Source organism: Rhinopithecus bieti, unplaced genomic scaffold (genome assembly GCF_001698545.2).
Source record: "Rhinopithecus bieti isolate Rb0 unplaced genomic scaffold, ASM169854v2 scaffold_32081, whole genome shotgun sequence".
Taxonomy (NCBI): Eukaryota; Metazoa; Chordata; class Mammalia; order Primates; family Cercopithecidae; genus Rhinopithecus; species Rhinopithecus bieti.
In genome coordinates this window covers 559,411-631,499 of record NW_016814436.1, presented here as the reverse complement: position 1 = coordinate 631,499, position 72,089 = coordinate 559,411, and the positions used below count along the sequence as shown (strand labels likewise).

Here is a 72,089-nt window from a genome sequence, read left to right as displayed (position 1 = left end):
TCCCTACCAAAGAGAGGCGAAAGGAGAGGCCAGGGTTGCCCTCAGAAACCACATCTGGCCTAAAGTGGGCATCAAGGAACATGGCTGCAAAAAGCCAAATCCTCTCCACTTACTGCTTCCAAAACTAACCAGTCTGCCTGAAAATCAATCTTCCGCTTTATAAGCAGCCAGCGTATTTAGAACCATGGAAATTAAAGACGGAAAAGACCTATTAAGTCTTCTAGATCATTCCCTAGGGCCCAGTGCCGGCTCATTCCCTGTAGTACATTTGTTATTGCTATGTCAGGCCTAATTTCAAGTGTCTCAAGCAATGAACGTAAAGAAAGCAGAGACAGTGGTGTCTGCCCACCCCAGTGAACAATGATCGTGTGATTAGAATTCTGCTAGCTGCTCACTGGCCTTTGGCATGCCTGGAAAGGGTTTGGAATCCACGGGATGTGGCCCAGGAGCTTCTAGAAGGTAGAGATATTGGAGAATGTCTTTGCCCTTTTGTGTTAAGCAGGATAACATACTGCCTCTTAGAAATAGCCAGACATAGCCAGGTGCGGTGGCTCACGCCTGTAATCCCAGCACTTTGGGAGGCTGAACCAGGTGGATCACAAAGTCAAGAGATTGAGACCAGCCTGGCCAATATGGTGAAATCCTGTCTTTACTAAAAATACAAAAATGAGCCAGGCGTGGTAGCTCGCGCCTGTAGTCCTAGCTACTTGGGAGGCTGAGGCAGGAGAATCACTTGAACCCGGGAGGCGGAGGTTGTAGTGAGCCAAGACGGTACCACTGCACTCCAGCCTAGGCGACAGAGCAAGACTCCGTCTCAAAAAAAAAAAAAAAAGAAATATCCAGACTCTAACTTCCCTGTAAATAAACAGCCATAGGGGAAAAAGAGAGAACCTAGGTATTTCAGGATTTATTCTGAAACTAAACAAATCCTACGCCTGGGAATCTAACATTTTCTCTCCCAGGTTTTCTTCTGGGTTGGTCACCAGTCAACAGAGCCACGTTTCCAACCAGTAGCAAAATGGCGGAAATATTTTCAGAGATCCCAGGGCTTTATTCTACAACATGCAGGACCAAGTGATAGGAAAATAAGCGCAGGTGACTTCACAGTAGTTTAGCCAGGGTTTTCTGAAAAAAAACTGTTTCTCTCTTTATCCCTGTTCCCCCGCTAGAGAGGAAGCAAGTCAAATTCACCATTTCAGGTGAGAGTGTCTTTACAGGAAAGTGGACGGAAGCTCATCACCTCGAGAGGACGAAGGGATCTAGAGAAAGTATTAGCAAGGTTCTTTTTCCTTCTCTATTTTGAAATGGCTGCAAAAGTCCCTTTAGGGATCCCTTTTAAGGGGTAGGTCTGGTGACTCATGCCTATAATCTCAGTGCTTTGGGAGGCCAAGGCAGGAGAATTACTGCAACCTAGGAGTTCGAGGCCGCAGTGAGGTATGATTGTGCCACTGCACTCCAGCCTGGGTGACAGAGCCAGACTCTGTCTCTTAAAAAGAAAATAATAATAATAAAGATATCCCTGTTAAAAATTCCAAACCTGGGCCGGGCACAGTGGTTCACGCCTGTAATCCGAGCACTTTGGGAGGCCGAGGCGGGCGGATCACAAGGTCAGGAGCTTGAGACCATCCTGGCTAACATGGTGAAACCCCATCTCTACTAAAAGTACAAAAAATTACCCGGGCGTGGTGGTGGGTGCCTGTAGTCCCAGCTACTTGGGAGGCTGAGGCAGGAGAATGGCATGAACCCAGGAGGCGGAGCTTGCAGTGAGCAGAGATCACACCACTGCACTCCAGCCTGGGCAACAGAGTGAGACTCCGTCTCAAAAAAAAATAAAATAAAATTCCAAACCTGTGCATTACAAAGCGCAACTCTGTTATACAACGTGGGTGAAGTGAAAAGGAGTGCTTGATCCAATATAGAAACTACACAACAGTTTCTCTACACCAAGCATCATGAAAATGTCACCACTTCACGTGAACAGACAGCAAATCGCTGTCATCCAAAGAGACGCTCCTGCTCCATTTCTGGTCTAGAGGATGAGACCCGTTTTCTTTACCAGATACTTTAAGCAAAACTGAACTTGGAAAAGCCTGAAGTTTGACTCACAGGCCAGCAGCACATTCACTTCTGAAATGCCCCCATCCTCCGCAGGAGTCTCAGCACACTCCTTTTCTCTTTCCTCTAAAACATTATCTCATCTCAGCATTGCAGCGTTTTTAAGTTCAATGTCAATAGCTAGTTAGGAGAGGGCAGGGAGGTCAGGGATTAGGACTACAAACTGTCCTTGACGTTTCTCTGTAGGCTGATCTGCTGTTTGCATCAGCCCAATTTAAAAAAAAAAAAAAAAAAAAAAAAAAAAAAAAAAAACCCTCTTTACTATCTGAGAAAAGATCAGAACAGGAAAATGTCAGTTTGAGAGCTGACAGAATTCTGATAAGAATGAACTGGAAAGAAGAGAAAGAAAGGAAGAAATGCTGTCACTCTAAGAAGTTGTTAATTTAATGTTTTTAGACAAATACGTTTCCCATTGAGTGTGTGTGTGTGTGTGAGACATACAACTTGTCCATTCCTCCACCTCTTTTCCAAACCCTCTTCTTGAGAGAAAGGCTGTCTATTTTGACTTGATTTGATTTGATTTCTACAGTCTTTCCACAACCTTTCAAAGATCTGGAAGGGTCAACCTTTCTGGCCTGAAAGCTGTGAGCACATTCACTCCCACAGAATTTCTTCTAAGCCCTGAAATAGTTTCCCCTTTCAGTAGTATCTGTACATATTTTTAGAGTTAGAGAGATAATTTAAATTCTCAGGCTTAATTGAACCGACAGAATGGAGAATGGAGTGCTACAGATGGAAACGTTTTCCAAGTGTGACGACCTCTGAGGTCAAATTTAATACCTACATAATAAAGGCCTGAAGATAATGTAATGGGCATTGTTTCTGTTGCCCTATTTTTTTTTAACTTGTGTAGCAACTTTATCATTAAAAGAAATGGCTGGTGTTTTTAAATACAGGATACACGAAACATCGAAAAGCGACCCCCATTAAAAGATGTTTTCATGAAGAAAAGGCCAAGTTCTCTGATGCATAAAACACTCAGTAGGAGTTGAGTGTTCTGAGTTAAAAAAGAAAAAAAAAAAAAACTTTTCCTGGAAACTAGGGAATTGCCTGGTAGATCCACAAAGTGTTTCTTGAGTAGCTACTATATACCTAGCACACTACTGGGCATTTTATGTCATCTCAGTTCACCCTCTAATAACTCTACCAGGCAAATGCTATTGTCCGTGTTTTGCTGTTGAAGAGAGTGAGGCTGGGTGAGGGGGGTTCTAGTCATGATCACACAGCCTAAGGTGTGACAGACCCAAGGTACACACCTGGTAGGGCAGCGGTCCCACACCTTTTTGGCACCAGGGACCAGTTTCATGGAAGGCAGTTTTTCCACGGATGGTGAGGGGGTATGGTTTTGGGATGATTCAAGCCTGTTCCATTTATTGTATACTTTATTTCTATTATAATTACTTTGTAATATATAATGAAATAATTATACAACTTACTATGGTATAGAATCAGTGGAAGCCCTGAGCTTGTTTTCTTGCAACTAGATGGTCCCATCTGGGGGTGATGGGAGACAGTAACAGATCATAAGGCATTAGATTCTCACAGGGAGTGCGCAACCTAGATCCCTTGCATATGCAGTTCCCAAAAGGGTTTGTGCTCCTGTGAGAATCTAATGTCGCAGCTGATCTGACAGGAGGCGGAGCTAAGGCAGTAATGAGAGGGATAGGGAGCAGCTGTAAATACAGACGAAGCTTCACTCGCTTGTGCACTGCTTACCTTCTGCTGTGTGGTCCAGCTCCTGACAGGCCATGGACCAGTACTGGTCCGTGGCCTGGGGATTGGGGACCCCTGTGGTTGGGGATCTAGGGGGCCCATGTGTACAAGTCATGTCCTGTCCTTAATAATTTTGTCTTCTATCATTATTCACTTTGTCAAAATGCCCAAATTGTCCTGCATTCAACTATTTTTAACACATTACAAAAATTCATTAGAGCAATTCTTCAAATTTAACTGGGAGTCAGTCTTGCATTTTTATGTGCTAAAACTGACAAGCCCAACCTCTGAGTCTCATGCCCTCAAATCCAGAGGTTTGCCCATTCCACACAAAAGGAATGGCTTTTGGAGGACATTTGCTTACTCCTTGATAAAGCAAACACTGTATATATTCAATCTGACCTACAGTGGTTAAGAGCGTGGGCTCTTGATTCAGTTAGACTTGGGTTCCGCCCTTTGTTCTGCCACTTGCAAACTGTGCAACGTTGGGCAAGTGTCTCAACCTCCCTGAACCTCAGGTTGCCATTCGGTTAAATGAGAACAGGAATAATGCTTACCTCATAGGGTAACATGGGGATTTAAAAAGAGAATGCATATAATAAGACAACCCACTTCCCGGCACATAGTAGGTGTTCAAGAAATATTAGCCATCACCTATGCCCTCAACATCATTCTAATATGGCTCTTATAAAGCACAGCTCTGCTCAGGTCCTCCCTTCTTTAAAACATTCACTGCCTATAAAAGATGGTACATGTAGTCCCAGCTACCAGGGAGGCTGAGGCAGGAGGATTGCTTGAGCACAGGAAGTCAAGGCTGCAGTGAGTTATGATCGTACCACTACACTCCAGCCTGGGTGACTGAGACCCTGTCTCAAAAAAAAAAAAAAAAAACAGATGGTGCAAGTTCCTTAACTTTGCACACAGTATCTGCTGTGCACTGACCCTGCCAATATCGCCAGCCTGGTTCCTACTTCCACACACAGGAGATAATCAACTTATGTTTCTCAGGATAACCTGTTGAATTTCAGGTCAAAATTGAAATTCACTGTGAATTTCATTAAGGGAACAATTATGTTTTCAGGTTTACGTTTGAAATTTTTTTTCTCCCAAATAGGGTTTTACTGACATCAAATCCTTGGGCCTCCTCATCCTTACAAATGGATTTCACTTTTTAATTAAAGATGCCAGGCAGGTGGGGATGTTCAAGGACCCTGCAAGCAAGAACCCCACACTGGGGTGGCCGGAATGTTAGGGAGAGTGTCGCTAGGAAGGCTTTTCCTAGGAAGAGTCAAGATTTTGACTCTCCACCTGCCCCACAGGCTCACGACCTGCCCTTCCCTCTGGCTGAGCCCAATTGAAATAAATCCTCACTTGGGCACTGGCAGCGTACCTCCTGGCTTAGAAGTAGCCAAGCCATAAACACAAAGAAGGAATTTTACTGGCTCATCCTCACCTCACTATTTTATTGTCTGTCTGGCATTTCCACTTCCACTGCCTTCTCTTGAAAACTGACAAAAATGTCTTCCATAAAACCCTCGTTGGTCTTCCAGGCTTGGATTCACATTGGCTGCAAAGGTCTGTAGGTAGCTGCATTGCTGTCTCTTGATCCCTCTGAAAGTAGAGGTGTGGGCCCCTGCCTGGACGCATCCATCACTGACCTGAGGAAACACTGGTGATACCACTGAGCCACATGGCAAGCCCTAGCACCCCTGGAGGTGGGACAGGGTAGATGGTGAGGTCGGAAGGGAGGGTCTGGTCACAACCCGAAAGAACACATATACCTCTAGAAGAGAAAAGACACAGTAGACCAAAAGCTTGGGGCGCTCAAAGCCAGACCAGGCCTCTTTAGAGACACATGGCCTGCATCCCTGAGGCCCTGCTCTTTACAGATTCATGCGCTGACAAAAGTTCTAAATTGCTGCCAGTTTCACAACTGTTTTTAATTTAAAGGGCTCCAGGCCATGATATTCCAGGGCAAAGAGGTTTTTTCAGCAAGCAGAGCATAAGAACGAGATCAGAGCGCCCCCACGGTTCGCAGGAGTCTTCCCCGCTCCCGAAATCGTCATTTCTTCCCATCTCCAAAACGCACTTCAGCTCACAGATAAGGACGCACCCTGGAAACCATTCAGAGAAGGCTCGCAGAGGGCGGAGCAGTCAGACGCAGCAGCTATAAACATAACTTCCTTTAGGAAAAAATAATCATAATAAAGGACAGCGCAGAGTTTTCCGGAACATAAGACAGCGTGTGACGTCTGGGCAGTAGCAGCAACCATCTCGAGAGGCTGATGGAAAGAGGGGTTCAGTGACAGCCCTGGACAAGGAGTTCACTCACTCAGACAGGGAACACTGGACGGATCCCTTCAGGGGGGAAACACAAAGAAACACCCACCTCACTTTACAGTAAACCAGTTACGAAAGGGCCACAGAGCCAGCCAGGATCGTTCTCCAGACATTTTATTATTCACTGCTGCCTTTTAAAAGGCAAAGGGTGAACGTCTCTCTTTTTTCTTTTTTCTGTGTGTGTGTGTGTGTGTGTGTTTATATATTTAGAGGGTACACATGCAGGCTTCTTACATGCGTATATCGCACAGTGATGAAGTCTGGCTTTTAGTGTCCCCATCACCCAGATAGTGAACATTGTACCCAAGAGGTAATTTTTGTTTGTTTGTTTTAGACAGAGTCTCACTCCGTCTCCCAGGCTGGAGTGCAGTGGCACGATCTTGGTTCACCGCAACCTCCACTTCCTGGGTTCAAGTAATCCTGCTGTCTCAGCCTCCCAAGTAGCTGGGACTACAGGTGCCCGCCACCATGCCCTGCTAATTTTTGTATTTTTAGTAGAGATGAGGTTTCGCCATATTGGTCAGGCTGGTCTTGAACTCCTGACCTCAGGTGATCCACCCACCTTAGCCTTCCAAAGTGCTGGGATTACAGGCGTGAGCCACCACGCCCAGCCCCAAGAGGTAATTTTTCACCCCTCAGTCCCCTCCTACCCTCCTGCCTTTCGCAGTCTCCAGTGTCTGTGATTCTAATCTGTGTGTCCATGGGTGCCCATTGTTTAGTTCTCACTTAGAAGTGAGAGCATGCAGTATTGGACTTTCTGTTTTTTAGCTATTTCAGGATAATGGCCTCTAGTTCTATTCATGTTGCTGCAAAAGACATGATTTCATTTTTCTGATGGCCGAATATTATTCCATGGTATATACACACATTTTCTTTATCCAGTTCTCCATTGGATAACACTTAGGTTGATTCCAGGTCTTTGCTATTGTGTATACTGCTATGATAAATACTTGAATGCACATGTCTTTTTGATGTAATGATTTATTTCCCTTTGGGTAGATACCCAGTAGTGGGATTGCTAGATCGGATGGTAGTTCTATTTTTAGTTATCTGAGAAATCTCCATACTGTTTTTTTGTTTTGTTTTGCAACAGTCTTGCTCTGCCACCCAGGCTAGAGTGCAATGGCATGATCTCTCGGCTCACTGCAACCTCTCCCTCCCAGGTTCAAGCGATTCTCACGCCTCAGCCTCCCAAGTAGCTGGGATTACAGGCGTGCGCCACCATACCCAGCTGAGTTTTGTATTTTTAGTAGAGATAGGGTTTCACTATGTTGGCCAGGCTGGTCTCGAACTCCAAACCTCAGGTGATCTGCCCACTGTGGCCTCCCAAAGTGCTGGGATTATAGGCATGAGCCACCACGCCCGGCCCTCCATACTGTTTTAGAGGATGAACTTCTGAATGCTCTAGTTGGGATCTTCTTCACTTACACTTCCTCCCAGCTCTGAGGAAAAGGTCAGAAGATTCTGAGCCTTGTCTAGCCTATTCTGTACCCTTGTATCATATGAAACAAGATGCCCTCCTCCGGAGGAACAATTAGAAAAATGTGCTCCCGCTCAGTAGACAAAACTCAAAGAGCTGCCAGCTTGAATAACCAACTTCTCCTTGGTGTGAAGAAAAAGTTACCTGTCCCTCTCGGTGGATGCCACCCTGCGTCAGGGCATGCATGGCAGATTGGCAGGTAGAACATCAACTGCTTTCAGCCCACAGTTGCGCCTTCAGCTGATGCCTTTACATAGTCCACAGAACGCCCAGCCACACACAGGGGCCCTGATGGGAACTATATCCCCAACATACTTCTGTTACTTCTTGACATTGCATAGATGATCATTTCCCACCTCCCACTCATTAAAGCCCATTTGTCCCAGAACACGTTTGCTCAGTTCTCTTTAAGTGATGATTGTATATTCATAGTCAAGGGCACAAGAAGAGGGGATAGAACTTGGGTTACAAGGGCAAAATTTAACCCCGAGACTATTCATGAATAATGGAGCCAGTGGTGACATTAAACAGCCTCTTGCGGGTTTCCCCCTTTCATCAGACATAAACCTATATTGCCTTTTATCGGGATACAGTGGTTTGGGGTGATGGTCCTACTCCCACAGGCAGAGCTGGGAAGAAGAAATCCATGGGGCTCTAAAAACTAGCTGCAGCTGGCTGGGCGCGGTGGCTCATGCCTGTAATCCCAGTACTTTGGGAGGTCGAGGCAGGTGGATCAGTAGGTCAGGAGATCGAGACCATCCTGACCAACATGGAGAAACCTTGTCTCTACTGAAAATACAAACATTAGCTGGGCATGGTAGCAGGTGCCTGTAATCCCAGCTACTCAGGAGGCTGAGGCAGGAGAATCCCTTGAACCAGGGATTCGGAGGTTGCAGTGAGCCGAGATCACGCCACTGTACTCCAACCTGGCGACAGAGCAAGACTCAGTCTCAAAACAAAACAAAACAAACAAAACTAGCCGCAGCCTTGCTTCTAAAGCCCTGCCTACACAAATTACTCCACGACGTTCCCAAAAGATATTTCTCTTACTCAAGGAGAATGCCATTTAAAGAAGCACAATGAGTGAGGCACGGTGGCTCACACCTATAATCCCAGCGCTTTGGGAGGCTGAGGCAGGTGGATCATTTGAGGCCATAAGTTTGAGACCAGACTGACCAAAATGGTGAAACCCTGTGTCATCTAGAAATACAAAAATTAGCTGGACGTGGTGGTGCGCACCTGTAATCCCAGGTACTCAGGAGGCTGAGGCACAAGAATCGCTGGAACCCAGGAAGTGGAGGTTGCAGTGAGCTGAGATAGCACCCCTGCACTCCAACCTGGGCTATAGAGCAAGACTCTGTCTCAAAAAAAAAAAAAAAAGCAGAATGACAGTAAGCATGTAATACACACTGAGGGACTGAGGTGGCAGAACAGAGATTCATTTCCCCTGGAAACACCAACATGAGCACCCCAGAGAGGGTAAACATGGTGGATTGGCATAGAAAGCTGATTGGCTCTACATGCAAGTCTTGAACCTCTGATGGGCGTGGCTTCGTGCCCACTCATGTCTCCTATATCTACCTCCCTTCCACATTTGTAGCCTCAGCACCTCTGCTGGCCGGCAGGGTATACAGAGCAGTTTTCTGAGTCTTTCTAGTGAGTCTAGACCAAACTTCAGCATAAACGCAAAAAAATAATAATAATAATAAAGAGAAGAATGAAATAAGAGGATTCCTTGTGAATGGATATGAGCCCTGAATCTCTTCCCAACATGCCTTTAAATTTTCCCTACAAATATTTGGATCTGTGTACAGCAAGCCTGCGTTTCGTGGAGCAACTTGCTCTCTCGGTGACCCCTGGGTCCAAGAGTTGGCTGGAAACAGGAACGACTGGCCAAAGCCTGGATGGATTCGGCTGGTCTCAGTCCCTGCAGGCTTTGTTCTTCAATCTGTTTATACAGTTTCCCGTAGGAGTCTGTAATTTTAATCAGTAAATATCTCCCTTGATTTATCACCTTCTATTGACATAGTGGTAATTCAAGCAGTGGAGCTAAAGCTGGGCCTGCTGTGTGTTTTTTCCCTTCATTGTGCCCGAGCTCTGTTTGATTTTTCTCAGTCCTCTTAGGTAATTGGACCGCCTCTGACACACTCTGTATGACAAGGCTGTGGTCAGGGGTCAGTGAGTCCCCCTTCTGAAGGGCAAAATGCTCAGACCAATCATGGCACAGCCCCATCTCGAGTTTGCTAAAAGCAGAGCAGACAAACCACAGACTGATAGGGCCCAGTGGATTTCATTTAAAAAGCAGAAATCCAAGATGCTTATAAAGGACACTGTTATTCATTCCCTGTAGCCCCAGAGACAAGTTGGAGACTTAATCTCCTGATTTAGTATCTCTAAGTTGAGCAGGGAGACCCTCCTTCCCTAACCTTCTAAAGCTGCCAATTTCCACATGAGCACATTGAGCCCTCTACAAAAATGGGGTTGGATAAGGCTTGGTACTTAGTTCTACTATTTTTTAAAAAATTAATGCACTTATTTGTTTGGTATTTGTGCTAGTAAATTTATAACATTCTTTGGGCACTCAGCATCCTGATTTCAGTATCACCTTTGACCAAAAGTGTTCATGAGCTTTGATGGTCAGAGAAATGAAAACTTGATAGTCATGGAGGGGAGTGGAGTCAAAGCTGTCTTGAAAGGCCCAAGGTTCTGTGCTAAGCTACTTGTGTTAATTGTAGGTAGCCCAGAAATAAAAGGAATGGTTTGACGTTGGAGGACAGGATCTAGATTCCCAAAAGATCTCAATGAACTAAACAGTCGACTGAAACTTAAAATGGTAAAATGGATATAAGTGCTGAACTTTGGTTCCAGAAATCAAATGCCAAGCCACCAAACACGGGCAATCTGTGTAAGCATAAATTTGGTGAGAATATGTTAGAAGTCCAGGTATCCACACGGTCAGTAGATGCTAACTGTATGAGTTACGGCTGCCAAAAAAACTAATAAAATCTTTGGTTGTGTTGGTGTGTGAGCATGGTTCCCTCCAACCATTATCTCACTCAATTTGACTTTCATTTACAATTTTCATCATTGTATCCCCTGTAGTAGCTAAACAGTGCCTCATATCACAAAAGCTTATTTACGTATTGTTGGGTGGGTGTGTGCATGAATGGATGGATGAATGGATAGATGGCAGGATGGATGGGCAGAACTGACTCATTAGTCAACACATGTCTAAAATATTATATTGCTTCTGCCATACTTCTGTGCCTGTAATCCCAGCTATTTGGAAGGTTAAGGTGAGAGGATCGCTTGAGGACAGAAGTTTGAGACCAGCCTGGGTAACATAGTGAGACATGGTCTCAACAAAAATAAAAATAAAATAAAATATTGTGTTGAATTTTCAATGCCATGTTTAAGGATGAACATGAATAAAGTAGAATTTATCAAGAGAAGAATGCCAGAGAGTGAAGGACTGGGGAATCATGCCATAGGCAAATGAGTTGAAGAAATTGGTACATTTAATCCAAAATAGGAAAATGGTGAAGGAGTCTTTGGGGTAGGGGCACTGGGGAAAAGGAAAGAAATGTCATCTATGGCCAGGCACGGTGGCTCATGCCTGCAATCCCAGCACTTTGGGAGGCCGAGGCAGGCAGATCACTTGAGGTCAGGAGTTTGAGACTAGCCTGGCCAACATGATGAAACCCCATTTCTACTAAAGATACAAAAAATTAGCTGGGTGTGGTGGCAGGTGCCTGTAATCATAGCTACTCAGGAGGCTGAGGCAGGAACATCATTGGAACTGGGGAGGCAGAGGTTGTAGTGAGCCAAGATCACACCACTGTACTCCAGAGTGAGACCCTGTCTCAAAAAAAAAAAAAAAAAAAAAAAATTGTTATCTACATTTAGAATTTTGAAGGATGGTATGTGGGAGAGGGATTAAACTAGTTTACATTGCTTCAGAGGACAAAGCTAGAAGCACACGGTGGAAGCTACAGATAGGTAGATTTCAGCTCTGAATAAGGAAGCTAGAAGGATTCCCTGATGCCTGCAGGGAGGTAGCCTGCCCCGACTGATGGGTCTGTTTCTCACGTGCGGCTGACTGTTATAGCGGTCCCTGTTCGCAGCAGCTCTTTCCCTACTGTGCCTCCGCAACTAATTGCCAGTGTCCTTTGCTCAATGCTTTATTTAACAGTGCTTTGCATTAAAGTGAGCTCATATGTCTGTCTCCTCCACTAAGCTATAAATTCCTTGAGAACAAGGCCTATGCCTTTCCTACTCTTTATATGTAGTAGAAACACAATCAACATTTACTTCATTTGTTCAGTTAAATAGGAATTGGCTGCCTCTTCTATTCAAGTCCACTACCCAAAAAAATGCATTTGGTCTAGTCTGAGATCTGTAGAAACACAGCAACTCCTGAATGGTAATATAACCATACTGGCTGTATGCCAGTGTTCTGTGTATTTTGGGAAAGGTCACATCTGTGAATCCGTTCTTCCCATCTTTAAAGCAGGGATACCTATATCCTTGAGGCTCACAATGCTGTGCACATAATGTTTCATATGCTTTCAAAGAAAAGTAATCTCTAAATGTAAGGTGCCATTAGGATGATATATGTCACATTAAAGAAACATTTTCTCCTTCCCCTTTAACATTAGCATTCTCTTTTGTTTCCCAAGTTTTCACTATAAGATTCTAGAAAGTTCATTTCAAAAAACCCCATTTATCTGCTACCGGTTCAAACATCTACAAACCACTGGAACCTCTTTGGCATAGAATGGAAGATATGTTTATTTTCCCTCCAACCATTATCTCACTCAATTTGAATTTGACTTGGGTATTTGGTTGGTTGGTTGGTTGGTTGGTTGGTTGGTTGGTTGGTTGGTTGGTTGGTTTTGAGACGGAGTCTTGCTCTGTCCCCCAGGCTGGAGTGCAGATATTAATTTTAGGAATTCATCGTTATTTGGGCTTTTTCTAATAACTTGCGTCATTGAGTATTTTGGTCTGAGGGATATACAAATGTCACCTTCAAGTCACATTAATTGGACGGAGTGCCTCCAACGTGCTGATGAAATCAGCTTGCTTCCATAACTTAGTCATGCTGATGCTGCAAATCTAGGTGGGGCCAAAGATGAAATGATGAAAGCTCTTTTCTTTATGCTTATTCTGTGGATGAAAAAAAATTGCTCTGATGCAAGCCTTGTGCTTGTTGTCATTATTACATCATTGCATTCCCAGCATATTAGATGGCAGGGTAGGGCTGGACCAGCACATGGAGGAGAAGACTTTTCTCCACTCTTAGCTCTTGTCTAGCCTACATTTTACCACACTGCCACATTCCTTCCCAAAGGTGGCAGCATTCTGGAGAATGGTAAAGTGAAATGATTTCCAGAGAAGTAATTAGCAAAATGCATAGAGGCTTAAAGAAAAAAAAAAAAAAAAAAGGAGAAGAAGAAGGCTATCAATCAATAAATAATAAAAAATTCAGCCAAGGGCATTTTCCATCTTGGTGTTCTTGGCTATGAGAGCGAGAAAGAGAGATTCATGAGGACAGGTCAGGTTACCCCTCCTTAGCTCACATTACACAGCTTCAATATAATGCAGTGTACTCGCATAAAGGGAGGTGATAAGGAACAAAAATGGGAACTATGCTTTCACCTGCACTTGACTTCCTACCATCACTTCAGACTTTCAGGTAGCACTATAAGATACCTGATCTTAGATATTCATGGAGTAATTGTATCAACATTGATCTCTTAATGGTAGATGATGAGTTAATTCATCCCCAAACCCTTCTGACTTGGCAGATGAGGAGTCATTAGTCATTGAACTTATTCTGGGCATTACACATTCTATTATTTATCATTTACATATAAATGAAAGTGTGAGCCTCCTAGAGTGATGGGACGGTGCTAGATGGTTTAGAGATTTTTCCATTGCCAGGAGACCAGAGTCAATAATGCAACAGGATGAGAGATAAGTAAATACAGGATTTGGAGAGAAGAGTTAGCCTAGCCGACGAGGTGGGTTGGGGATGGCTCTGGTATTAGAAGAAGAAAGGTAAGGAGTTATATTCATTCATTTATGCATTCATTCCACAAATATTCCTTGTGCTAGATAAGATTATTAGACATAGCCCTGCCCCTCCAAGTAAGCAAATCATATGTCATCCCAAGTTGGGAAAAGTGCTTTGAAGGAAACAGACAGGGTGTTGTAGGAGAAAATAATGGGAATGGGGGTTCAAGGGTTGGGAGTGTATTTGAATAGACTGGTTAGGGAAGATCTCTAAAGAGTTAACATGTAAACTTGAACCCAAAGGATAATAAAGAGCCAGCCATATAAAGGGGAAATGATAAGTGACAGAGGCTTTATGAGGCCTTGAAGCGGGAAACGTCCTTGGCAAATTCAAAGAAGTAAACTGTTAATGGCACTTCCCTTTATCGAGCACCTATCATGGCCAGACCCTGGTCTAGATGCTTTGTGTGTGTTAATGCATTTACTCCCCCAGCCCTCTGAGCAGGCGTTATCACATCCCCACTCTACTGGTGATGAAAATGAGGCTAGTGTGGCTGGAACATAAAGGGTGAAGGGGAGATGGCTCAAGACCAAGTTGGAGAAGCAGGCAGTGGCCACCAGTGTTTTGTTTGTTTGTTTTGTTTTGTTTTGGAGACAGAGTCTCACTCGTTGCCTCGGCTAGAGTGCAGTGGTGCAATCTCAGCTCACTGCAGCCTCTGCCTCCTGGGTTCAAGTGATTCTCCTGCCTCAGCCTCCCAAGTAGCTGGGATTACAGGCACGAGCCACCACACCCAGCTAATTTTTGTAATTTTAGTAGAGACGGGGTTTCACCATGTTGGCCAGGCTGGTCTCGAACTCCTGACCCCAAGTAATCCGCCCACCTCGGCCTTCCAAAGTGCTAGGATTACAGATGTGAGCCACCGTACCCAGCCAAGTGGGGTTTTCACCAGGGAAATGGGCTTAATCTGATTTTGGTGTTTGATTGGTTGGTTGGTTGGTTGGTTTTGAGAGGGAGTCTTGCTCTGTCACCCAGGCTGGAGTGCAGTGGCGCTATCTCGGTTCACTGCAGCCTCCACCTCCCAGGTTCAAGCGATTCTCCTGCCTCCTGAGTAGCTGGAATTACAGGCATGTGTCACCATGCCTGGCTAATTTTTTTTGTATTTTTAGTAGAGATGGGGTTTTGCCATGTTGCCCAGGCTGGTCTTGAACTTCTGACCTCAAGTCATCCACCTGCCTCAGCCTCCCAAAATGCTGGGATTATAGGCATGAGCCTCTGCACCCGGCCCTGATTTGGGTTTTTAAAGGATCCTTCTGGGCTGCTCATTGATGAGCGGACTGCAATGGGGCAGGAGAAGAAGTGCGGGGACCATTTAGAAGGCATTACGGGTTTCCAGCAAGAGGAGATATGACTGGGCCAGGAGGGTTACAGCAGAGGAGATGACAGGAAATGGTGGGTTGGAGGCAGGTTTTGGCTGCATGGAGATTTGAGAGGCAGCCCAAGCAGTGAGGATGCAAAAAGAAAACACATGAACTCAAACCTAGTACCAGCCTCCTTCTACCACTAAAGAGAGGGAAGAGAGAGAGTCGCAGAATAGATTCCTTGAAATTGGAAGAGTTTCAGGCATCTGACCAGGATCCTGCCTCGCTGTCAATATAAAACTTAAATACCCATTGCCTGCATGTTGTGGTTTGGCAGTTCTTATTCCTCCTTTTTGTTGTTGTTGTTGTTGTGTGAACACACACACCACCCACTCCTGATTCACTGGGGCCTTAGAAGGCATCAGAAAGTGAGGTTTCCTCCTGTGGCCAGGAAGATCTCCATGCAGAGAAGAGAAGTCTGCTACCCAGAAACTGAAGTGAAGGAAAAAAAGGTGGCTCACCTGGAGGAAACAGGTCCAGCGAACTGCAAGCCAATCATTAACTCTGCCCAAAGCCTTGAGGACACTCACACACTTGGGAATTTTGGGAGCCCGGAAACTAACTGCAAAGTTTACTTTCAGAACAAGGCCCAGAGAAGGAAGCAAAAGATAAACAGGGACCGAATGTTTTAATTATTTTACATGGTTCCACCCCAATACCATTCCCTAAATCTTAAAGGAATGAAGGTCAAAAGGGGTTTATGGGAGAGCATTTTCTTCCTTCCCCTCTCTGCCATACAGGCTTGCAACTGCCCTGCGCCCCCACTTCTACAGCATTCCCTTCATGGGAATGGCTGGGTATATCCGTGGCTATCTTGTGACTTTGACCAAAACTGGGTGTCGGAGCCTGGTGAGTTTCCTGGGCGGTTGTGGTCGGCTTCAGAACAGTAGCCACACGGGATGCTCTCCAGGGACCGCCTCTGAGTTGCATGGATACAGTTCTTCATCTGGGTTTTATAGAGAACAGGGGTCCTGACCTTGGAGTGCAAGAGAGCAGAGCTTTGTTAGTAAACTGTCCAGGGAAGACTTTAAGGAAAACGAATGAGGTGGGGAAAAGGGAAACTGGGAAGGGCCGAAGGAATCCAGACCCTTCAACACGTTCAGGCACAAGCAGACTCCCTGGGTGTGGCCTTCGGACTCACAAAATCAACTCCAGATATCTTGGGGAGAGCAAGAAGAGACGACAAATATGCCGGGGCAGGAGGGTCGGGGGAGGGTAGGGGGAATACCTGCTAATGCAATCAACTGCAAGTGGAAAGGACAAGCCGTCGCCCACGGAAGATCTCAGAAAACAGCTCGAAAAAGTACAAAAGTCCTTCAGTGTGAGGTAATGAGGCGCATCTAATTATATTTAGGAAAGAAACAGCAAGAACTGCTTCAAAAGCCTCCTCTTAGTCTTCCCCTCTCAAACCAGTAAGGATCCCAAAGCCAGAGACATCGTTGCTTCACAGAAAGTGAGGAATTGAAGAGCGCATCACAGGAAACAAGGTTATTTTCCCAGAACTGAGAAAAGCTATCACCCAAGACCTTCCCTGCCTGTTCTCTTTTCCCCTCCCCCCCCAAAAAAAAGTCCCATCAGGAAACAGCAGGGGGAGAAAGAAAGAAAAAAAAACCACAGGCAGCGCCACCATGAGAAATGAAGGCAGTCGAAATGACATTTGACACCGCCAGGCCACAGCTGAAGAACAAGGGAAAAGTTTTAGGGCGACTGTCAATGACCCATGGTCCTTCACTCCTAACCTTGCTCCTAGCATATGTTTCTCATTTCCTTGCTTATAGCTGGTCCAAGCTAATGATATGTGTTTTGGCCGGGATCCCGTGCTTGGCATACAGCCGGTCTTGTTCTCATTGTCCGGGCTACTTACAGAAACCTCTTTCTCTGTCTCTTTCTCTCTCTCAAAAAACCGGCTTTAAAGAACAGTAAATATGCAAAACAGCCCCCACGCTCTATAGAGCTACCATCTTGAACACGGCCTACGCCATCCTCACACACCCCATCAATAAAGGCCTGAAGAGACTGCCCACAGGAGAGGGGTAAGTTCAACACAAAAGCAGTGGAAATTCAAACAAATTGGCCCATTAGAGTCTCACACGGCTATAAATACAGCTCGGCTGGGGCTATTTTGAGGGACGGTGGCATGGGAAAGTTCGGCCTGGAATCTTGAGTCTGTCAAAGGAGACGGATCTCTCCCAAGACATGGGAAGAACACGAAGCGCCTGGCGGGCAGGAGGAAGGAGGGCGCTGGAGCTGGTCAGTTTCAGGGCCAGGTTACATGTGAATGGCTGAGACAAGGCCGGGCCTCGCCCCTGTGCTCCGGGGCTGTCGGACTTGCTGTTGGAGGCTTGGGCTCGGGTGTCACTCAGAGTGTCCATAACCTCTAAAAAGGCCGAACATGCCCTGTTGCTCCTCAGGGGTCAACGGACCATTTCACTCTTCCGGGTGGAGGAGGGGTGGGAAACGGAGGGGCTGGCGAGTCTGGGCAGGACCCGGTCTGCAGTCAGCATCTCTGGCGGACCCGGAAGGGAATTTTTTTTCCGTTTTTTATTGATACATAATCATTGTGCATATTGATGGGGTAGGTGTGATATTTTGATATAACGTGTAATTATGAAATTAGGGTATTTAGGGTAACCATCATCTCAAGCATTTAGCATTTCTTTGTGTTGGGAACAGTTGAGGAGGGCATTTTTGCCCATTCAACCCCAAAGGTTGACATCGGGTACGTATATTTTACGAAATTAGGGGCACAGTAGCATGGATTTGAGGAAATGGGTCCCATTAACAGGAGTTAGTAAAATATGTAGGCAGAGAATATATATGCAGATGTCAAGAACTGCTTAACATTCCCCCTCAGGGCGTGTCAACAGATGGCAATTAACTGCTAGCAGTTAGGAACCAGTAAATACAGACTACACAGATGCTTATGCTTCGTGTACCTGCCTGAGCTGCAGGAACACAGATTCCCCTTTGCGGCTGTGCAATTGCAAGGAACGTCTAGGTTCACTCTGCAACCCCACCTATTTTCTGTTCAGAAAGCACACCCAGGATAACTGTGGACTTACTGAGTAAGTCTGAGCATTCACTGTAGACCAAGCACTTTCCAAGGCACAAGAGTCACACAGACAGAGCTCCTTCTGCCTAAGGCTTTCAGCCCAGTGGATGCATTTGATCAGTCCCTGACTCTATAGTTTCCTTGACGATGCCTCCGCATTTCCCTAGAACAGTCCAGTTTATATCTGTTATCCCAGAGTAATTATTAATAGCACTTCTTTTCACTCTCAAAAGTGTCCCAGTTTGGATGATAAATTATATGGCTACTCTATCTAGAGTTCCTTTTTTAAAAGAGTTTTTTTTGGGGGGGGGGATGAAATCTAATACACAGAGATAAAAGTGCAAAATATAGCATCCTCTATTTGAGAGGCTCTTTGGAACTTGCTGAAGTCAAGAGAGGGTTCCCAAATGATGAAGAAAATGGCTTTAGCAGATTAAATTTTAATTAGTTCATAACAGGTTCCACCGCATTCTGGACTTGAATCCCTGCCGCATGCTGTCGCCGGTTCTGTAGTCCCAGACATTGTTGGCTCTGGATTTTCCACAGTGCGTCAGAAAACTCAAACTGACTGCCCTCTTCCACCAAGCCCGGGGACAGCTGGGGCACATGAGGGCACTTGTCCCCACACAGCCTGATGGGGAAGAGCCAATTCGGGTTACCATGACAACACCCTTTCCTGAAAATCTCTGACTGACACTTCCTGGGGAGACAGGAAGTACCGACAGGAAGATCCCGAGGTCATTCTTTTCCTTTGTCCAGCTTTTCCCACCTCCCAGACTCTCTGATGATTTGACCTTTCCTAGCTCAGCATATCTTCTGCCAGCCCCATCAGCAAAGCTGGGGGCAAAAAGCAAGCAACTGTTTCTGTCCGCTTCTTCCCAGCAGGCCAGTGGAACGCCCAAAATATTTCAGTAATAACCTGCATCAAAGTAACTACAGAGGGCTGGGTACGGTGGCTCACTCCTGTAATCCCAGCACTTTGAGGGGCCAAGGCAGGCGGATCACCTGAGGTCAGGAGTTCGAGACCAACCTGGCCAACATGGTGAAACCCTGTCTCTACCAAAATGCAACAAATTAGCTGGGTCTGGTGACATGTGAGTGTAGTCCCAACTACTCAGGAGGCTGAAGAATGAGAATCGTTTGAACCCAGGAGGTGGAGGTTGCAGTGAGCCGAGATCATGCCACTGCACTCCAAACTGGGTGACAAAGTAAGACTATGTCTCAAAAGAAAAGAAAAAAAAAAAAAAACTAGTGAAAGGAAGATGCTTCAAAAAGTGATAGCGCTGATTTGAAAGTAAACGATCAATTTACGGACTGCCTGCACTTTTGCAATTAACATCAGGACATTAATAATCATCCCACAAGTGTTACTGAGTGCCTACCACATGCCAAGCCCTGTGTTGCAGACAGGGTATTGAGTATTGAACAGAATGGATATGGCCCCTGCCTCCATGGAGCTTACAGTGTCCTAAGGGAGACAGACATTCAATGGATAATCATACAATAAATACGCAACTACCAATTGTAATAAATGCAGCAAAGGAAAAGTGCACAGTAGGAGCAGCCGGGCTCAGTGGCTCACGCCTGTAATCCCAGCACTTTGGGAGGCCGAGGCGGGCGGATCATGAGGTCAGGAGATCGAGACCATCCTGACTAACACGGTGAAACCCCGTCTCTACTAAAAAATACAAAAAAAATTAGCCGGGTGTGGTGGTGGGGCGGGGGTGCCTGTAGTCCCAGCTGCTTGGGAGGCTGAGACAGAAGAATGGCGTGAGCCTGGGAGGTGGAGCTGGCAGTGAGCCAAGATCATGCCACTGCACTCCAGCCTGGGTGACAGAGCAAGACTGTCTCAAAAAAAAAAAAAAAAAAAGAAAAGAAAAATGTAGAGTAGGAGAGAATCTACAACAGGGGTACCTAATTTACAATTGGGTGGGTCAGAGAAACACCCCCTCGTAAAAAAAAGCAGCTTTGATCTAAGACCTGAAGGATGACAAGAGGTAGGCAAAGAATGGCTGTCATCCATTTATATCAAGAATCCAGGCATCTCCACCACACTGGGCATTACCTTGATACTTTACTGAAATATTTTACTTCTAGTCCCAAAGAAGATTTCCCTCACTAGTTACTTTTCTTTTTTCTTTTTTGAGACGTCATCTCACTCCGTCGCCCAGGATGGAGTGCAGTAGCGCGATCTTGGCTCAATGCAACCTCTGCCTCCCAGGTTCAAGCAATTCTCCTGACTCAGCCTCCTGAGTAGCTGGGATTACAGGTGTGCGCCACCACACCCAGCTAATTTTTTGAATTTTAGTAGAGATGGGGTTTCACCACGTTGCCCAGATATTGCCTAGAAGTCATACCTCATGGTATGACTTTCAGGCCTACGTATTTACAACCTGCATTAAAAACAATACAAGAGATTCATAATGCCACCATTCTAGATTGTTAGTTAGCTGTACTTGAAATGTAGGAAAAGTTCAGAGCATGCCCTTCATCTATTTCAGCAAATCTCTCATATCTGAATCCCCAACACCTAGCATGACTCAAAGCATTGTTACCACGTAATCGTTTTATGTATTAGGTGCTCAATGTGCATTGAATAAATGAAGGTATCAATGAACAAATAAGTGAACTTTAATAGGTGTCTTCTATGGACTAGGCGTGTGCCAGATACCCTCACAATTTCAACACCCTAACCTTATTGTACCTTTCTCAAAGATAGGAGTCTAATGTGCTGAACCAAGCAATAGTTCTAAAAATAATTCTGAAATATAAGCTGAATGAAGTTTGGAGATGCAGATAAGGGAGAAAATGCATTTTCAGAAGCATTTTGAAACAGCAAGGCAAGATGGCAGTCAGCAAAACGAAAGGGTGCCATGCTCTCAAGGGTCATAGATGCGGACAAGGAGGTGACTTGAAAGGGAGCAGAGGTGGAAAGAGGAGTACACGGTCAATATTGCTGAAACCCAGAGGGCAGCTGGAGATCCTGAGACGGTGCACAGAATGTATTGTGGATGGAGATGATACATTTGTATTCTGTTGCTCTTGGAACAAATGCTGAATACACTCCCAACAGTCTGGGGGCAGAATGGGGGATGTGGGGAGGGACAGTGTGGGTTTGGAGAGAATAGAGAGAAGAGAATTAGGGCTCAGTAGAACATTTAGGTGCAGAGAAGCTTCCAAAACAGTAATGCTAGGCCAGGTACAGTGGCTCACACCTGCAATCCCAGCACTTTGGGAGGCTGGGGTAGGAGAGTTGCTTGAGGCCAGTTCAAGACCAGCCTGGGCAACACAGCAAGACCTCATTTCTTGGCTGGGCGCAGTGGCTCAAGCCTGTAATCCCAGCACTTTGGGAGGCCGAGGTGGGCGAATCATGAGGTCAGGAGATCGAGACCATCCTGGCTAACACAGTGAAACCCCATCTCTACTGAAAATACAAAAAATTCAGCCAGGCGTGGTGGTGGGTGCCTATCGTCCCAACTACTCTGGAGGCTGAGGCAAGAGAATGGCGTGAACCTGGGAGGCAGAGCTTGCAGTGAGCCGAGATCTTGCCACTGCACTCCAGCCTGGGCAACAGAGTGAGACTCCATCTCAAAAAAAAAAAAAGAACAAAAAAAACCTCATTTCTACAAAAAAAATTTTTTTAAGTTAGCCAGGCACTCCTGTAGTCCTAGCTACTCTGGATGCTGAGGCAGGAGAATCTCTTGAGTCTGGGAGGTCAAGTCTACAGTGAACTATCATGACAGCACTGCACTCCAGTGTGGATGACAGAGTGAGACCTTGCCTTAAAAAAAAAGAAGAAAGAAAACAAAAGAAACTATAACGTTAAAAGGCTGGCATTTATGGGGCAGGTGATAATAGAGAAGTCTTTTGAAACAAAAGTAATGAAAAGAAGTGTGAATTCAGAAGTAGCTTTACATCTCACTAGTATAAGAAAGAGCATTAGAAAAGGAAGGAAAATAAGCAGATGATTTTATATTTTAAGAGGTTCTTCTCGTCTAAAAGGAGCAGGTCTTACTGTGAACAATTTAGACAAAAGAAAGTTTAAACAGAGGTAGGAATTTATTTCAACAAAGACGACAGTAGGAAGCATCGAGTCGTTTTAGGGTTGGAAATCTCTACATTTTAAAACCATTCGCATTAGACTGGGGATGAATGGGAAAGGGAAGTGTCTGAAAAGGTTCAAGGGGGTAGGAAAAAACCCGAAGGCAAAAATTATGGCCCCTGGTAGGAACCTCTAATATTCAAGAGAATTTTCTGCAGAAAAGGATGTTGGTTTGAAGTTGCTGTTCTTCTCTTGAATCTCTGCAGTCCCTGAGCTGGTGACATGTTTCATAATTGTTCTAGCTTTATTGTTTTTTTCTCCACAAAGCTATTTGTGAAAGAGCCATAAAATTGTCTTACCCAACGTTCTCAGTTTCAAAAAATATGATACACAGCAGATCGGGAGAAATTCTTATTTTTTTTTTTTTATTTCACAGCATCTTGGCACAAGTTCAGCACTGAAACGGTTAAAATATCAGCACATTTCACTAGTCTTGGGTTACTCATAAACATTCAGCAAAGCAATTTCACTCAATCGCACATATTAACTGCTTAAGTTCTTCTCTCTGAGGATGTGGACTGTTATTTTATGCCAAAAGTCCTGTAATTAAGTTTGACATAAGCGCATGGATTAAATGTGTGGCTGGGAGGGAGGGGAGCTGGTCCAGAATGGAAGGAGTTTCTCCCCTTGCCTTCTTGCCATATGGAAACTGTAACCAAATAATGTGCAAAAAATTTTAAGAGAATTTCCAATACTATTACTCAGTGTTGTTTATCAGGTAAATCTCAAGGCCAATATAGTTACAAAGCCAGTTTTTCTTTTCCCCAATTTTGCAATAAGTACAACAACAAAACATTAACCATCCAACAGCCCAGGACGCTCAGATTATCATTTTTACAGGGCAGAGAACAGAACAGCTATTAGAAACTTTTCGATGGGCAAGGGACTGTGGCTATAGTTTGGAACTAATTTATCAAACTGTTCTTATTCAGGGAAGTCATGAGGAGGATGCTGTGTGTTGTGTTGTGTTGTCAATGACATTAAGGAATGCAACATTCTGATGCACTTTGTTCAGATGGCACTTTGATCTCATCAAGATTTTCCCTGTCTGGAGGGTCCTCAGGTGACCCTGAAAAGGCTCAAATCACTTAAGCAACATAGTAACAAATTTACTTTCAATTTCTGGCCATATTCATGAAGGTTTCTTGCGGTTTGAGAGAGGAATGCTCTTGTTCCTGCCTTCCTAAAAACAGCTGAAAATAGCTTTTCAAATGTGTGAAGGAGAAAACATCCTCCTTGAATTTCCCCCAAATCAGAGGGAGCACGCACGAAATTAACCCGACAAGGGTAACTGGGCAGCAGGCCCCCTCCCTGCCTCTCTCCTGGTAAATGCTGCCCCGCGCTCTTGCCCAGTCCGGCTCTTCCTTGCTCCTCTCTTTCCATCGGTTGAACTGGGTTGACTGCTCTCTTGGTGGCTTCGTCTAGCCATAACTTCCTTAAAGCATCCAGAAACGTTATCCAAATGCCTGCCAGGTTCAAGTTCTTTATACTTGAGCCATCATTCTAAAAAATCTCATTGCAACTATTCCCAGCTTCCTTCTTGATTTGTCTCTGTTTGTCCAAACCCAATTCTGAATCTCTTCCTCTTAGAGGACCGCAGACCAGGCAGTTCATAACACTGCCGTGCGAAGCCCCATAAATCTCCATGTCACACCGATTTCTGGTATGGGTTTCTGACCATTTTCGCATATCCATTTTTATTTTATAATAGGTGGCTCAAAGGGAGCCCAGTCTTGAGATAAAGCCTTAAAAATCTGCGACACAGGAGTGAATAATTTACTTAGGCCCAATGCGGCTCTCTGTATTCCCCCTAATTTGGGGAGCATATCTGCCACATCTTTTAAAAGCCCATCCCAAGCCCTCCAGGAATATTCTTGTTTCTCAGTTTATCCTCCTGGTTTTATAGTTCATATTTCTGCTCATTAAATTACATAAACCTGTTATTAGGCCCACAGTCTTAATGTATTCCAGGCATTCTGAATTGTCCTGTACTCTTCTATATTATCCCCCAATTTGGTACAAAATATAATTACTACCTTCAACTCTACTATCCATGTCATTGTTGGGAATTGCCTGGTTCTCTTAAATAGCTTTCACTTACCCAGGGCTTCTTTTTCTTTGATATCCCAGATAGTTCTTTTTTTTCCCCAAACTTATTCTTTAGAGGGACCAGCTCGTAAGACTAGCCCAAGAGAGGTAATGGAACACGTACTTCTACCCCCCAGCTGGGCTCCTGCTTTGGTCGGGAGGGGTAAGGAGAAAAGACACCAGCGGTTTGCCATTGTCTGAGTCTAGTCCACGACTTGAAATTAATGGGATTGACCCAGGCCACGCTGAGAACGGCAGGCTCGGTCCACTTTCTAACTGTGTCTGCTTACATTTTCCATAGACCAAGTTTGCCATTTTATTCTGCCAATATCTGATTCCTCCACAACAACTCCAGAATGAAGCCACAGCAAAGACACATCACCATAGGCGGGGCCCAGGCAGAGTATAGATAGGGTTCCCTGCAGCTGATTGAAGTGGGGCAAAGTGTGGTATGTTAACAATCCAGAGTCTTCAGCATAATCGTACAAGACCTCCTTGAAGTCCTGTTGAAACATTTTCTGCACCTGAGCCTCTTCTACGTTTGTCCCCAAATATAATAACTTAGTCCAATTTTTCCTCCCAGCTGCCGGCGTGTTTTGCATCTAGGCTGGGGTAATTCCAGCTTGGACCTTGCATTCCTCCTGCATTCCCTGTCTTCCCTCTGAGAAATCTGTGAGATGAGAACCTGGTAGGATTTTTTGAGGTCCATGCTCACAGCTTTCTAAATCTGACCTCGCCATGTCAAAGAGCATGGCCATTTCCTGTGCAGTTTATGCATAGCGTCTTTTGGTTCCAAACTTCTTGAGCATGATTCAAAATTATACATCCTCATGCTTGTCAATGAGTGGCAGTATGGAAGAATGCAGTAAATAAGGATGCAAGCTCTGAAGCCTGGATTCGAATTTTGACTCAGACATTTTATTAGCTGTCTAACCTCAAGCGTGTGAACTCCCTGCAACACATTTGCCTCATCTGTGTAATAGGTACATAATAGTACCTACTTCTTGAGGTCATTGTGAGGATTAAACACATAAAGCATTAATGAGAGTGCTTGGTCCATGGTGAAGCCTTCAGGAAGTGTTGGCAATAGCCAAACAGATGGTGTGGATTCCAAATTTTCTGTTTTTTCTTTTTTTCTTTTTTTTTTTTTTTTTGAGATGGAGTCTCGCTCTGTGACCTAGGCTGGAGTGCAGTGGTGGGATCTCAGCTCACTGCAAGCTCTGCCTCCCGGGTTTACGGCATTCTCCTGCCTCAGTCTCCCAAGTAGCTGGGACTACAGGTGCCTGCCACCTCGCCCGGCTAGTTTTGTATTTTCAGTAGAGACGGGGTTTCACCGTGTTAGCCAGGATGGTCTCGTTCTCCTGACCTCGTGATCCGCCCGTCTCAGCCTCCCAAAGTGCTGGGATTACAGGCTTGAGTCACCGCGCCCAGCCCCCCAAATTTTATTTTTCTTTCTTTCCTTTTTTTTTTTTTTTTGAAACAGAGTCTCACTTTGTCACCCAGGCTGGAGTGCAGTGGTGCGATCTCAGCTCACTGTAGCCTCTGCCTCCCCTGTTCAAGCCTTTCCTGCCTCAGCCTCCCGAGTAGCTGAGATTACAGGTGTGTGCCACCACGCCTGGCTAGTTTTTGTACTTTTGATAGAGACAGGATTTCCCCATGTTGGTCAGACTGGTCTTAAACTCCTGGCCTCAAGTGATCCACCCGCCTTGGCCTCCCAAAGTGCTAGGATTACAAGTGTGAGCCACTATGCTCGGCCCCATATTTTCTAAGGGCATCAGCCACATTGTTTTTGGGAGATGAGCTGGTCCTTGAAAGATCTGAGATGCTCAGGCTTTCAAGAGGATGAGTGACAAGCATATCCATGTCTTTGGGCTTATCTTTACTTTGCAGGATTTAAACATAGCCTTATATCCAGACTCACTGTCAAACCATGCATGATTCAGCTTCTCACAGCCTAGCATTACTGAAGGACAGAGAGATTCAGGAAATGGAAAAATTGATTAAAAAAATTAATAAAAGAATTTAGTTTCAGATTTCTTACTGTTTTGTCTGCTGCACATAGTCACAAATTGCCAAGTTCTCCTGTAGGCTCCCTATAAAAATCAGAATCTTGCTGCAGTTGTAGGATCGGCTCAGCAGCTCTGCAAGGCTTTCAACCCACAGCAAGGCTTTCAACCAACCTCTCTGACGGTCATCTGCCAAACTGGGGTAATTCACTGCCGTGCCTCACAAGACTATAGCAAGCAAGAAAGAGAGTGAAAATGTTTGGAAATATAATCGTTGTTATTATTAAACATACAGCTTCAGTTAATCTACCTTAAAATTAATAATAGTATTTTCATTTATTTATTTATGTAAAATATTGATATGGGAAGTTGCCACATACCTTTGGATTACTCCGTCTTTCTCATCTCCTTGTCCGAGTTCTACTTTTCTCTAATTTCTCTAAAAAGCTACCCCTCACATACACACACAGACATTGCAGGAAACATTCACTCTTCTGAACTGTTAGTCCACTTACCATTGTCCTTTCACTTGCTTTGGTATTTAATCATCCACTTCCAGGAGGCAGCAGACTTTTCTATAAAGGTCCAGAGAGCAAATATTTTCATGTTTGCAGGCCATACTGTCTCTGTTGCAACTACTCTCAACTGTGCTTTTGTAGCACAGAAGCATCATAGAGAATACATCAATGAATGGACATGGCTGAGTTCCAATAAAACTTTATTTAGAAAAACAAGTGCAGGGCTCGATTTGGTCTGTGAGCCACAGCTTGCAGCCCCTAATGTGCAGCCTGGTTTTGTTATTAAGTCCCTTTCCTGGTGCCTTTATTTTTTTTGTCTACCTGATTAGACTGTCAAAACCTGAGAGACAAGACTCATTGTTAGGTCTTTAGAATACCCTATCTCCCAGGTCTCTAAATCCCTGCACCTGGCTCAGTATGTGCTCGTTGGATTAAGCTGTCTCGTGGGACAATTGTGTATTTATTGTGAATAGATGGACTTAGGCAATCAAGCCAGGCAGAGTTAAATTAGAAAAAATACATGTGCTGTCCCGACTGAATGAAAGACGGCCATCTATGTGTCAAAGACATCAGTACAGGAAAAATGCTGCCTACCAATCACTATCAAATCCTGAGGGAAAAGCTATGGAAAACACCTGAAGACCACATGTTCCTGGAATCTGAGCTCCGTGCATGAATCATGCCATATAAGACCAGCAACATGGGTAGCCTGACTCTTTTCTGAGGATGTAGTTATAATTCTGAATTCACAGATGACCACCATTCTTTACAGATAACTCTTTCATCATTATCCTTGAGTTTAGAAGAATTTCCCTTTTGTTTCTCATTTAGATTCATCTGAAAATAAATATTTTTATTTGTGGAAAATATGATATTCCAGGGTTAAGAGCAGTTAAGCCTGTAATCCCAGCACTTTGGGCGGCCGAAGCGGGCAGAGTGCTTGAGCCCAGGAGTTCAAGACCAGCCTGGGCAACATGGTGAAACCTCATCTCTACAAAAAAATACAAAAATTAGCTGGATGTGGTTGTGCGTGCTTGTGGTCCCAGCTACTCAGGAGGCTGAAATAGGAGGATGGCTTGAGCCTGGGAGGTGGAGGCTGCAGTGAGCCAAGATGGAGACCCTGCATTCCAGCCTCGGTGGCAGAGCGAGACCTTGTCTCAAAAAGAAAAAAAAAAAAAGAGTGTTTAAGAGCAGCACAGCCTAGAGTTTGACCTAAACTCAAATCTGTCAGCCTTTAAGTAAGTCACTTAACTTCTCTATGCCTCAATCTTCCCTTCTGTGAAGTGGGGAATTTGTTAAATGAGACCATGGATGTGAAGAACTGAGTACAAGCTCAGGATAAACACTCAATAATTATTAGCATCCAGTAATAGCCATAGTTTAGCAGTCAAAGTCACAGAAGTAAAAGATATTTCTGGCCAGGTGCAGTGGGTCACACCTGTAATCCCAGCACTTTGGGAGGCCAAGGCAAGCTGATTGCTTGAGCTCAGGAGTTCGAGACCAGCCTGGGCAACGTGACAAACCCTTGTCTCTACAAAAAAACAAAAATTAGCTGGGCATGGTGGCACACACCTGTAGTCTCAGCTACTCAGGGGGCTGAGGCATGAGAATCACATAAGCCCAGGAGGTGGAGGTTGCAGTGAGCCAAGACTGTGCCACTGCACTCCAGCCTGGGCAACAGAGTGAGACCCTGTTTAAGAAACAATAATAATAAATAAAGATTTCCTTTGCTAATCATAGAGCTGCCGTATGACCCAGGAATTCCACTCCTAGGCATATACCTGAGACACATGAAAACCTGTGTCCCCAACACATACTTGTACACAAATATTCATAGCAGAATTATTCACAATAGCCAAAAAGAAATAACCAAAATGTCCATCAAAGGGCAAGAAAGAGAAACAAAATGTGGTATATCCAAACGATCAGTATTACTTGGCCAGAAAAAGGAGTGGAGTGCTGATACATGCTACGACATGGAAGAATCTTGAAAGCATAATGCTACACGAAAAAAGCGAGTCACAAAAGACCACATATTGTATGAGTCTATTTACGTGAAATGTCCAGAATAGATCAATACAAAGAGACACAGCGTAGATTCGTAGTTGCCAGGGGCTGAGGTGGGGGAAGATGGGAGGAGGAGTGATTGTTAATTGGTGTGGAGTTTCTTTGGGGGGATGATGAAAATGTTCTAGATCGTGGTTATTGTTGCACAACTCTGTGAAATACTAAAAACCACTGAATTATATACTGCCAAAGGGTACCTTTTATGGTATGTAAATGATATCACAAAAAAGCTGTTATTTTTTTTCAAAACATTTTCTTTAAAAAAAAAAATTCAACCAGGCGTGGTGGCTCACACCTGTAATCCCTGCTCTTTGAGAGGCCAAGGCAGGCAGATCATGAGGTCAGGAGTTCAAGACCAGCATGACCAACATGGTGAAACGCCGTCTCTACTAAAATTACAAAATTAGCTGGGCATGGTGGCAGGAACCTGTAATTCCAGCTACTCAGGAAGCTGAGGCAGGAGAATCACTTGAATCCAGGAGGCGGAGGTTGTAGTGGGCCAAGATCATGCCTCTGCACTCCAGCCTGGGCAATAAGAGCGAAACTTTGTCTCAAAAAAAAAAAAAAAAATTCAAATTCACTCAGCTATCCTCATCACAAATTAATCTACATTAAATGCTGCTTTATCCTTGATATAAGCTAGAAGTTTGTAGTTTAAGAACTGTACACACACACACACACATGCACAAATGTGTTATGTGCAGATATCTTTTAAAAGCAGATTTGCTTTTAGTTAAGTTTCTACATTCATGATGCTTAATGTACTTGTTGAAGGTGTGCATCCATAATCTTCAAACTCTAGTTAATTATAAGAATTACTCAAAATCAAAAAATGTGTGTTGAGGACGTACTGTGTGCCGTGCATTACCTTGGACATGGGGACATGGCAAAGGATAACGACTTTATTCGTAAAATGAAGGTTCCCAACCTTTTTGACACCAGGAACCAGTTTCATGGAAGATATTTTTTCCATGAACCGGGGGTTGGGGAGATGGTTTTGGGATGACTGAAGTGCATTACATTTATTGTGTGCTTTATTTCTGTGATTATTACATTGGAATATATAATGAAAAAATTCTATAACTCACTATCTTGTAGAATCAGTGGGAGCTCTGAGCTTGTTTTCCTGCAGCAATACAGTCCCATCTAGGGGTGATGGGAGACAGTGACAGATCATCGGGCATTAGATTCTCATAAGGAGCACACAGCCTAGATTCCTCACATGCACAGTTCACAATAGGGTTCCTGCTCCTATGACAATCTAATACCACTGCAATCTGGCAGGAGGCGGAGCTCAGGCAGTAATGAAAGTGATGGGGAGCAGCTGTAAATACAGATGAACCTTAGCTCACTTGCCTGCTGCTCACCTACTGCTGTGTGGCTTGGTTCCTAACAGGCCATGAAATGATACTGGTCTGTGCTCCAGGGGTGGGAACCCCTGCTCTATAAAGTCATTAAGCTAATCATTCAGCATTCTTTATGCATCACACCAACTGAGATTTGGTCATTCTCCACTTGCCTGAAGTTTGTATCATTATAACAATGGGCTGTTCCCAAGTATAAATCATATTATTATCTCAAATGATACCTTTCAAACCCTGTTTCTTAGAGGCAAACCCCTCTTCTTCTCAGTGAAAGTCACAGTTCTGAGTTCTAGAAGGTTCAGTCAGTCTAGGATCCCTAGGTTTTGCATCAAGAATTAAGGGGTCCACCAGGCCACCTATGGATTAAATTTGCCCACTTGAAGGCCTGCAGAAAAGAGGGATTCTCACATTTTTATGAACCTAAAAATGACCTTGGCAGGTTGTTTACTATGCAGATTCCTGGGCCTTCCTAGCAGAAAGGCAAACTCATTAGGTCTTAGAAGGGTCCCAGAGGTGGTGAGACAGTGTTTAACAAGCACCCATCATCACACTGATGCAGGAATACACAAACCACACTTTGAGAAATGCTGCTAAGGTTGGAAACCAGTGCAGTGCTGAATGTCTACTGAGCACCAACCTTAAGCAATGCCCTCTGCTAAGCACCTTGGGGGCACAAAGACATATAATCCCTTCCAGAAATAGCACATAATCAAGTCTGAAGACAGTATGATGACTGACTATGCTTGTGGAATGTGATCAATAACCATTGAGTAACTGAGACTCTCAGGCTACAAGAATTCAGAAGAGCAAAGCATCTCCATGAGCCGAGGTGGTTGGGGAAGACTCTATCAAGGAGAGGGGTCATTTAGGTCTAACCTTAGAAAGTGACTGTGGGCAGGGTGGTGGCTCATACCTGTAATCCTAGCACTTTGGGAGGCTGAGACAGGAGGATTGCTTGAGCCCAGGAGTTCAAGACCAACCTGGGCAATATAGGGAGACCCTATCTCTACAAAAAAATGTTAAAAAGACTAGCCAGGCATGGTGCCAGGCGCCTGTAGTCCCACCTACTCAGGAGGCTGAGGCAGGAGAATCGCTTGAGCCTGGGATGTGGAGGTTGTAGTGAGCTGAGATGCTACCACTGCACTCCAGCCTGGGTGACAGAGCCAGTACCTCTAGAGGGTTTGTGTCACCTTAGCTATCGACCCAGTGGCCAAAGAAAGTCATAGACCAGAGTCTGTGAGAGGGCACTACTCAAGGACTAGACTAAAAGGGGAGAAAATGTGGACCATTTTTGTCACCACAGCAATGTACATCTAATATATTATGTACCTCTAAAGGAAGTGCTAATTATCTTGTAAATCCTGTCTCAAAAAATAAATAAATAAATAAAATAAGCGTGCCGTGACAGAATTCCTCTTTTGCTTGAAAGGGTAAAGCAATCCAAATATCCTTTCTTTCTTGCACTCATGGTAAGAGAGACGCTACCTTGAACCAAGCAATTAAGGAATGTGATTATGATGGCAGAAATGAGGGAAATGCAGATGGAAGGAGGGTTAAACCCTCTATGTAGATGGAGGGAGGCTCAGAGATTACAAAACGTGACTGTGGGGTGGGAAAGAGAAGGGGACAGAAAACTACACCTGCTAAGCCCTGTGTGGGTGTGGAGTTCTCATCCTGAGAAATTTGCTCAGGATAGCTAGAATGAGAAACACTGCTTCCCGTGAAGATGCTATCTTCCCATCAACATGCTAGAAACAACCTTGGCAAATCACCATACTCACTATTCGGGAAGACTCATCAGGTCCTTGGCTTTTTTTGGTTGGTGGGCTATTTATTACTGATTCAGTTTTGGAGCTCATTATTGGTCTTTTCAGGGAATCAATTTCTTCCTGCTTCAGCATTGGGAGGGTACATGTGTCCAGGAATTTATCCACATTTTCTAGGTTTTCTAGCTTGGATAAGGAAAGGGAACAATGCTCTTACCCAGAAAGGGAGCACTGCCATTGCATAACAGCTAATCATCTCATATCCGAACAATGCCTTATATTTAAGAAAAGATGTCCCTAATAATCTAGCTTAGGCCGGGCATGGTGGTTCACGCCTGTAATCCCAGCACTTTGGGAGGCCGAGGCAGACGGATCACTTGAGGTCAGGAATTCAAAACCAGGCTGACCAACATGGCAAAACCCCGTCTATACTAAAAATACAAAAATTACCCAGGCATGGTGGCAGGCACCTGCAGTCCCAGCTACTCGGGAGGCTGAGGCAGGAGAATCGCTTGAACCTGGGAGGCACAGGTTGTAGTGAGCCTAGATCATGCCACTGCACTCCAGCCTGGGCGACAGAGCAAGACTCTGTATCAAAAAATAATAATGATAGTAATAATAATAATTGAGCTTAACTGACAAAAATAACAACTTTGGTTATGGCGTATTATGCAGATTTGCCATAATAACAAAGCACCTCAAAACTTAGTAACTTAAAACAATCAATTATTTCTCACAATTCTTGGGGAAGCTGGGCCATTCTCCTAGTCTCAGTTGGCTTGACTGAGATGTATAAACAAGAATGGCCTCCCTTTGGTGGCCTGGAGTAGACTCTGTGTCAGCTGAAGTGGTTCCTCATCTCTCAGCAGGAGACCCTGAGCTTGTTCACATGGTGGCCTCAGGGCTCCAAACGACAGCAAAATAGCAAGCTCCAGTGCACACGTACTTTTCCAGTTTGGGTTTGTGTCACATTATCTATCATCCCATTGGCCAAAAAAAGTAATACGGCCAGACTGGAGTCTGTGAGAGGGCACCACCCAATGACATAGATAAAAAGGGGAAAACATGTGTGACCATTTTTACCATGACAGCAATGTACATCTAATATATCATGTTTCTCTAAAGGAAGTGCTGATTGTCTTGTAAATTTATTTAAGTTTCTTATAGATGCTGGATATTAGACCTTTGTAGACCTTTGTCAGATGCACAGTTTGCAAACACTTTCTCCCATTCTGTAGGTTGTCTGTGTACTCTGTTGACAGTTTCTTTTGCTGTGCAGAAGCTCTTTAGTTTAATTAGATCTCATTTGTCAAATTTTGCTTTTATTACTATTGCTTTTGGCATCTTCCTCATGAAATATTTGCCTGTTCCTATGTCCAGAGTAGTACTGCCTAGGTTGTCTTCCAAGGTTTTCATGGTTTTGAGTTTTACATTTAAGTGTTTAATCCATCTTGAGTTGATTTTTGCATATGATATAAGGAAGGGGTCCAGTTTCAATCTTCTGCAGGTGGCTACTCAGTTATCCCAGCACTGTTTACTGAATAGGGAGTTCTTTCCTATTTGCTTGTTTTTGTCAGCTTTGCCAAAGATCAGATGGTTGTAGGTGTGCGGCGTTATTTCTGGGCTCTCTATTCTGTTCCACTGGTCTATGTGTCTGTTTTTGTACCAGTACCATGCTGTTTTGGCTACTGTAGCCCTGTAGTGTAGTTTGAAGTCAGATAGCATGATGCCTCCAGCTTTGTTCTTTTTGTTTATGAGTGGCAATGATGTATTCAATTCTACCTAAAGAAGCTAGAAGGGTAAGGGTCAATGTTGGTTTATGCTGTACATGTCTAAATGTAAACATTTGAACTCTTGTGAAAAACATTTACAAGTGTACATAACTGATTTTTTTAAAGTTTTTAAAAGAAAGAAGAGAAAAGAGAAGGGAGGGGAAAGGAAGGGAAGGGAGGAAGGAAGGGAGGGAGCGAGAAAGAAAAGAAAAGAAAAAGACTTTCTTGTCATATTTAGTTTTATTACTTTGCACTGGCAGAATACTACTAGTCTTATGAAGATTTTAAACTATTCCGTTGTCATTACTTTTCTTGTAAAAGACTTCCTATCTCCTGAACTCCTGGCTGGGTTAGATTTCAACACTGTAGAGAGGTACTCACGGTATGTGTCCAGGAACCCAAGTTTCTAATCCCCAGAGTGGTAAATGCCGGGGCTGCTGTCCCAGCCTTGGAAAGAACAAAGATGCAGACCTGCAATGTCCCATTCTTAGGACGTAATTAATGTGCTGGTAATTTTTTTCATCAACAAAGGATTACCAAAATACCGCATGATTTCCTCCAAAAATGTGACCCTCCCTTTCCTGTCTCATTTTTCTTTTCCTGGATCCAAACATGGTTTCCATTGGCCTCACAAAAAACAGTTATTTCTGTTCATTTTCCTCAACTCATCTCAGTTCCTGCATCCCAAGAAGTCCAGAAATGCTAATGCCAATTATTAGCAGACTTTTAAGGGGCTGCTTCTCTCTCTCAGAGGCTCTTCTCTGAAATGTTCCTTCTCCCTGTGAGGCCAGTGGCATCCACAGCAGCCCACAGCAAACCTCGTGGCATTATAAAAAACCAACTAACTAAATAATGCCATAGGAATCTTAATGACTAGGGCCATTTGGCCAACAACATTACACAGTTTTTTCCTCTCAAAATTCAAGCATTCAAAATTACAAATATCCCATCCAATTCAGATTTAATTACCACTGTTCAAACTTTAAGAACTTCCTCAGTTTCAATTAAGCCACATTGGAAACAATAAACTGCTAAGGGATGGTGACTCGACCCCCTTTTTTAAGGAGGAGCAGAAAAATGGCATAATTGTTATCGCAGATAAAAATGTCTGTCATGGACTGGCTGTTTTTTTACCAAACATTCCTAAATCACCCAGGACCATTTCTCCACGTTGATCATAGCCAAGAGTGAAGTTAACCAGTGGTGAGCCCTGATGTCTGATTGGGCCACAGAGACCATTGTTTCCACCACACAAGTCCATGTCTGATAGCTGAGCTGGTGCAAGGTTTTAAGTATGGCAGAGGGTATTGAAGGGAACAACTGTCACGGAAAACCCTGGACTTTAGAGGCACCATCTACCCAAGCACACCTGGAGCTACTCTGTACCGTCTGCTGGGTAAGGAAAGGGAACTAAAGGAGACAGCCCTGTGGGGCCTTTAAATGACTACATTCATGACTTGTCCTCCCTCCTGTGGGCGGCTACACTTCAGAGTCAGGCATATCTGAGTGTGCTTTAGAAATGTGGCTTATATCCTGGGCAATGTAGTGAGAACTCGTCTCTACAAAAAATTAAAAAATAAGCCAGGAGGCTGGGTATGGTGGCTCACGCCTGCAATCCAAGCACTTTGGGAGGCCGAGGTGGGCGGATCACGAAGTCAGGAGATTGAGACCATCCTGGCCAACATGGTGAAACCCTGTCTCTACTAAAAATATATAAATTAGCTGGGTGTGGCGGCACGTGCCTGTAATCCCAGCCACTCGGGAGGCTGAGGCAGGAGAATCACTTGAACCCAGGAGGTGAAGGTTGCCGTGACCCAAGATCGCACCACTGCACTCCAGCCTGGCGACAGAGCTAGACTCTGTCAAAAAAATAAAAAATAAAAAATAAATAGCCAGACATGGTGATGTGCGCCTGTAGTCCCAGCTACTTGGGAGACTGAGGGTGGAAGGATCACTTGAACCCAGGAAGTTGAGGCTGCAGTAAGCCAGGATCATGCCACTGCACTCCAGCTTGTGGGACACAGTGAGACCCTATCTAAAATTTAAATTAAATTAAATTAAAAGAAACATGTCTTCTAAAAAGCAAGACCAGGAGCAAAGGCTTAGTTTAAGAGAGCCCTACCTATTTGGGAGATGTCTTCTTGAAATAGTGATGGATCCATGGTAACAGTTCTCTGAAGATCCATTTCAGTCTGCTTTGCAATCTTCCCCATTGTCTGTAATGATCATCTTTTTTAAAAACCACAGTTTTCTTTTAGTACCTCAAATCATTTTTTTAAATAAGAACTACCCACCCACCTATTAGCTAGTTCTTATAATAAGTCTGACTTTTGTGTTACTGGAAAAGAACACTTTATATATATTCTTTTTTTTTTTTTTTTTTTTGAAACGGAGTCTGGCTCTGTCGCCCAGGCTGGAGTGCAGTGGTGCGATCTCAGGTCACTGCAAGCTCTGCCTCCCAAGTTCACGCCATTCTCCTGCCTCAGCCTCCTGAGTAGCTGGGACTACAGGTGCCCACCACCACACCCGGCTAATTTTTTTGAATTTTTAGTAGAGATGGGGTTTCACTGTGTTAGCCAGGATGGTCTCAATCTCCTGACCTTGTGATCTGCCCACCTCGGCCTCCCAAAGTGCTGGGATTACAGGTGTGAGCTACTGTGCCTGGCCACTTTATATATATTCTTATACATATAACATATATGTATATGTATGTGATATGTATATGTACTATATATAATGACATATATGTCTCATATATACACATATACATGTACTTTTTTCTCTCTCTCTCTCTCATCACTGAGGCTGGAGTGCAATGGAGTGATCTNTAGCTGGGACTACAGGTGCCCACCACCACACCCGGCTAATTTTTTTGAATTTTTAGTAGAGATGGGGTTTCACTGTGTTAGCCAGGATGGTCTCAATCTCCTGACCTTGTGATCTGCCCACCTCGGCCTCCCAAAGTGCTGGGATTACAGGTGTGAGCTACTGTGCCTGGCCACTTTATATATATTCTTATACATATAACATATATGTATATGTATGTGATATGTATATGTACTATATATAATGACATATATGTCTCATATATACACATATACATGTACTTTTTTCTCTCTCTCTCTCTCATCACTGAGGCTGGAGTGCAATGGAGTGATCTTGGCTCACTGTGACCTATGCCTCCTGGGTTCAAGCGATTCTCCTGCCTCAGCCTCCTGAGTAGCTGGGATTACAGCCATGTGCCACCATGCCCAGATAATTTTTTTATTTTTAGCAGAGACGGTGTTTCACCTCATTGGGCAGGCTGGTCTGGAACTCCTGACCTCAGGTGATCCACCCACCTCAGCCCCGCAAAGTACTGGGATTATAGGCGTGAGCCACCACGCCCAGCCTTTATATATATTATTATATCATTGTGTCATTGTATCACTAGCACTTGTTTAAAATGTGTTTCATTTTGTCACCATCGGCTGTTCTGTTTCCATGGAAAGCTGAGGTATTGGGACAAGGGCTGAATTTCCACTCTGTTTCCTCTTGGGCAACAAGATCCTTGCTGTCTGGGAGATGCTCCTAGCTTCATGTAGGACCAACATCCTTTATATTGACCACTGAAGCCTAAAGCCCTAAGAGTTATTTACCTTTAAGCTTAATGTTGTTTTGGCTTGGTAGATCAAGTGGAACTATTCAGAGTATACCTGCCAACTTTTTTTTTTTTTTTTTTTTGAGACAGAGTCTCGCTCTGTTGCCCAGGCTGAAGTGCAATGGTGCAATCTTAGCTCACTTGCGATTTCTGCCTCCAGCATTCAAGCGATTCTTGTGCCTCAGCCTCCGAGTAGCTGGGACTACAGGTGCAGCCACCACACCTAGCTAATTTTTGTATTTTTAGTAGAGATGGGATTTTGCCTTGTTGGCCAGGCTGGTCTCGAACTCCTGGGCTCAAGTGATCCATTCACCTCGTCCTCCCAAAGTTCTGGGATTACAGACGTGAGCCGCCAACTGTAATCCCAACAAATGTCTTTCTTTATGCTGGAATCCAATTTATGCTTCTTTATTTTAACAATCTTAGCTTTTGATTTTTTTAATGGCCTTCACTACACACGTCTCCCCCTTTCTTCACCCATCTTTAGTAGCATGAAGCTTTTGAAGGTTGAGCATTTTGCATCTGATGTAATGTCCACTTTTTGCCCAGAACATATTTCTATTTTTCAAAGTCTCAAATTACCATAGTAACTATCAAGAGTCCCTAAAATGTATGTTGCATTCTCTGGACTCAAACCTACTGCAGAGTCACCGCAAATGCCCTGGGGATTGTGAAAGAGCTTCATCCTGAGCTGCAAGAAGAGCCGCCCACCCCCAAGTCGTTCATTTCTTTCCATTTTAGTGTGTCTTGGGGGAGACTGAGTGCCAGACCTGCAAGGATAATGGAATCGTCAGTAGAGGCTCTGGTTATTGCAGACAGGGAGTAACTGTCCAGTGGCCGCCTGTGCCCAGTCACTGGTGTAGGAGAAAGAAGAGGAAGTACAGAAAAACGGAACAGGAAACAGATGGGAGACATGATCTCTCAAAACTCGAAAACTTCTGAAAAACCTCAGACTAGCCTGGTTGCTTGAAGGTTAGGACAACACTGAGATCTGTGCATTGAACAAAGAAAGGCCATCGGAAGCAGGCCCCAGCAAGGAGCCGTGTCACGTGGATGCCAAATCCTGGGGGCTGCAATTCTGCAATACCCAAGGGAAGTGAGAAAGCAAGACAATCACTGAGTCCATCTGGGCCGAGATGCCAACCAAAGATTGCACATTTTCGCAATGGTCGCCTTCACTCCAGCGTCACGTTGACAGCCAGAATCTCTGCAGACATGTGATATGGGGTTAAGAATGCTTGTTTTGAGGTTGAGCACCATGGCTCATGCCTGTAATCCCAGCACTTTGGGAGGCCGAGGCGAGCGAATCATGAGGTCAAGAGATGGAGATCATCCTGGCCAACATGGTGAAACCCCGACTCTACTAAAAATACCAAAATTAGCTGGGTGTGGTGGTGCGTGCCTTTAGTCCCAGCTACTCAGGAGGCTGAGGCAGGAGAATTGCTTGAACCTGGGAAGTGGAGGTTGCAGTGAACCGAGATCATGCCACTGCATACCAGCCTGGCAACAGGACTAGACCCCATCTCAAAAAAAAAAAAAAAAAAAAAAAAATCAAGTAAAATAAAGAGTGCTTGTTTCTTCCCTTGAACTTAAGAAATATTTATTTACTGAAAATTAAAGCCCGTAATGGTGACCAGAGGGAAAGGACTCAGTCTTCCTCATCTGCAGCCTTTAGGGCTCACACAAGGGAAGGAAGGGGACAGAACCTGGAGTTAATGTGTTGAGGCCATTTTCAATGACTACAGTGCAGAAAAATATAAAATAATCTAACGGGATTCATTAAAATTCACCCCAAGGCTAGGCGTGACTGTAATCTCAGCACTTTGGGAGACCAAGGCAGGAGGCTTCTTTGAGTCTTTGAGCCAGAGTTTGAGATCAGCCTAGGCAACATAGGGAGACACCCCGTCTCTAGAAACCTAAAATAAATTTAAATTTAAAAATTCATCCCAAGGTGCAATTATTTATCAAAGATGATTCTTATGCCCAAAGTTGAGAGCTCTGGGAGAAACTTTCCAGGCAGGAAAGAACATTCAGGCTTCCACGTTCCCTTCCTTCACTGGTTTGGCAAGTGGTTTGGGGTGGTGGTGCTAGAGGGGTGGAAGAGGGTCTCTCCCTAACAACCAGAGAGTTGAACCTGCTTCCTAAGGAGATGCTAAAATCTGACAACCTAGCTGACCTCCTCCTAACAAAGCCTGATAGCAAAACCATCCAAAAATTCCAGACACCCCTCCCGCTTCCCAGCAACTGCATTTCACTTGTGACCCTGCTCAGCCTGTGGTCAGGAAAGAGTCTTTGAACACATCTCCAGAGCTGCAGCGATTAGAAGAGCTTTGATTACCCAGCTCAGCTGGCCCTCTCTTCTCGCGATTACTCCCCTCCCTTCCCCCCAGTCCCCTTCCCTCGCCTCCTCACCGCCGGTAGCCCAGACAAGGGCTTTTTTTTTTTTCCCCAGCAACCGATTTTTTCTCTCTCTCTCTTTTCATTTTCCTATAGCATCCTAAACCTCAAGATGTGGTTAACACTAATCCTGATTTATTTAGGGTTTATCTGCATTATTAATTCCAATCACGTGAAAAAAAAAAGAAAAGTGCTACAGGCTCCTAGTTTGTATACAAAGTTTGGGTGTTTGTGAAAAGAGCCAGCAATCCCTAAGAAACGTATTTTATTTAGTTATCATTTAAATCCAAACAACTTTCTTTTCTAGTCTGCATATATTCCTTGAAATGGGCCCTGTCCTTAATAATTTCATTTATTATTATTTCTTCCCCAGTCAATATCCTTTGAAGCTACTTCCTGCATTAATCTGGACTTAATATGGATTTAAACATTGACAATGGAAAATAATTTGGGTTAAAAAATAATCTTCCTTGATAAAGCTAGAAAACTCCCCACAACTGTCACCATCTCTGACAGCTGGGAATAAAATGAGATTCTTGAATCTGCATATTGAAGACAAGGAAAAGCAGAACTAACAGGCTGTATGTTATATTTTATATTTGTCAGCTGTTATAACTGACTGGAGTTGAGTGATATCCAGGGTCTTGACTTGTTGTTTGAATAAATTCATCATCGTTTGGGACATATGAGCAGTTATTTGGTGCCTGGGATGTACTAAAAATATCTTGTTGGAGTGAGGGAAGTGTCTCAGGCATGGAAGCTTGCGTGTCTCCTCCACAGAGTGGCTTCTCAGTAACTAACAGGGCCCGGAGGTTCCAAACCCCCTTCCCAGCTCTCGTCTCCGCCCCTCTCCTTTTTTTTATTTTTTCTGGGGGAGGGGTTCTTTTTTCTTTCTTTCTCTTTTTTTTTTTTTTAACATTCTTTTTTTAACTGGTATAGTGCTGGAAATATTAAGTTCACTTTTCTTTGGGTTAGGCCCCCGGCAAGGCCAGTGTTATCACGTGAATTCTTCCTGAATTTGACTCAAGGAACCCATGGAGATTGAAATATTTTCATGGGAATTTAGAGGAATTCAGATTACATCTCCAACTCTACTTCGTCAGACCTCAACACGTAGGACAGACCTAAATGTGTTTTGATTTCTCGGGTACTTGCAGAATGAAGGCTCCTGGAGGAGTAGAAATGTGTGGCATTGATTCATCACGGCCCATTCCTATGACCGAGCAGATATCACCAATCAATCACGATGTTCTTTCCCACTGAGCAGGAGGCAGCAGCCTCTGTATCCTGATATCAGACCCAGATCCTTCTCACAGTTCCTCAAAGCCTTCCTCCCACCTGCCTCTGACTGGTTCCCCCTTTCACTCCTGCTATGGAATGCTGTTCTCTACATGTGACATTCTTTCTCAACCAGGAAGTCTTCTCCAACCCCCACCCACCTTCTTTTCTCCTCTGAGATGCCTGACCTCGGTGACCAAGTCTCCCCTTCCCTCCACGTCCCTCACCACTTTTTGTTTGTGTTATACGTTTTATTTTAATAACATTTACCTCTTTCCAAAGTAATATAAATTCATTATAGAAATTATATACAATACAGATATGCAAAAAAGTGGGGGGTTTGGTTGCCCTTAGCAATCACTAATCTATTTTCTGTCTCTATGAATTTTTGTGTTGTAGACATTTGATATAAATGGAATCATTCCATGTGTGGTCTTTTGTGACTGGCTTCTTTCATTTAGCATGTTTTCAAGGTTCTTCTACATGGTAGCATTCCTTTATTCCTTTTTATTGCCAAATGATATTCCATCATATTTGACCATTCTGTGTAAGACTTCCTGTGTTGTTTTTGTTTGAGTGATGCTGGTTTCAACACTGTATTCATGTCTGTCATCTGTGCACACACTTGAGTTGTGACAGTAATTATTTTTAGTAGCATTCTACTGAATTTACAAAGAAATCCAATTCAGGGCCGGGCACAGTGGCTCATGCCTGTAATCCCAGCACTTTGGGAGGCCGAGGCTGGCATATCACGAGATCAGGAGATGGAGACCATCCTGGCTAACACAGTGAAACCCCGTCTCTACTAAAAAAAATACAAAAAATTAGCCAGGCGCGGTGGTGGGCACCTGTAGTCCCAGCTACTTGGGAGGCTGAGGCAGGAGAATGGTGTGAACCCGGGAGGCAGAGCTTACAGTGAACTGAGCTCGTGCCACTGCACTCCAACCTGGGCAACAGAGCGAGACTCTGTCTCAAAAAAGAAAAAAAAGAAATCCAGTTCAACTTAGTTCAACAGACACATGCTAAGGGTTAAAATGTACAAGGTTCTTTGCTAGAAAGTGCTGGAGATACAAAGATGTATACAGCCTCTGTCATCCGGGAATTTGAAATTTATTTACACCAAATCATGAGAGCAAATCATGTCCACCAGTCACTCTGATACCCCTGGCTTTTAACTAGTCCTTTAGTTTACATTATATAGATGAAGACGTGTAAATGTTTTTCAAGGTTATTTCATGCTTTTCTGTTTATATCCTGTTATCCTCTAAGCCAGTCCAAAACAGAAACTAGGGCTTCTATTTCTTTTCTATTATAATAATATAATTACAATAGCTGCCACTTGCTGTGTATTTATTTTATTTGATATGCAAAGCAATGTGTGAGGTGGTTATTGTTACTTTCATTTATTGATGAGGACACTGAGGCTGACAATGAGAAGTCACTTGACAAAGGTCATCTGCTGGGAAGGGGCAGGAGCAGGACTTGAACCCAGGGCCATCTTACTTCAAAGAAGCTCACACATTTGATCACTGAGCCACACCAGCCCCAAACTACAGGGAGAACATTCTTAGCAGCCAGTAGATGACATTGTCCACCTACCACTCTGGCCAGCCCCTCTGCACCTTGGTCTGGATGACCTGAACCAGTCTATGGTGGGGCAAGAGTGAATCCAAAGGGGCCTGGAGCCTCCATCCAGCGGCATCTGCGGTTGTGTCTGTTCTGCTCTTCTGTTGACAGTGGTGGAAAATGTAACTGCCCCAAAAGCTCCGTCTGCTTGGTACAAGAAATCATTGAATGTCATCTTTGGAAACGACGACTCTGGACTCAACCTGTAGAAAATCCACTTAGGGATAACAAATTAGGAACCAGTCAACCCAAAATGTGCCCTTTGACAGCACAGGTCTCAGATGAAAGCATCTGAGAACCTGGGCCTCCAAAGCGGTCTGACTACTTCCCCAGACACACCTGCCTGCACTCTGCTGTCATCTTCAACAATAAGGCAGGTTACATCTGTGAGTCTACGTAGCACGATGAATACAATAAATATTAAATAATAATTATTGTTTCTTTCACATTCACTGACAGGATAAAATCCAGGTAAAGAGCCTTTAAGGTCTAATTAGTTCGTAAGCGTTGAAACCAAACTGCTAGTTGAAAAATTAATTGTGGAGCAGTCGGAGACGGAGTAGTAGGAAGTTGTTTTGAGCGGTGGTGTCACTCTGAGACGCCGCAGAAGATGTAGAGCAATAAACACCAACGCAAAGTGCCGAGAATGACTGAGCAAGAGAGGACTAGACGTGCAGCTGGTATCGCATGGACCTTGGTTCATTTCCTGATTACTTTGGCACACAACAGATGTGTGGAGTGAGTGGCCAACTGAATTAATTAACTAATAAGCAGAAATGTCATTAGGGATATTTAAAACAATATGTCAGTGATCTCTACAGCATGAGTGAAGGCCCCACATATTAATAACAATAATTTATACTAATATAACAAAATATTATATTAATGTCATTACTATTATTAATAAAGTATATCTGCTGATAATATTATATAATAATGTCATTAATGTAAAATATTATGTTAATATTATGATAAAATATAGTAATGACATTAATATTAATAAGTATAATTAATATGATAAAATATAAGATAAAATGAAATGTATTGACATTAATCTTATTAATAAAGTATAATATCTGTTGATAATAGTCTATAATATTAATATAATTAATATAAAATATCAACAATAATTACTGACATTTACTGAGCTCTATGAGCCAGGTCCTATTTTAAGTGCTCTATTTATATATATAGCACTTAAATATATATATAATCTCATTTAATTCTTACAACAAATTGTGAAGCAAATACAATTATCCTTTTTTTTTGAGATGGAGGCTTGCTCTGTCTCCCAGGCTGGAGTACAGTGGCACCATCTCGGCTCACTGCAGCCTCCACCTCCCAGGTTCAAATGGTTCTACTGCCTCAGCCTCTTGAGTAGCCGGGACTACAGACTCATGACACCACACCTGACTCATTTTTGTATTTTTATTAGAGACAGGGTTTCTCCATGTTGGCCAGGCTGGTCTCGAGCTCCTGACCTCAGGCGATTTGCTGGCCTCAGCCTCCCGAAGTGCTGGGATTATAGACGTGAGCCACCACTCCCAGCCCAATTTTATTTATTTTTAAAATGAGGAAATGGAAGCACAGAGGAGTTAAGTAACCCGCCCAACATCACACAGATAATAGTAAAAAAAAAAAAAGCCCAACATTTGCCAGACAAAGGCACATTTGCTGCCATTCTCTAATCTCTTAAGAAATGACTGAGTTTCTAGAACCTTAAGGACATATCCCGAGATTATCCAGTTCATAGTTTTTAAACTGCTCCATGGAGCCATGGAAGTTGCTGTAGAATTTCTACCAATGATGAACTTTTTCTGCCAAACAAGGAAGAGTTCAGCTTCTGCAGAAATATTTGTTTCTTGAACCTGCTTTGCATATTGAATTTCCATATAAGATTTTACTTTTAAAGAAAGGAAAGAATGTTCCATTGTTGCATGTCAGGGCTGGCAAACGTTTTCTATAACGGGCCAAATGGTAAATATGTTAGGTTTCCTAAGCCACACTCTCTCTGTCATAACAAGTCAACTCTGCTGTCATGGTGCAAAAAGAATCGTAGACAATACATAAATGAATGAGTGTGACTGCGTTCCAATAAAACTTTATTTACAATAGTGGGCCATGGGCAAAATTTAGCCTGCTGGCCATAGCTTGCTAAGCTCTGGGCTAAGTCATCTTCCTGTGGTCTAATGGAGTTTGCCTAAACTTTCTAAATAGATACTAGACTTTCTTGCTCACAAAGAGAAGATATATCATCCAACACCTCATATTTAACAATGTCCATCATCAAAAAGCCCGGCTAGGGTCTTTTTTATTTTTGTTTTTGGGAGAAGATCTCGCTCTGTCACCGAGGTGGAGTGCAGTGGCATGATCATGGCTCACTGCAGCCTGAAACTCCTAAGCTTAAGTGATTCGCCCACCTCAGCCTCCTGAATGGCTGGGACTACAGGCACACGCCATCATGCCTGGCTAATTTTTTTATTTTATTTTCGTTTTCAGTAGAGACACAGTCTGGCTATGTTGCTCAGGCTTCAGGCTGTGGTATAAGGCAAAGGGAAACTACTGTGTTTTGAAGGTTGAATTTGTCTAACAGTCTAACAGTTCTACATCCAAATTCATCCCCGTTGTACCTGTGTTGGGTGGATGGCATGATCCCCTTTAACCATGAAGAAAATAGACTTAAAGAGGTAAAAGTAGTACCTTGAGTCATGCCAGTGTCTCCCCATATGCCATCACACCATATTGGCATGGCCAAAGCAACATGGCTTATCCTATCATGGAATACAGTGGAAGGTCATTGATGTCACCCCTAACCTGTTCTTTTCCAAGAAAAATAATTCCAGTTCACTTCCCAGCCTCACTTTACTGCCTAAGATGTTTTACTACTTCTATTAATAAGAGGCTTAAGAACTAGTACTACCAGCCAGGCATGGTGGCTCATGCCTGTAATTCTAGCACTTTTGGAAGACCAAGGCAGGTGGATGGCTTGAGCCCAGGAGTTCGAGACCAGCCTGGGCAACATGGCAAAATCCCATATCTACAAAAAATACAAAAACATTAGCTGGGCTTGGTGGCTGCGCTTGTAGTCCCAGCTATTTGGGAGGCTGAGATGAGAGGATTGATTGAGCGTAGGAGATCAAATTTGCAGGATTGTGGCACTGCACTCCAGCCTGGCAACAGAGCAAAACACTGTCTAAGAAAAAAAAAAAAAAAAAAAGAGTTTAAAAAACTAATACTACCATGTTCATATGGTTTTCTCAAGGCACAACTCAAGAGGAGAATAACCTTGCAATTTCAACAAGCCATTCTCTCATTCATGCTTTCTAGTCGTTTATTGTCTGTCTTAGCAGAGGCTGCGTTGGGGGTTTGTATTAGCTGATCCTCCATGGTCCATATGCCTTTTAGAAGATTTTTTTTTTTTTTCTTTTGAGATGGAGTCTCGCTTTGTCACCAGGCTGGAGTGCAGTGGCTTGATCTCAGCTCACTGCAACCTCCACCTCCCGGGGTGAAGCGATTCTCCTGCCTCACCCTCCCAAGTAGCTGGGACTACAAGTGTGTGCCACCACGCCCAGTTAATTTTTGTATTTTTAATAGAGACGATGTTTCACCATGTTGGCCAGGATGATCTCGATCTCTTGACCTTGTGATCTGCCCGCTTCAGCCTCCCAAAGTGCAGGAATTCCAGGCGTGAACCACCGCGCCCAGCCCAGATCATTTTTTATCTCTATATTTTGTTTTTCTCCTCATGTTTTTGTCTCTCTTAAATTCACACTATCTTGGGAAATTTTGGAATTCTTCCACTTTGGTAACCTCATTTTCATCAAATATTTAATGGCAATACTAGCCTGGTTATAGGCCACCAGTAGATAAAGAAATATAATTTCTTCCTCCTGCCTGAGAGAGGTGGAAAATTTGAGGCTGGGCTATTGATAGTTAAAATACTAAATGTCTTCCAGAACACATTGATTGTCTTCTTTTTATGTTCGCCGAACTGTCTTGGACTTGCAGGACCTCTTATATCTATTTCGCAATTCATTCTGGGTTGATTTCATTTCAAGAACCAATCAGCCCCATTCAATTGTCAGTAGGAGGTTGATGCCATCCCAGAAGTCAGTGACAGTACCGCCTCTCATGGCTCTCAGTTCCAGAAAAGTCTGTGTCCATGCATCACGCAATCCACCTCCATGACTGAATGGAAATCCAGCTGCATGTGAAACAGAAGAGAAATCCATCATAAGTGGAAAACTCAGTCATCAATAAGTGGCTCTGCAGGCCTTTCAGTTAGGGACCAACCAGAGAACTGGCTCTCCATCAACAATCAAACAGTCTTTAGCTGTGATCAGTCACTTCCATCACCTCTGAGACTGGCAGGTTTCCAATAAAGCCAATCGCCCCCTCCCCCCAGGGTAAGGTCCTCAGCAGGAGGCCGCCATTGTCTTTTAGCCCAGCAATTTGACAACAGTGTTAGCTGACACTCTATTAGCCAGCAGCTACACCCTGACCTCTGACCCTGACATTGGCCGCTGGCATTGGACCCTGACATTGGCTACACCCTGACCCCTGACTTTGATCATTTGAGGTGGCCCGCCCTGCTGGTTAGCGCGAGAGAAGGCTGGCCAGGACAGAGCGGGGCTCTCTGATCACCCCTGCTCCCCCAACAGGAGACTTAGGCTTGAAGTACAGAAACAAGCCCGAGTTGAACCTAAGGTGGCAAAGGTGAAAGTTCAGAAGTGTGTCCATCAGCAGCCTGTCACCAAAGGACGATGTACAAACCATGGGGGCTTTTAGCACAGGGATAACCATTGTCACCAGACAGTTCTGCTCCTTAATGGAAAAGACGTATCAAAATATGGCTTACAAAATACAAAATAATGGACTGAAATGTACATTATATGAGGGTGTTAGATTGCAATGTGCTTTACAGTGGGGGAATTAGATTGCAGTGTTATGCCAGGGTAGTTAGGTTGAAATATGGATTATCCCAGGAATGTTAGCTTGAGATGTGCTTTATAACACAGTTGTTAAATTAAGATGTGCTTTTCAGTGCAGGCATTAGCCAAGAGATGTGCATTATAGCCAAGTTGTTAGGGGAAGATGTGGATTCCACTTTGCAGGGAGGGGCAGTAGGAGAGAGGAAAAACACCTTGGGTTGAATATTATTCAAGGTTAGGGAATGTCTTCTGCATTTGATGGATTTCAGGGGTCCGAATACGTGGAGCAGGACAGAGCATGGTGTATGATGTTCCTTCCCTGTCTCCTTTCTCCCCGGCCAAACAATCTGCCACTTTCCCCACTTTTCCTGTTAGAGACTTAAAGGCTTCCCCCATCAATAAAAACATTAGCTCACTAAACAGCCTGATGGCTTTTCCTTCCCTGGCTTAACCCTTCGGGAGCTGGGGTTTCCTTTGGATTTGTAAAGATATTGATTCCAGATAATGTTTGCCTTTCTAACTCTCTCTTCCTTAGACTTGATGGATAGGTTCAGGGCTACATCTCGGCAGCCAACTCACCACAGCTACCCAGGGAAAGAGGAATGGAAAACGAGGCAAGTGTTCAGTAGTTAACACCATCTGAATCCTTTCTCTGGGATGGACAGGCAGAAATGCGGTGGTCGAGAGAAACTCGAGAGCTGACGGTCACATTCAATGAGTACAGGATTTCACTCTCAGTTTCTCTCATCCTTGTCCTGATCCCACTACCAGTATTTCTTTAGTTCAACTTAGAGTGTTTTGTGATTTTTAATTAATATCAGATGCTGTCTTGAGGTTGGCTGCCCTGAGTTGCATTTTTAAAAATGCCTTTCCCAGTTCAAGAATGTGCTTTTCTACAGCCTAGGCAACATAAGTGAATACAGGGAACTGTGTCATTTGCCTATGATGCTGGCCGATGAGGGGGTGACTTGAATAAACCCTCAACCTAGAAACAAATCTTATTTAAGAAAAATAAGTGAAAAGCAATGGGAGAATCATCTCATTGATTAACCATTCGGTCTACAACGGTTTGCCAAACATCTCCCCAACCGTGTTTTTCTCCTTTCTTTTCTTCCTCAGCTCAGAAGATATAAGTTACAGCCCCCAGAAGTCTAGCCTAGTGCTATTGGATGGTGTCCAGCTTTGCCGGAATTAGAGAGGTGAGTTCTAGCTTTCTTGTTTCTCAATGAAAGAAAATGTTATACCAGGTGAGTTAACGCAGTCAAAAAAGACTAACCAGCCAGACAACGACGCCAAACAAAACCAAACAGTTCAAAGGAAATTGCAGTGTTACTAGACACCTCTGCAGTGTGCCTGGGGTTTCAAGAAAGAGATAAGCGGGCATTTCTGTGTGCATTTTTCAGGCTGTATTTCTCTAGTTAGAAAAGCGGGTTTGCTGCAAGACAACAGCATTCACCTTCCCTGGCTGAGCTTTCCATGGACAAAACACAATGAATGTGACAGAAATATGCTGTTCAGGTGAAGGAAGAAGAAAAAAGCAATTTCACCCACCCTACTATGTCTCTGCCAATGTTATCTTTGCCAATCTTCTCACTTCTCCTCTCTGAGCATTTCTTGGTGAAGCATTTGTTAGAAGTTGACCCTATTCCCCAGCCTGGTGAGTTTTCTTCTCTTCTCGGGGTCCATTCCTGTCTCATTTTCTAATGTCATGCTTTCCTTAAAAATAGGCTACGAGAGCTAGTTCTAACCTCCGTCAAGTGATCCGTCCAACCAGACTCCCATGAGATGTGAGAGTGAGCTTAAACCAAGGTTGGCTTATTCCCAGACTCAGTTTAAAAAAAAAAAAATCTGTTGGATCAAGTGAGATATTTGAGGCCCCTCCCTAGAAGGGAAATGACAGTATGGTTCTCCTTAAACATCACCTAAAACCCCACCCCCAAAGAAGAGACCAAATTGTATCCTGGCAGAATCATGGAAGCCTGGGGATTAGGAGCAGCTTTGGAGTCAGTTCCATCCCCATCACTTAATTGCCTTGTGAATATGGACCAATCACTGGCCCTTTCTGGATGTCAGTTTCTCCATCCATGAAATGGACATAGTAGTATCTGACCTATAAGGATATTATGACTCTCAAACAGGGTGGTGCGTATAAAATGCTTAGTCTTGTGCCTATAATCACTCAACGGATAGTAGCTGTTAACTTTATCATTTTATTACCGTATCAACAGCTAGCCAGAGCCTCGTGCCAATTCACACTAGCATGAGCAGCACTCTTTATCACGTTCCACACTACCCCTCACGCACTCATTAACGCATCTGGTTTTAAAAACACAGTGTATCTCTTAGCCTCACTCCTTTATGTGACTACTGTTTATAAGGATTTTCTCTGTACAGGAAGAAGGGTAGCCCTGCCGATGGGGGGAGAAACAGATTACAAGGGCCTCACTGATGGAATATAATCCCCCTTCTGTACTCACTGGTTAACTAGCCATGATTGTATTTCAAAGGTAACAGTTCTCTACGGCGGGTATTGGCGTGCAGTCCGTAAATAGGACCTAATGTGATCCGACAGCCCTGATTTCTCTAGATATATATTAAAACAACGTGCCCAGTGCTGATGGCTCAGAGGTCCTGACCTTTGACAAGGACTTATGACGTAAGGTAACCTGCCCAGGAGAGCAGGCAGGGCAAAAGGCCAGAGGGACAAGGTCATTGGCTAATAAAGTGGTCAGCATTGAGTTTCTGTCACTCAGCTGGTTAAGAGGAAACTGAGAGGGAAGTAAAGGAAACTGGGAACATTTAAGAAACAAAGGGAGGGACCATGTTTGAGCTAATGCTCTGAAGATGAATGATATTGTCAGAAGGCAGGGTGATGATGTGCAACCACCTGAGCCTTTATCGAGGTCTTGTTCAGTTTCACCTGCTCAGCACGGGCTGGTTGAAAGAGCATCTGCAAGAAGCCAACTCAATATAAACCCTGAGTTAGAATGAAAATAAACAGGTCCTAAACCACCCTGCTCTTTGTTGCAAATCTGCCCCAGACACACAGTCATGAAAGAGATCAAGATTACAGGCTGGGAAGTGGCTTCCAGGCCTATTCTTTCCCATGGGCAGACTACCTCCTGAGCCTCAGAATCAGAATCTGAAAAACTGGAATGACAATGCCACCTACCTCAAAGGGAGGTTGGTAGGATGAAATTAGAAAATTTATTTAGCTCAGCATGATGTGATGCCTTATGCCTGTAATCCCAATACTTTGGGAGGCAGAGGCAGGAGGATCGCTTGAGACCAGGAGTTTGAGACCAGCCTGGGTAACATAGCAAGACCCTGTCTCCACAAAAAATTCAGAAATCAGTCCTACACAGTGGAGAACAACTGTAGTCCCTACTACTCGGGAGGCTGAGATGGGAATATCTCTTGAGCCCAGGAGTTCAAGGCTACAGTAAACTATGATTGAGCCACTGCACTCCAGCCTGGGTGACAGAGCGAAACCCTGTCTGGAAAAATATATATATATATGTGTGTATATATATGTGTGTGTGTATACACACACACACACACACACACACACACACACACACATATTTAGAGATTAGCACAGTGCTTGGCACAAAGTGACCAGTCAAATGTCAGCAACTACTTTTGTCATTCCACATACTCTAACAATCTCAGAAAGTGTGTGACCTTTTTTAAATGGCTAATACGTTGTATATTTCAGAGTAAGACAGTTCCATGAGTTTCACTGTTGCAATCTCTAAGGTATTTCCCTGGTGGAGTACTTTGAATTTCTGAACCATTCACCCAGTCGGCAAACATCTATTGAAAACTGTGGTATTAGGTCATAGGCGTGGTATTATATTGACTCAAAATCATTCTTGACTTTGTTCTTTCACAGCCCGACTGGGGAGGCAGAAACCTCAAGATGTAGAGTGTAAGTGGCAGCATATTACAAGAATGTGCTATGGAGTAGGGTGACCAGCTTCTCTCGAGAAGGCTAGAGAGAAGTCAAAGAGAGGGGCTTCTTAGCTCTTCCATCACTTGATCCTCCAAATGATGCCTTGGGGAGTGTAAGGCCAAGCTTTCTCTCCCCATTCGTGTTTTTTTTGGTTCAGTTGTTTGTTGTTTTGGGGGCAGAGTCTTGCTCTGTCACCCAGGCTGGAGTACAGTGGCACAATCTCAGCTTACTGCAACCTCCACCTCCTGGGTTCAATCGATTCTCGTTCCTCAGCCTCCCAAGTAGCTGGGACTACAGGCACTTGCCACCACGTCTGGCTAATTTTTGTATTTTTAGTAGAAACAGGGTTATGCCATGTTGGCCAAGCTGATCTTGAACTCCAGACCTCAAGTGATCCGCCCACTTCGGCCTCCCAAAGTGCTGGGATTACAAGTGTGAGCCACCACGCCGGGCCTCCCCACCTGTTTTAGGTATAAAAAGGTTGAGACCTAGTCAGGTTAACCCTTGCCTTTGTTTGTCACTGTTAATAGTAGAACTGAAACCTTTAATCCAAACTCCAGACTTCCCTGAGAGCACTGTCTCAGCAAATAAGGACGAATCAGGACCCATAATGGCCGTAAGAGGCCCCAAAATATTCCTTTTAATGAGCACTTTGATCACAGCCAGATTATAATCCAACTCTTGAACATCCCTACACACAAAGATACAGATGGTTTTAGTTTCATTTCCTGAATTATTAAAAAGGTTATTTTATTTTAAACTTTTGTTTTTTGAGACAGGGTTTCACTCTGTCTCCCAGGATGGAGTGTAGTGACACGATCATAGCTCACTTCAGCCTCAAACATAAGCAGTTCTCCCACCTCAGCCTCCCAAGTAGCTGGGAATACAGGCATGTGCCCACCATGCCCAGCTAGTTTTTAAATTATCTGTAGAGATAAGGTTTCACTATGTTGCCCAAGCTGGTCTCAAACTCGTGGCCTCAAGTGATTCTCCCACCATGGCCTCCCAAAGTGCTGGGATTACAGGTGTGAGCCGCCGTGCCTGGCTCCATCTCACTTCTGAAAGTGAAGCACTAGGGGTTCGTGGAAGAAGCCCTGAGCTGAGAGATTGAGAACCAGTACACTAGTCTCAGCAGTACCATTGTCTCCCTCAAGTCCCATAGCCACTGATGTCTTGGGTCCTGAAATTTTTCTTCATATTCCGTATCTACCTCTGCCTTACAAAGATGATATCAGGATGAACTTGAAAGCATTGATCCAAGGAAGCACTTTGAATGTTTAGTAGGGAGCATAAAGTTTTAATGGAAATGATTATCAAATTAGACTGTCGTGGCCTGGGAATAAAGAGTTGGAGCATCACAGGGGCAGCCAACTCCCTGTTCCCATCATGACCCAGCCAAAGCTCTTTCCCAGGATTCAATGCCTTGGGAAATGTTTTGGGTTTGGAGACTTTAGGAGAACAGTGTAATGACTCACATACCATTAATCAAGGCTGTTCTTTTTTCTCTCAAATGTAGACCTAGCTTTAAGCTTTATTTTTCTGATTAAAAGATGATGTACAATATCTTGAGAAATGCAAGCAATTTATCAATGCATGAAAATTAAAATTGCCAAAAATTCCACCACCCAGAAGTAAACACGGTTAACCTGGACTTCATCCTATCAGATGTCTCTTATGCATACACATATACATATGTTTTATTTCATGCCAGTGGTATCATAGTATGCATACTGTCTGCAACAGTGTACCATGTCAGTGGATTATAGATTTTCAATAATGTTTGATGATTTTTCATAGTTTCATTGCAATGACCACATTGCATTCCAGTGTTGGATATACCATTTTTTATTTAACTAATTTCCCTATTAATGAACAGTGATGTTGTAAACAATGATGTGATGGACATCTTTGTGCTTGGTGAATCTGTGTCATTGTCTCATTTGGATACATTTCTATAAGGTGGAATTGCTGGAGATGCTGTCCCCTTCAACCAAATGTTGAAAGGGATTCACATGGTGTAGTGAGAGAATAAAAGGGCAGTGAGCAGGCAGGGTGCAGTGGCTCACACCATTAATGCCAGCTCTTTGGGAAGCCGAGGCAGGAGGATTGCCTGAGCCTAGGAGTTTGAGACCGGCCTGGGCAACACAGTGAGACTCTGTCTCTACAAAACGTTTTCAAAATTAGCCAGGCATAGTGGTGCATGCCTGTGGTCCCAGCTACTCATGAGGCTGAGGTGGGAGGATTGCTTGAGCCTGGGTAGTCCAGGCTGCAGTGAGCCATGATCATCCCACCGCACTCCAGCCTGGGCGACAGAGTGAGACCCTATCTCAAAAAAAAAAAAGTAGGGGGCAATGACCAGCCAAGCTGAAGGGTCCCATCAACCCTAGTGACCTGTAACAACTGCAGGAAAACATCCACTCATCCATGGGGAGTGGAGGGTGAGAGAAGGGGAACTTTCATATCCCTGGGGTTAAGCATCATGCCTTGATATTCGAGAACCAGATGTTTGTTTTCTTTCACTCCCTGTCTCCTACTCTTCTTGTCCTGGTCTTTGGAGCCCTGGCATATCTCCAGTTCTCTCTGCAGCGGGCAGATCCAGTCTTCATCCCCTGACCCTCTGACCATCAGCGGGTGGGTGCCATCTCCTCTTGAATGGGTTTCCTTCCTGGTTGCTTCTCTCTAGACGGAGCCCAAACATTGATTAACCCCTTTGGGTAAAAGCGGGCACTGGGGCCAGCCAAGCAGTGAGTGGAGTTGGGTGATTACATTGCAATGTTTTAATTTGTCTTGAGACAAATTCTCATAAGCTTTCACGAGAAAATCTCCCATTAGATGTAGTCATTTAATTTAAGAACAGTTGGGAGAGGAAGATGAACTAAGATGACAGATGGAGGAATGCAGATGTATGTCTTAGAGGGACTCAGAAGCACTCTGAGGATTTGGCATCCAGCGAAACACAATGTCGGCTTCTACTGATTGTGTCCATGGACTTGAGAAATTGTCAAGAAATCATTAGACTACAGGGGATTTTCTCCGATGACAAGCAGTTTCCATTATTTCCTTCTCTCGGTAAAGTCATAACAAGATCAACTAAAGAACTGGATATTCCCCCACCCCCCAATACCCCAAATCTAAGAAATACAAAAAAAAATTTTTGAGTAGCCTTATAGAAAGGCAAAACAAAACAAAAAAACATTATAACAAAGCTGCTGTTTGAGATAAGTTTCCTTTGGTCACACTGCCACAAAGATAATGTTTTTAAGTCCATGCTTTCTCTGGCCTCCTTCATAAGATTTTCTGAACATCCTAATTTGGTGTTTGTATCATTCAACATCTATTATTGTTTTAGGATGACAGTTATTATTTTAATTATAATTTAAAGCTACCTAATATACCCGGAGGTCACTGGGCACCTAAAAGAAATAAATAAAACAACTTGCCATTTTAAAAGCAGCATGTTTATTTGCAAGCCCCACGAGCCACTCAACCAAGACATCATAAAACCTTCAAATAAACTAAAACGGAAACAAAATAAAATGCCCGTTCTTAATCTCCTTAGAAGGCAAGCAGGAGAAAGTTGCAGCTAGCTGAATGCTGGCATGAGAACTCTGAGGGCGATTTCATTACTGAGTTCAGGAACTGAAGTATGTATCTCAACATTCATATTTCATATAGTCCAAGCTGCCGTGGGTTTACAGTCCCTGGGCCTTGATGTAAAGTTTTAGCCAATGAGAGGTCAGTATAGTAACAAATCTGGTGCAGAAAAAGAAAAAGGGTAGGTGAGAGGCTTGCAAATGCCTACCCACTGTCTACTTTATCCAGATAGCACTGGCTGGCTCTCTGCAGTGTAGGTATCTACAAAGCAGTATCGATCTCATCAGCTCTGATATTTTAAAATGTAGAATTGCTGAAATATCACAGTCTAGTGATTTTACATTTAGAAGGCAAAAGAAATTTCAAGACAGTTCCACAATGTTCCTACATGTGAGTTTCCATAACAGAAAACAGTAAAATCATTTTCCAATCATTTACTGCTAGCATTTTCCATGTAATCAAAGCTGTTATGGTTTGTTAAGCAACAGAATTATCTAGAGGGCAGGAGGCTTATGCTGCTCCAAGACCTGCTAGCTATACAAATATGCAAATCACCGAGTATTGTAGAAGCTATTAGATAAACATTGTCAGGATCTCCAGCAGAAAGTGTCTCTTCCTTGCAACCCTAGAACTGTTGCAAGGTGCAAAAGTCATTGCAGTTTTGGCTATTACTTTTTTTTTTGAGACAGACTCTCACTCTGTCACGCAGCCTGTAGGGCAGTGGTACAGTTTCGGCTCACTGCAGCCTCTGCCTCCTAAGTTCAAGTGATCCTCCTACCTCAGCCTCCCAAGTAGCTGGGACTACAGGCATGCACCACCATGCCTGGCTAATTTTTGTGTTTTTAGTAGAGACGAAGTTTCACCATGTTGGCCAGGCTGGTCTCGAACTCCTGACCTCAAGTGATCTGCCTGCTTTGGCCTCCCAAAGTGTTGGGATTACAGGCATGAACCACCGTGCCCATTGGCCATTACATTTAATGGCAAAAACTGCAATGACTTTTGCACCAACCTAATAGATAGTTTAGAATGACTCTCTTTGGGAACCAAAGAACTGGACTGTCAAGTTTGGTTTACCCCAAATTCCAAAAACAAGGCAGAAGAGTGATGTCCTCAGAGTGGCAAAAATAGAGTCCCTGAGATCTTTTTCACTATGGAAGACATAGGAATAAAAGAAGGACAAGGAAAAGGAAAGGAGAGGAGTTAATTGATACCCAAGGTGGCAAACTCAAGTAGTTCCATGGATTAAGCAAACAATATAAATAATCACATATGTAATCCCAGCACTTTAGGAGGCCGAGGCGGGTGGATCACAAGTTCAGGAGTTCGAGACCATCCTGGCCAACGTGGTAAAACCCCGTCTGTACTAAATATACAAAAATTAGCCGGGCGTGGTGGCGTGTGCCTGTGATCCCAGCTACTTAGGAGGCTGAGGCAGGAGAATTGCTTGAACCCAGGAGGTGGAGGTTGCAGTGAGCCGAGATCGCACCACTGCACTCCAGCCTGGGCAACAAAGCAAGATTCCATCTCAAAAAATATATAGATAGATAGATAGATAGATAGATAGATAGATAGATAGATAGATGTATATATATAAAGAAGTGAAGTGAACCTAGTACAAGGCAATAGGGAGAGGTAGGGACTGTGGAAACCATGCCCAGCCTAAGAAGCAGCTGCTGCTCAACTCGAGTTGAAGTTTCCTAAGCCCAGTGTAACCAAGGCTTCCAATTAAGAGAAGCTGGAGCTATTTTTTTTTTAACTTGAAGTATCTCAAATTTTGATTGTTGGCAATCAATTTGATTCAAACATCTGCACATAGAATAGTGTTTATTTGGTATGTTAAAAGACTTCCACAGGTCACATTCAGTTCATAGGTCATAAGTTTGCAGCCTCTAAGAAGCTTGAGCAATTTGGAACCAAAAATGGCAGCCGGGTCGAAAGCTTGGAATGGATAATTTACATTGACGTGTTCTTTCATTCTCTGTCCTTGGATAAGGGACAGTCTCATCAGGCCTTTGTACTAATTCCCATCTATGAAAGAAAAGAGATCCTTTTTCTCTCCCATTCCATCCAATGTCCTGGAACCTAAAATAACATTTCGTCTTCTCCATCTCTTCCTTCTGATTCTCTTTGTACATATTGAGTGGTGAATGAACTCCATGTGTACTGAGCTAGGCAAGGGTTTATGATCTTTTAGCCTTCTGAGATGGAGATGGATAGATGCACAGAAAGTATTCACAGAAGGTAGAAAGCTGTCTTGCAAGATTTCTTGGATAAGCTATAATATAGTTTATTGGTTGTTTAAGAGTATGCTTATTGATTAAAGATATTATCCTTATAACAGTCCTGGCATTTCACTTAAATATATTGGTATTTAGAGAGTGTATCAGTCAGTTTTTACTAAGTAATGATGCAGTAACAAACAACCCCTGAGTCTCGGTGGCTTGCAACAAATATACATTTTTTTTACTCACAGGTTGATTGCATCTCCCCTCTATTTTGTCTTTATTCTGAGACCTGAGCTGAAGTTGCTGCTTGGGCCTGGCTTCAAAGCATTCTCATGCTAGAAGGGAGAAGAGAAAAATTGCATGATGACTTTTAAAGTTTCTGCTCAAAAGTAGCAAACATCACTTCCTCTCACATTTTATTGGCAGCCAAAGCAAGTCACATGGCCAAGTCTGATGTTGATGAGGTGGGAGAAGGATAATCCTCCCATAGGGAAGAGTAATATTTGGAACCAAAAAAAATCTCCCACAGAGGGTACTGTCTCAGGCACTTAGAAATAGAGAAATAAGAACTAACAGGGAGCCAGGTACAGTGGGGCACACCTGTAATCCCAGCACTTTGGGAGCCTGAGGCAGAAGGATCACTTGAGCTCAGGTGTTCAAGACCAGCCTGGGCAACATAGCAAGACCCCATATCTAAAAAAAAAAAAATGTTGCGTTAGCTGGGTGTGGCACATGCCTGTGGTCGCAACTGTTAGGGAGGCTGAGGCAGGAGGATCACTTGAGACCAGGACTGGGCCATGATCATGCCACTGCATGCCAACCTGGGTGACAGAGCGAGACTGTCTCCAGGGGGGGAAAAAAAAGAGGTGGGGAGACTAACAGGGAAGGTCACTAACAGCTATTGTTAGAAAAACAAAGCTAGTCCCCAAAGTCTGTTCTGACCCTGCTAGGGGCCATTGAGGTCATCTGAGTGGTGAGTGGTTAAAAGCATGGTACCTGAAGTCAGACTTCCTGGGTTCAAATCATAGCTCTACCATTTACTATCTGTAAAACCTTGGATACTCAACCCTTTTGTGCCTCAGCTTCCTCTTTTAAGCACACCTACCTCATAGGGCTATTGGGGGGATTCAACGAATGAATATTAGATACAGGTGTAGACATAGATATAGATAGACACAGAGAGACAGAGAGAGCGAGCACTTGGAACAGTATATGGCACATAGTAAGTATTGGCTGTCACTACAGCAATGATGCCTGGAAAGCCGTCCGTCCAAATGCATCTCAGCTACCTAGATTACCCCAGGTAAGAATCCCGTATTAAAATGTAGGTACTTGTGGGAGGGCTAAAACCTTAAGTTCAGCTAATACCTTCTTGGGGATTACTGTGAGAGCAGCTTCTAACAGGATATGACCCAAGAGAGGGATCTAGAGATGGAGAAAACAGAAGTTGGTGGACAGGAACCCCCAAAATACCACAAAGAAAGTACGACAAACTAGGTGGCTTCGATGACAGAAATGTATTTTCTCATAATTCTGCAGGCCAGAAGCCCAAGATGAAGGTGTTGGCGGGATTGGTTTCTTCTGAGGCCTCTCACCTTAGCTCGTAACTGGCCATCTTCCTCCAGGGTGTTCACGTGGTCTTTCTTCTACGTGTCTGTGTCCGAATCTCCTCTGCTTTAAAGGACACCAGTCTTATTGGATTAGGGTCCACCCATATGCCCTTAATGTACCCTAATTACCTTTTTTTTTTTTTTTCCTCAAGTGATTCTCCTGCCTCAGCCTCCCAAATAGCTGGGATTACAGGCACCCGCCACCATGCCTGGCTAATTTTTATATTTTTAGTAAAGATGGGATTTCACCATGTTGGCCAGGCTGGTCTTGAACTCCTGACCTCAGGTGATCCACCCACCTCAGCCTCCCAAACTGCTGGGATTATAGGCGTGAGCCACCGTGCCGAGCCTCTTTAGTATTTTTTGTAGAGATGGGGTTTCGCCATGTTGCCCAGGCTGGTCTTGAACTCCTGACCTCAGGTGATCCACCCACCTCAGCCTCCCAAAGTGCTGGGATTACTGGCATGAGCCACCGCGTTCAGCCCCTAGTTACCTCTTTAAAGGTATTATCTCTAAATACAGTCACATTCTGGGATACTGGAGGTTGTGGACATAATTCCACCATAACACTCAGTTACACATTAGAATCCCCAAGAGATGCCCAGACCAGGCCCTAGACCAAGAGCATCAGAACTTCTGTGGGTGAAATACAGGGCTCTGACCTTCTTAAAACACCCCAGGGCCTCCTGTGTGTTGCCAAGGTTGGTCAGCACTGGAGGAGCTGGACTTCCACTCAGAGCACTCTTTGGTGGTCCATATTTTGCTGCGCCATGCATCTTCATGAATTTCTCCATCATGATCCAGCCGAACTGACCAGGAGAAGAACACTTGCTGACGAAGACAAGAGGGAGAGATGGCCAACATTGAGCATTTGTCTTCCCTCTCCTCCTGATTGATCACTTTATGCAATAATAAAACTTTTAAAAGGTTGAACCTGAACTGAGGCTGTGACTGTGACACAATTAATCAAACTCTTGAAGAATCATGTTACATTATGTGCTTCAAGCATTGATCCACTTCACTAAAAGTTGGCCTGAAATACAGCCTAGACACAGGATATTGGATCTGTAAGAAACGGCCAGGATGCTGTCAATTGCTTTGTGTCTCTGTGTGATATGTGGTCCTATAGCAGACCAGACCATAAAGCAGGACAAATTCCAGTGCATCAGAGAGGACATCATCCAGTCCCCAGCTGGCCTCAATTGCCAGGAGTGGAACTACAGAGAGGAGAGAGCTGATTACAGCATGTTCCTGAAACCTGCTATCATAATACCTTCATCCACGAGGCTCCCAGTCTCCTTCCCTCTTCTTGAATTGATTCCAGACAATACCAGGATCTCTGACACCATAAAATTTTATCCAGGGAGGCACAAGTTTGGGTCCTCTCTAAATCAAAGTTTTGAAGGACCAAGTGCATCCCCTCTCCACTCTTTTTTTTTTTTTTTTTTTTTTTGAGACAGAGTCTTGCTCTGTCACCCAGGCTAGAGTGCAGTGATATAATCATAGCTCACTGTAGCTTCATTCTCCTGGGCTCAAGTGATCCTCCCACCTCAGCCTCCTGAGTAGCTGGGACTACAATTGTGTGCCACCACATGGGGCTAATTTTTAAATTTTTGTAGAGATGGGGTTTCACTATGCTGCCCAGGCTGGTCTTGAACTCCTGGCCTCAAGCAATCCTCCTACCTTGGTCTCCTAAAGCACTGGGATTACAGGTGTGAGCCACTGCACTGGACCCGCATCCCTCTTGCATCACAGGGAGGCATCAAGCCAATAATAATATATAGCATCTCTGTGCAGTGCTTTCTAGTTAACCGGGCAGTTAAACATCCCCAAACATTTGAGCCTCACAAGAGCTCCATGAGGTAGGGGAGCCACGATTTCTGATCCCCATTTCCCAGAAAATGAAACTTGCTGGGAAAGGAATGTGAGTTGCCAAGATCATAGAATATGTGGTAGAACTGGAATACAGTACCTAGTTTTAGGACTCAGATCCCAGATCGTGGCTTTCGGTAACTCCCTGCTCCAGGCAACATTGGAGACCACAAAAGAAATCAGATATTGTACTGGCCCTAGGCAAAATCAGGTAAAGGCAAAGTTCCTTTGGTGCTTTGGTCCTCTCCTCTGAATATCCCTCCCACCCTGTGGCGCTCGTTGCGTCAGCTCACACTTTGACTAGCATCTCTGGGTCCTAAAGTCTCTCTGTCTCTCTGTGTTCCCCTCTTAAAACTACCCTGCCTTAGCTGGCCCAGTAGGAAGAGTCAGACACGCCCTCAAAGCCCAGCCTGGCCTAGCTGCATGACCCCGGGCAAGCTACATTTTGCTTTTGTGGTCCTTCCTCTGTGAAATGGATTTTTACTAGAACCTACTTCCTTAGGGTTGAGTGAAAGATTATAGGAGTCATGTACATCAAGCACTCTGGACCATGAATCGTGTTTATCAAGTACTTCACAAGGGCAGTTGCTTTTTTTAAAATGACTTATATTTAGGCGTTCATTATCTATAGCAGGCATAGTAGCTGACCTTTTGCAGGTCCTGCTATGTAATGCTGTGCACTGACTTGTTCTCATGGTGTTTTCATATATTCTTTCATTGAATTCTCATGTCAACCCTAGAAAACAAGTCCTATTATTATTATTATTATTTTTTTTTTTTTTTTTTGAGACGGAGTCTCGCTCTGTCGCCCAGGCTGGAGTGCAGTGGCCGGATCTCAGCTCACTGCAAGCTCTGCCTCCCAGGTCCATGCCATTCTCCTGCCTCAGCCTCCCGAGTAGCTGGGACTACAGGTGCCCGCCACCTCGCCCGGCTAATTTTTTGTATTTTTTATGTGGAGACGGGGTTTCACTGTGTTAGCCAGGATGGTCTCGACCTCCTGACCTTGTGATCCACCCGCCTCGGCCTCCCAAAGTGCTGGGATTACAGGCTTGAGCCACCGCGCCCGGCCAACAAGTCCTATTATTACTCCCACTTTACAGATAGAGAAACTGAGACACAAAGAAGTTAACAAGAGCCAGCGAGGGACAGGACCTGGAGTGGAGCCCAGGGGGTCTAACTCCAGAACCAGCACCACCAACTCAGGCACAAAGCTGCAGTTGCAGAGGGGTTGGTGATAAATGTCTACTAGTGCCCCTAGCCATTTGCATTTTTAAAGAAAACTATCTGATCCCAGCATGGTGACTCACGCCTATAATCCCAGGACTTTGGGAGGCTGAGGCAGATGAATCACCTGAGGTCAGGAGTTCGAGACCAGCCTGGCCAACATGGCGAAACCCCGTCTCTACTGAAAATAAAAAAAAAAAAAATTAGCCAGGTGTGGTGGCAGGCGCCTGTAATCCCAGCTACTTGGGAGGTTGAGGCAGGAGAATCGCTTGAACCTGGGCAGCGGAGGTTGCAGTTCACGCTGAGATCACCTCCACTGCACCCCAGCCTCGGAAACAGAGCAAGACTCCGTCTTAAAAACAAAAACAAACCCAAACTTGTTTTGTTTTGTTCTTTGTTGTTTTCTTCCCTATATACTCCACACTTTAAAAAGTGATGAACCTCATGTTTTAAAATGATAGTGTAAACCCAGTCACTGGCTCCATGTCAGTGTCACTCTCCTTGTCCTCCAGTTGCCTACTGTCTCACTGCAAAGCTAGACATTGTAGACCCTCTCGGAGAAGAGTGTGTGGTGCCAGGGATCCTGGTATTGTCTGTAAAGACTAAAAGGATGAAAGAATTGGAGCACATAGCAAGATGGGATATAATTAAGTGCCCAAGAACGCAGAGCCATCTCTTGAGACTGTAGGAGTACAGCTCTCTTTCCAAACATGGTATTTTCCCTGATGTTTTTTTTTTTTTCCTCCACCAAAAATTTTCCACTTTAATTATGTGGGTTAGGTTAGAGGAGCTCACCTTCGGAACTTTACATACGCAAACAGCTAATCCCTTCCATAAGACACATTTCTGGGAAAGCCCAAAAATAAATGTTTACAGTCTGTGCTGGGATAACAGAACCCAGTGGAATTAGAAACGATTTAAGCATTATAGGTCTATGCCCTGAGAAACAATTTTGGGAGAACTCTCGCCTCTGCATTCTGGAATTCTGGCCTTCATTGTCACAAAGAGTGGAATCACTGGCAATGCTCTCGGGTTAGACGCTTTCCCTGTTTTCCTGCTTTTGCCTTAAACACAAGGAGGATGGTTAATTAAAACCATATTTAAAATATTAAGTCGACTACCTAACGGAATGAAGTTTATTAAAATTGCTAAGCATTAAGTACAGAAACTTAAAATAGCCTGAGCACACTCTCCTTAGCCCATGCCCAAAATATCGGTTGAAAAGAGCCTGAGCACAGACATTGGTGACTGGGCACACACACGCACACACACACACACACATACACATGCACACACATGTGCACATGCACACACATGTGCACATGCACACACGGGCGCGCACATGCACACACATCTGCATGCACACAGGCACACATATGCACACACTGTACACATCAATACATTGATATATCAGTAAACAGAATGCATTTCTCAAGTAACCAGCATTTGACAAGCAGAGGGCAAAGAAGATCTCCTAATTAAGGTACTTAGAAGACTGTTACTCCTCCAAATTGTGAAATGGTCTCATACAGGCTCAGAGAAAATAGAGACTGACACTAGATATCACTTCAACTCTGTGTGTTTGTGTGTGTGAGAGAGAGAGAGAGAGAGAGAGAGAGTCTCTGCCACCCAGGCTGGAGTGCAGTGGTGTGATCTGGGCTCACTGCAACCTCCACCTCCCAGTCTCAAGCGATTCTCATGCCTCAGCCTCCTGAGTAGCTGGGATTTACAGGAACCCACCACCACGCCCGGTTAATTTTTGTACTTTTAGTAAAGATGGGATTTCGCCGTGTTGGCCAGGCTGGTCTTAAACTCCCTACCTCAAGCAATCCACCTACCTTGGCCTCCCAAAGTGCTGGAATTACAAGCATGCCCCTCCACGCCTGGCTCACTTTAACTCTTTGAGGCTCAGTTTCTCCACCGGTCATCTGGGGTCAGTGGTATCCCCTTTGGAAGAGTGTGGGGAAGGTTTAAGGAGAGACTTAGCACAAAGTAAGTAGGCACTTGTTCAGTGTGATGCCTCTTTTTCCCTAGGATCTCTTTGGGGTTCAACTGATAAAAGATGAGCATTACTCCAACAACCCCATGAGGTGAGTGCTATTATCCCCGTTATATACATGAGAAACTCTTCCGAAAGGTATTCTCTGATGGTCTCTTCTAATGCTAAGGAATTCCCTTGTTTATATCACAAATGAGTGGGGAATTGATCTGGAGTTCTAGAAATAACCAGGATTTGGGGAACAAGTGGAGAAGGATATTTCAGACAGGATCAGACCATACATAGGCTTATAAGGGAACAGGGAGTATAAAATGGTAAAAGATCAAACGAAATGCAATCTTTTTTTTCTTCTTCTCCCATATGGAGTGCTTGAGTATGGGTCAGTCAGTGAATTTATTCCTGGGCTTATAGTACCTGTCATTTATTAAGTACCCAAGCTGAGAGGCAGTATAGGAAAATGGTTAAGAAAAAGTGCTCTGGAATTGGTCTGCCTGGGTTTGAACTCCTGCCTGTCATTTATAAGCTATGTGACCATGGGGAATTCTTTCAACCTCTCTGAGTACTAGGTTTCACGATTGTTAAATGAAGATAAGAATAGATTCTTCACACGGTTGCTTTGAGAATTAATCAGGTTAATATATGCAGAGCTTTTGCCATGCCTGCACCTGTGAGCATTCAGCACATGGTAATTTGTTGTCTTTGTTGTTTTCATGTGCTTTATATAAATAAAACAAGATTGGGGTGGATTAAGAAATAGACCAAATCACCCAAATAGTAACAACTGGTAGAGACAGGATTCTAAAACCCAGCCCCCCTGTATTAGTCAGGAAAGGTTCAGTTATGCTGGGTAACAAGCCCAAAATTAAGTGATGTGACACAATAAAAGTTTATTCCTTATTCACACAAAATTCATTGCAGTTTTGGAAAACTATCCATCCGTTTGCTTAACATTCCAGACGGTTTCACTCTTATCCATATCAACACTAGTACCCAGGATCACAGTGGCAAGCAAAGAACAGGAAGGTTGTACACCAGTAATTAAATGCTTCTACCCAGCAGGGACATGCATCACTTCTATTCACATTTCATTGGCCAAACAAGTTACATGTTCACATCTAATTCAGGAAAAATAATTACAGTCCTTCTGAGGGCATAAAAGTTCAGGAAAATAAGTCATCAACCAGTCTTTTAACTACACTACATGGCACCATTCTGCTTCTGTCTGTGATAGGACCAGCCATTGTCCAACTTTCTCTGCAGCCATTAGTTTCAACAGCCCTTACTGAGGTTCAGGAAAAAGGATCACGGTTTTAAATGAACTAATTAATCAGCAACTGTTCCATAACATCCAGCCTGCACCCTGTTCCTTTCTTGCCTGTCAGCAGTGCTCTGTGGTCAGTGGCGGTCCTCAGTGTGGTCAGCGCCCCAGTCAGCTCGGCTGAGCCCAAAGACTCCCATCTCTGCATCTAGGGGCTCTCTTCTTCCCCCATTCATCACCAGGGCCCAGTGATCATGCTTGTCGATGCCCAGATCTCGCTTGATGTCTCAGTTCCGGAACAGAGATGCTCCAGCTGCTACCTGGGAAGGCTCTGGCCCCAAAAATATTTAGTTAGCAGCCATTCAGTTAAGTGGAATTGACTTTTTATCGGCTTTCCTCTGTACGGCTGCCACCAGCGAAGGCTGTTTCCTTCTTCCCTCTTCTCTGCCTGTCAGTTTCCTCCACATTCCTATCGGCAGCCTTTAGCTCTGATCGATACTAACCGCTGTGTAACAGCTCACGCACGACTGCTCTGGTTTGCATCGATCAGACCCTTCTTCCAACAGGTAGTCAGCTATTTGAGGCAATGACTTGAGATAAACACCTGCTTTTACTTCAGGCTAATTCATTTCAGGTGGATTTCAAGGAGGCTCTGCACCCCGTCTCTTAGACAAGCTGAAATTGGAGAGTCAAGATCCACGCATTGCATGCTTGAGATCCTAGGAGACCTTTCTTCCTCTCCCTTTTTCTTTTTCTTTCCCTTGTATTTTGTAAGTGCCACTTATAAACAAGATACCAGGACTCCGGACGCTGAAAATGACACTTCAGAAAATGTGTCGGCCATCCATCCCTCTATCCTTTTAATGAGATGCATCCGGGACTGCAGGAAACCAAGGCTGCTGCGGAGGCAGCGTTGTTGCTGGGCAACCAAGCATCCTTCTGACTGCCCCAGAACGAAACTGACGATGTCCTGCAACCCTGGTCCTCTCACCGCCTCAGGGGGAGGTCCTTGAATCCACCCCTATCCTTGCTCCAGGCTCACAAGTGAAATTTACCAGGAGCTGATATTGCAAAATAGATTGCTATTTCGCAATTGATTGCGGTGTGTGGGAGTGGTACGACTTGTTAACATGTACATTGTAACCAAAGAACACACAAGACTGGCTGACATACACTCTTTTTTCCAACACTTTTTACACTAAGTGTGGCTGAATGATACATCTGATACTATCACTCACCTATCACCTGGCTCCCAAACCTCCCATCTGTTTCTGTTTCTTCAGCCCCAACTTGACACATCCAGTACTTCAGTTCCCAAGTCCTGTTGTGCTTCCCCTGGCAGCGCAATGCCCTTGTCTCTTCCCTCCATCTAGGCTACTATCATCCTCATTCAAGCCCTCATCACCTAGTGCTTGGACCTCTGCAGTATCCTCTGGCTGACTGCCTGGCTTCCAGTTGCTCCCTGCTTTGTTAGTTTGGCCTTGCACACAGACAAATTGCCTGGTACCCCACTGTGATTGCCTTTCTCTTCTCTGAAGTCCCCAGTGGCTTCCCAGAGCCTCCCAGAATGGAGGACAAATTCCTCCGCCCATCATTCTGGTCCTTGGCTCTCTCCCCAGACTGTCTTTCCCCATTCTCCAGCACAAACCCCACACTAGTCCGTGTGAATGACTCACTGCTTCCTCTATGTGCATTTTTCAGCTCTGTGCCTAAGAAACAAATGCTGTGTCCCACACCCTCTTTGAAATTGATTCAAATCCTGGCTCCATTACTTATTACTGTGTGACCTTGACTGAGTTATCCAACTTCTCTCTGCCTCAATTTCTCATCTGTGAAGTGGGATAATGTACTGTATTAGGGTTCTCTACAGAGACAGAACTAATGGAATAGATATGTGTGTGTATATATGTGTGTATGTTTGTATATATATATATAGGAGTTTATTAAGTATTAACTCACATGATCACAGCGTCCCACATTAGGCCATCTACAGGCTGAGGAGCAAGGAGAGCCAGTCCAAGTTCCAAAACTGAAGAATCTGGAGTCCAATGTTCCAAGGCAGAAAGCATCCAGTATGGGAGAAAGATGTAGGCTGGGAGGCTAGGCCAGTCTCTCTTTTCACGTTTTTCTGCCTGCTTGTATTCTAGCCACACTGGCAGCTGATTAGATGGTGCCCACCCAAGTTAAGGGTGGGTCTGCCTTTCCCAGCCCATTGACTCAAATGTGAATCTCCTTCTGCAACACCCTCACAGACACATCCAGGATCAATATTTTGTATCTTTCAATCCAATCAAATTGACACTCAATATTAACCATCACAGTACCTACCCCATAAAGTAGATATGAGAATTAAACAAATTAATGTATGTATGACATCCAGAATGGTAGCTGCACATAGTAGGTTCCATGTCAGTGTTTGCTCTATTATTTTCTTCAACTCTCCAAGCCACAACTCAAAGCAGACCTCCTCCATGAATATTCTGCAGGTCGCCTTAGCAAAAAAAAAAAAAAAAAAAAAAAAAAAAAACCCTCAATTCCTCTTCTGCCACCCATAGCTCTTGGTTTCTTCTGATAATATAATAATATTACAGCAAACAGTGATTGGGTGCTAGGTACATGATCAGTGCTTTCCTATGCATTATTGCTTTTAAATCCGTGAACTGGATACCTTCCATTTGCCCCAGATCTACTCTCCCACCTTCTCCACCTTGCTTTTTGCTACAGGAGGCTGATTTGAAGCCCAGTGGCTTCCAGTTGGATTTGGCCAAGGAGGATCACTGGCAAAAACAGGCAAGAGGAAGAAGTTAGATCAGAGTTTGTATTCTCCCAGCCCCCTCCCAGCCATGTCACTGCAGAACAGACTCATTTCTCAACACAAGATTATGGGTCCTGTTAAGCAGCCCTCTTGACCCTGCTGCTCTGTCCTCAGCTTCTCATCACCATGCCCTGTCCTTGCTTCCCACCTGGGTGCTATCATAACCCCAGGGTACTACACCCTCTCTTGTGTTTCCCTGAACCCTGACCACATCTTTGTAGATGTAGTAGTCCCTGTATAAACTCTCCTCAAGTTATCCTAATACAGGTGTGTGACCCTGGCCGACACAGTTCTCATTACAACTCTGCAAAGCATGTACTGTCACTGTTGCCGTTGTTACCAAAGGTGTCCAAGATTATATCCGAGTGGGAGGACTGAACCTGCCTGGCTTCAAAGCCCACACTCTGAATCGCTCTAGGGTATGGTCTGAATGTTGAAACCTAACCCTCAGTGTGATGATATCAGGAGGTGGGGACTTTGGGAAGTGATTAGGTCATAGAGGTGGAGCTCTCATGAATGAATGGAATTACTGATCTTATAAAAGAGACCCAGAGAGCTAGCTTGCCCCTTCCACCACATGAAGACACAGTAAGGAGACACCATCAGTGAACCAGAAAGCAGGTCCTCACCAGACACCAGATCTGCCATCCTCAACGCCTTGATCTTGGACTTCCCAGTCTCCAGAACTGGAACAAATATATTTCTGCTGCTTAAAAGCTACCCAGTTTGTGGTATTTTGTTATGGCAGCCTGAACAGGCCAAAACACACTGTTATAATAGCTCTCCTATACAAGGTTGTAAGGTGGTTATTTCTACATGGATTTTTCCACCTGTGACTCAGACTGTATTAGTAGGTTGGTTTTGCCATCTGTCTTAGTCCATCTGTACTGCTATAACAAAACACCACAGACTGGGTAACTTATAAACAGTAGAAATGTATTTCTCACAGTTTTGGAGCCTGAGAAGTTCAAGATCAATGTACTGGCAAATTTGGTATCTCGTGAAGTCCCGTTCCTCATAAATGGCATCTTCTTGCTGTGTCTTCATATTGCAGAAGGGGCAAACAAGCTCCCCCAGGCCTCTTCTATAAGGGCACAAGTCCCATTTAGGACTTGTGCCATTAGATTATAATCTAATCACTTCCCAAAGTCCCTACCTCTTAATGCCCCTAAATTGGGGATTAGGTTTCAACATATTAATTTCCAAGCAACACAAACATTGAGACCATAGCACCATATTTTTAAAATATCCAAAACTTAAGAGGCTTAAAACAACAATCATTAATTAGCTCACCATCCTAGGAGGTGGCAGTTTGGGTTGGGCTTAGCTGGGAAGTTCTTCTGCTGAGTTCACCTGAACTTGTGTATGTGGCTACAGTCACATGAGGACTGTCTGAGGCCTGGTGGTCCCAGATGGTGTCACTTATGTGCCTAGAACCTTGGAGGGATCCACAAGTGTGACCAGGCTATGTGTCTCTGGTAAGCCAGTCTAGACTTCTTCACATGATGGCTGGATTCCAAAAATAGCAAAAGAGAGCAAACCCCCCTGTGCAAGCACTTGTCAAGCTTCTGCTTGCATTAGGTGTCCTGATGTCCCGTGAGTAGTATAACCCAGATTCAAGGGCTGGTGAAACTGACTCCACCTCTTGGTGAGAGAAGCTGCAAAATACTGCAGCCATTTTTTTTTTTTAATGTACCACATGGGACACTCCTTTCCGGAAAGATCTATGCCTTGACAGCTTCACATCCTGTATCCTCATAACCCAAGTCAGAAAAGCAATGTGGGGGCTGGCCCTGTGTTTTAGAGGGTGGGGAGTGTCCTCTTTATAGCTTGGTGAACATCTGACACTCTTCCTGCCTGTTACCACCAGACTGAAAATAATTCTGAAAGGGAAGTCTCTTAAAACGTAGCATGAGGGAGTGGAATTTTTTTTTTAATTAGGCATCAGCCGAATTTTTAAAAGAATCTTTTCTTTTCTTCAGTTGCCTCTCCCTTGTTATACATTTTAACTCCACCCAGCGGCTGACCACATCCAGCCTGGGCTTTCCTTCTCGCTGCTCCACACCAGTGTTTGCTTGGCAGCAGTGCTCAGCTCCCAGGGCCACGGAAAGCTGAGGGAGAAGTCTTGCTTCCTGCTCTCCTCACTTCTTGTTTTCTTTCCTCTGCTTCTTCTGGGGCTCACCCTTAACTGCTCACTCCTGCTCTGTGGCCTTCCAGTGCCCCACTAAGGACAGGATGCTAGGAAGGGCTGGACAGTTTGTCTATAGGGAATCCCCTGATGGCCCCCCAAGTGGGGCACTGCACCCCACGGTGGCCTAGAGACACAGCCAGAAGACTTGACCTCCAGGAAGCCCCAAGACAGAAAACAAATCCTAAAAGTAGTTATAGGTAGCCAGGCACGGTGGCTCACACCTGTAATCCAGCATTTTGAGAGGCCAAGGCAGGCAGATCACTTGAGGTCAGGAGTTTGAGACCAGCCTGGCCAACATGACGAAACCCTGTCTCTACTAAAAAAAAAAACAAAAAACAAAAAAAAAAAAACAAATACAAAAATTAGCCAGGCATGGTGGCATGCACCTGTAGTTATAGCTGTTCAGGAGGCTGAAGCATGAGAATCGCTTGAACCCAGGGGGCAGAGGTTACAGTGAGCTGAGATTGCGTCACTGCACTCTAGCCTGGGTGACAGAGTGAGACTCCATCTTAAAAAAAATAAAGGTAGTTGTATGTGAAATTATATTTAAAGATACTTGTGAACTTGATGTGGCTATCCATTAATTAATTTCACAAGTATGGATAGAGTACCTACCATGTGCCAGGCCATGGAAATATAAAATATAGTTCCTGCCCCTGAGAAACGTACAGTCTTAGTGGGGAGAGAGACACACGAAAACAATAGGAATTAATACTCATGAATAATAATATTCATGAAGAGAATACAATTCATATGAATAGGTTGGAGCAAAAGTAACTGCAGTTTTCGCCTTCAAAAGTAATGGTGAAAACCGCAATTATGGCTGGGCGCAGTGGCTCACGCCTGTAATCCTAGCACTTTGGGAGGCCGAGGTGGGTGGATCACGAGGTCAGGAGATCCAGACCATCCTGGCTAACACGGTGAAACCCCGTCTCTATTGAAAATACAAAAAATTAGCCAGGCGTGGTGGCGGGCGCATGTAGTCCCAGCTACTCGGGAGCCTGAGGCAGGAAAATGGCGTGAACCCTGGAGGCGGAGCTTTCAGTGAGCCGAGATTGAGCCATTGCACTCCAGCCTGGGGTGACAGAGCAATACACCATCTCAAAAAAAAAAAAAAAAGAAAAAAGAAAAAACTGTAATTACTTCTGCACCAACCTAATAAGTCCTATGTAAGAATATATCATGAAAGATGTTAGAAGGCCGCTGTGCCTAGCCTGAGTGATTGAGGAAATTGTTCTCAAGGAGATGCTGTCTGATATGGTCTAGCCCAAAGATGTCCAGTAGAAACATAGTACAAGCCATGTGTGTAATTTTAAATGTTCCAGTAGCCATAATTTAAAAAGTAAAAACAAACAGGTGAAAATAATCTTAAAATAGTTTATTCGACCCAATATATCCAAAATATTACCATTTCATTATGCAATAATGTAAAAATTATTAATAAAATATTATACATTCTTTTTATTGTACTACGTCTTTGAAAGCCAGTGCATATTTTATACTTACAGTACATCTCAATTTGGATGCCAAATTTTCAACTGTTAAAGTAAAATGTAGTTGTATCAAAGCAATAAAGCTGTGTTTAATGGAAACATATATTGCTTTGATTTAAAATTTGTAATTTAAATTATTTGAAATGAAATAAAGTAGAAAATTC

The 72,089-nt window shown here is 44.0% G+C and overlaps 1 protein-coding gene across 1 annotated transcript; it reads left to right on the top strand.

Moving 5' to 3' along the window:
* Positions 1-13,682: 13,682 nt before the first annotated feature.
* LOC108514480 (putative uncharacterized protein C16orf47) lies at positions 13,683-65,806 on the top strand. The gene is given in 6 exon segments (XM_017850739.1): positions 13,683-13,708; positions 15,823-15,931; positions 18,938-19,081; positions 62,052-62,172; positions 65,554-65,585; positions 65,588-65,806. Coding segments are annotated over 6 exon segments (651 nt in total).
* Positions 65,807-72,089: the final 6,283 nt, after the last annotated feature.